This window comes from Lampetra planeri, chromosome 33 (assembly GCF_965212315.1).
Source record: "Lampetra planeri chromosome 33, kcLamPlan1.2.h2, whole genome shotgun sequence".
Taxonomy (NCBI): domain Eukaryota; kingdom Metazoa; phylum Chordata; class Hyperoartia; order Petromyzontiformes; family Petromyzontidae; genus Lampetra; species Lampetra planeri.
This window is the reverse complement of record NC_136139.1, coordinates 5209649-5279444: the sequence shown is the minus strand read 5'-3', so window position 1 is coordinate 5279444 and position 69796 is coordinate 5209649. Positions and strand designations below refer to the sequence as shown.

The following is a 69796-nucleotide window of genomic DNA, read 5'->3' as shown; positions in this document are numbered from 1 at the left end:
CCACCCATCACTCTCTATAAACCAACACTCCCCATCACCCATCACACCCAGCACACCACCTATCACACCCCACACACACACTGTCCCACTGGGTCACATAATTAAAACATTTACCATGGGTTGTTGGGTCCTCGGATAACCTCCTTGTTTATCTCGTTTTCATCTCAACATTGTATTTATCTCTCTATACATCTCTATCATCTCTTGCTTAGCTCTCATCTCACCGATCTATATCTTGTCTACATCTCTCTCGTGTGTCTCTCTTGAGTTATCTCTTTATCACTCAAGGGACCGTATCCCTCATCGGGCCACTCCAAAGGCCTTCTTCACGGGCCTCAGCCGTGGCCTGTGAGCCAGCAGTTTGAGACGCCTTCCCTTCCCCATCGCTTCGCATCCTCCACCCGTCACCCATCACACGCCAAACCCCAAACAGCAATCACACCGTGCACAAGCCATCAGCCATCACATCCCATCACCAATCTCATCACCCCCCATCACACTTTCCATCAACACCCCAACACTCATCACCCTCCCCTCCCCCTCCCTCACGCACCCATTGTACAGGTAGTCCCCGACTTACGATGGACCGACTTACGATGTGGTCGGCGTAACGCATCTCCATCGTAAGTCGGGGACTCCCTGTAATTTATGATTTGCACAGATGCGCACGCGGTTCGAGTTGAATCGTCGTCTCTTCCCTCTTGTGTCATCTACCAAGGCGGGCTTCCCCGAACGCCATGTGTATCGGTCTTCACCATTCACGTGAGCGTGATTCTGTTACACGCCGCACGCGCCTGATGATTGCTAACCATATCTCGCCGTCTACGCGTCACGCGGTTGGGGAGGGGGGGGAAGACGATGGTGCCCTGATGTAACCAACACTGGCTGTTTGAGTGAAGTTATGTTAGCCCGAAGCTGTTAAAAGGCCAACACGGCACACGAGGGGGTGGTGTGGCCAGTTAGAACGCCCGAACGCCTTTGTCTCCCCAGTGCTGATATTTACACACTGCAACCGGCAACTCGTTTTAAGATACTCTTAGGTTTTTTAGGTAAAGTCACCTAGGTACAAAAATAATAATAATAAAAGTAAGTCAAAAAATGTTTTACTTACCTACGTGACTTTACGAAAAATACCCTAAGAATATGAATCGTTTTAAGATCTCCATGTTAATTTGAAGCAGTGCTCTGCGTCACGTGAGACACACACGTGATCATACGATATGAGAAAAAAAGTTTTGCTCGCTGGCTGGCTGGCTGGCTGAAGGGAGGGAGGGTGGGACAATCACGTCCAAGGGACCTGCAGGATTCCAGAGTCTCTTAATTTGAACCACAGTGCCCCCCCACCCCTCACTCCGATAGCAGCTGCAGCCGGGCCCGATTTTAAAACAGCATCTTCTACGTAACATTGGGGCCACACACGAAACACCCCCCACCCCTGCACACACACCAGACATGGAGGTCGCTCTCTGAATCCGAGTCGTCGCTCTGTTCTCCGCGTGCGACGTTGCTCGCCCATCATCAGGCGCGTGCGGCGTGTAGCGACCTTGACGTGCATTTGAGCGGAGACGATTTGGGAATTGCGCGAGCAGATGCCGCGGTGATGGCACGCGAGTTCCGACATGGGACGTCTTCCATCCTCTGAGCGTGCGGGTAGTTCTAGGGAGTCCCTCGTCATTTTTAAGTACGCTTCATTGTTGTTTCTTAACACCGCTTCATAATTGTCGTCATTACAGAGATTATTGATGTTAATGATTATACGCTAATTTGAGCCTCTGTCTCTAAAAAAGCAAATGCATGGTCGCAGTGACACGGTCCTTGGTTTCACAGTCACGAATCTGCAATGTGGTCACACCGATGCATGCACAACACAAAGAGAAAGATCCCCCGTATAGCCTGTAACAGATTGTTGGGGGCAAGTGCTATTAGCGAGCACCTATGAAAGCCGGCACAGCATACGAGCGGGTGGGTGGCCAGCAGCACGCCCGGCCGCCTTTATCTCCCTTGTGGCGGTGTTTACTATACACCGCACGAATTTAAAGTTGAGTTGACCTAGCAGAGGCCCAGGACTGGTTCAGATATATTTGCAACTGTTATTGACCGTGAGCAGGAATCGAACTCGGATTGCTGGGTTTAGTAGAGCGGCACACTAACCACTGCGCCACCGCTCCCCACACACACGAGCATATGCAAGACGCACGGCATTGAACACACCCGTCCCTGGGTGGGATTAGAGTTGGGTTAATGAAGGTAACCCTTCAATTGTCCTCTACAAAGCTGCCTTAATGCGGCCAGCAGCGGTCCTCTCTCTCTCTGTCCGCAGCTAAAATAGCCACTGCAGCGGCACGCCGTGACGCATCCCGGTCGGTTGTGATTAAAACAGATTTGTGAGCAATTCAAATTGAACCTGTGTCACAAATGTACCAAAAAAAAATCAATCAAACAGCTGACGCACACAAACTCTGCTGGTAAACAAAAAAACAGCAGCTATGCATGACCTGACCTCACCCACGCACGCGGTACAAGCCCTCTCTGATCGCATAATCCTGTTTCCCAGATTACATTCGGCACGCAGCAATGCACATCTTTAAAAAAAAAAAATCGACGATGTCAAAGTAAGTCCTCGTTTAACGCGGTAGTAGATGCGTTCTTATTAGATGCGTTCTTGGAAAGCGCCGTGTTAAGCGAAAAACGCGTTCAGCGAAAAACAATTTACCCCCCCCCCCCCCCGGTAAATAACGTAACGATGAAGTTTGGCGAGATACGATGTACGCACGCGGTACGATGGCGGGGCAAATAACTGCATTAAACCGTTCAGACGCGCAGCTCAAGAAAGTAGTTCGTCTTTTTTATTTAAAGCTTTCGTGACTGCAGGGATTCATATTCTTGTTTCTTTGGGTAAAGTCACGTAGAAGAAAAATAATAAAATATTTGTATTACTTTATTATTATTTCCCTTCTACGTGACTTTACCGAAAGAACCAAGAATATAAAGTAGTTCGTTGTTGACCGCTCAGAAACCGCGTTGTAACGGTGCGCGCTCCGCGTTGTTACGGGCGCGTTCCGCGTTGTGCGAATAGTGGTTCCCTCATGGAATAACAGCGTTCTAGCGAAAACGCGTTGTGTGAACACGCGTTAAGCGAGGACTTGCCATATACGGTCTCGGCTCTCTCTGCGTGTGTACTTTCTCGGCGGCACGAGTTCTTTTACAACACAGAACGAGTGGAGTGTTTCCCCCCCTCCCCCTCCCGTTGTTTGGCTGTTTTTTGTTCTGTCGTGTTTTAATTTTGATTAAAGAAATGTTTTTAAAGTCGAAAGTGGATTGTATGAAAGTAAACTAATTTTCTGTGTTTGTTGACTGCCTCGTCTCTCTTTTATTCGGTCGTAATGTTCTGTTTGTGTATATACATATTTATTTGATGAGTCCTCTGGATAAAAAAAATATATGACGCACGGTGAAAATGTAATTAACTTTTAACATTTTCCCTCGACTCGATGGCTTCCTTTATTTCACCAGAGGAGAGTCTGCTGACATTTGCTAATCTGGACTTTTTTCACGTTTGGTCCGAGCCCTCTATTTAACCCGCACACATTTCACTTGAGCGTGATGAAAACTTGGTAACTAGTTTTACTTTTGACTGGCATCATGTATTTAATCATGGAGGCAGTCTTACTGGGATAAATGCATTAGGTGTCGTTGCCATTTTTATAATTTAGCTAATTAACAACCGTCAATCAACCAGATGGGATTTATTTTTATATTTCGAAATAATCTGTTTTTTTAACGTCATGAATGGCAGTCCAGGTCATCATGATAAAAAAATCAGTGAGTGAATACAATGAATGAAATTGCATTGGTGTAAGGGGATAAGCTGTACCGATATAATTAGACTATTTACGTGAGCTAAGGCCCTGATTGGATCCTATTTGAATCCGATTGGGATGGTTGGATTTGAGATTGTGTGTGCGGGGGGGGATTGAATGATGAGGTCAGGGGTTAAAAAAAATTCTGACCAATCAGGAGAGGCGTTGATGGCGCACAACTCATCTGGTGATAATTTCCCAAATGCTGTGACCGTGCACCTGGGAAAGACTGAGCATGTTGTACATTACAGACTTTGTAAATACACTGCTGGCTGGCAGGCCTCCACCCACACCATATTTATCCTTCGTGGTTGTTTGCTCCTACTTCAACACCGAGTTCAGTGTGAGTTGGTGAGGGAGGTCAGTGTGGGTTGGTGGAGGAGGTCAGTGTGGGTTGGTGGAGGAGGTCAGTGTGGGTTGGTGGAGGAGGTCAGTGTGGGTTGGTGGAGGAGGTCAATGTGGGTTGGTGAAGAAGGTCAGTGTGGGTTGGTGGAGGAGGTCAGTGTGGGTTGGTGGAGGAGGTCAGTGTGGGTTGGTGGAGGAGGTCAGTGTGGGTTGGTGGAGGAGGTCAGTGTGGGTTGGTGGAGGAGGTCAGTGTGGGTTGGTGGAGGAGGTCAGTGTGGGTTGGTGAAGAAGGTCAGTGTGGGTTGGTGGAGGAGGTCAGTGTGGGTTGGTGGAGGAGGTCAGTGTGGGTTGGTGGAGGAGGTCAGTGTGGGTTGGTGGAGGAGGTCAGTGTGGGTTGGTGGAGGAGGTCAGTGTGGGTTGGTGGAGGAGGTCAGTGTGGGTTGGTGGAGGAGGTCAGTGTGGGTTGGTGAAGAAGGTCAGTGTGGGTTGGTGGAGGAGGTCAGTGTGGGTTGGTGGAGGAGGTCAGTGTGGGTTGGTGGAGGAGGTCAGTGTGGGTTGGTGGAGGAGGTCAGTGTGGGTTGGTGAAGGAGGTCAGTGTGGGTTGGTGGAGGAGGTCAGTGTGGGTTGGTGGAGGTCAGTGTGGGTTGGTGGAGGAGGTCAGTGTGGGTTGGTGGAGGAGGTCAGTGTGGGTTGGTGAATAGGGGTGGCCAAGACCACTTCAGATATCACTGATGATCGCGCTGTTTGCATTAGACGAACGAAACGAACAGGTAAGTTCTACGATTTAGTGTTCAGAACAAGCAGTTAAGTTGTACCGGTATTTTGCTTTGATATCAGAGTGAAACAGAGTAATTCCACTGTTTCACAGGCACACGGGAGAGGGGTTTATGGAGTTGCGTTGTCACACTAATTTCACGTTTGATGGCCATGCGACAAACGGACAAACGCTCCCAACAGCAGGACACGTGAGAAGAAGAAGGTGCAGCACTACATCGTGATTTGAATTGAAGGGATCTTCCAGTGGCTGTGCTCTGACACAAAGGTAACGATGCACTGTTGTCTTCGAGTTTTGTATCATTGTTATGATGCTCGTTTAACCACGAAAGTCTCAACACAGTACGTGTCGTTTTTCAGAAGGGTCCTGCCAAGTGTATTTTTCAGTAGAGGCTGATGATTGCTGCAGTGTGGTCTAGCCGAGGGGCACCATCAGTTGCAGCTGTCCCTGTGCATTAGTCTGCCAGTAGGGGTGTGATGATTGCAGGTGTGTGTATAGAATATTGTAACCGAGTGGCCAATGTAAATATATAAATTATATTCTTTGGGTCTTTCGTTAAATCTACGTGGCTTTACCGAAAGACCCAAATAATATGAATTCCTGCAGTCGCGAACGCTTTAAGTCATATAAATTATAATTGTGTTTTAGAAGGGCTGAAATCTGACACATTGTCGAGGCAACGCTTATCATATTAGTTTTAAAAGAAATCTAAGCCTCGTTGTTTCCTCGCTGGCTGCTGGCTGGGCTCCTCTCCACCTCAACAATAACTGTTGTTAGTGGCCGCTTCGGGACAATGCCACCGAAACTGGCTGAGTGACTGGTTAAACAAGTTTTTTTTATTCCGTGCAACAAACAAACAATTAATTAAATTGAACTGGCGGAAGACGTTTGGAAGACGTAGGAATAATAATAATAAACAATAATAAATGGATGTGGGAGTAACGAAAACTGAAGACTAACACGATTCATTTCAAATCGCTATAACTTTTCAATCTGCCCTCATATGAATGTAACTCTTTAGCCAGAATATTCTTTAAATCCTAGAGAATATATATTAAAAACAACGTTTCACGATACATGTTAGCTTCGCATTTTATTACTACGTATATACTAAAAAAATCAGATTACTTTTAGTGCACGGTCAGCCTAAAGTTCCGCATTGCTTCCAGCGTCGTGCTAAGCGCTTCATATGAAAAGAGAGACCCCCCCCCCGCCATCAGCGAAGCGTGCAATTCGACAGCCATGGATTACGACACTCAGTGGGCCAAGCCCCGCTACCGGTTGTTTACGAGTCCACACATTTACCCAGTAGTGGGTCAATGAACGACTGTATACGATGATGTGTACCCGCCCCACAAGAATGTGGAATTTACACGAACGCACAGGAATACTTAATGCATCTAGTTCTACGGCACCCATATCTACACTCCCGAGTGTGGATCTCCACGAGTTGGGGAAGGAGGGGGGGGGTGTCAGAGTAGACCCGATAAGTCGCAAAGGCCTGTGTTGGCAGAAGGAAGCGATGGCGACGTCGCCCACAATGGACTTGATCGTGATGAATGTGAGTGGCCTCCCCGGCCACCCCAGATGGAATTGTCGGGTGGAAGGGGACACGTGCGGAGCGTTGGTGTCTATTCGGGGGTGCAATGGGCTCCTCATTGGGGCATGAAGGGGGGGGGGGCTCCCAGGTGTCGTGGTGTTTGTGCCTGAGGTGTTCTCCTCGCTTGCCGAGCGGAGCATACAGGCGGCTTAACCTTGAAGCTGAAGGAAAATTACGGGGGGGGATCAGAGAACCCCCTCCCCTCCTCCCACGCTCCCTCCCCTCGTGCTCATCTCCTCTTAGCTCCTCCTCATCCCTCACTCTCTTCCTGTTCTCATTCCCCGACGACTCCTCATTCACTGCTCACCGTCCCATGCGTTTCCCCACCGCCCTCGACCTCATCTCCGTGCAACCTCCTCTTCCTCGACTCCCTCTCCTCGGGATCCCTCCTCTGTTGCCTTCCCCTTCCTCTCTCGCCGCCCTCTCCTCAATCTCACCTCCGCCCATCTCCTCTCTCTTGTACCTCAGGCTCCCTCTCTCCTCATCGTCATACATCCTCTTCCTCCATCGACTCCGTTAAACCTCCTCCCTCACCTCTTCTTGCTCTCCTTTGCTCCTCTCTCCCTTTCTCAATCACCCACCTCGAAGCGTCCCTTCTCCTCCTGCTCCTTCAACTCCCTCCCTCAACTCATTCTCCCTCCACTCCTCCCCTTCCATCATTTTCATCATCCTCCCTCTCTCGCCCACCACCACCCCCCTCCACCAACTCCCTCCCCCCCACCAACCCCCCACCAACCCCCTCCCCACCAACCCCCTCCCCACCACCCCCTCCAACCCCCCCCTCCAACCCCCCCCTCCCCACCACCCCCTGCCAACCCCCCTCCCCACCACCCTCTCCCCACCACCCCCTCCCCACCACCCACTCCCCACCACCCTCTCCCCACCACCCCCTCCCCACCACCCCCTCCCCACCACCCTCTCCGCTATCCCTCCACATGCCCAGATGTTGATGAGGCCACAAGGGGGCACGGAGTTTGAATCAAATCTCCCCCACGACCCTTCTCACATCCCTCATGGCGCGGGATTTGTGTAATTAAGGGGGGCGGGTAAGGGTGGCTGTTGCATATATTGTATTGTGAAAAAAATGTAATAAAAAATGTAAAACATGAAAATTGACGAAATTATGTACATTTGTGAAATTATGCAAATGAGTGTAATTATGCAAATTAGGCCAACTAATAAAAAAATATTTAACGTGTGTGTTTCATGTTAATTGAGTGTAAGTGTAATACGATCAATCGTATGTGTGATTAAATGTGTATAGTATTACGTGAAAATGTATGTATATGATCGATGTGTGTGTGTGTAGGAGTATTATTAATGTGTGCGTGTTAGTTTGTATTATGATCAATAGGTGTGCGTGTAGTTACGTGTATTATTATGATTATTGACTCGGCATAGTTGTCTCGGGGTGTATTCTGTGTGTGTGTTGGTTATTTGTGATTGATGTGTGTGTGATGTGATGCTCTGCTTCGTCGTCTCGGGGTGTACTACCAATCGTGACAATACAATGACTCTCGCCGAGTTCGTAGCGCAACGCGGTAACCACTTCACTACCGCCCCCCCCCCACACACAGACACACACACAGGTAGCCCATCACACACACAGGTAGCCCCATCACACACACAGGTAGCCCCATCACACACACAGGTAGCCCCATCACACACACAGGGAGCCCCATCACACACACAGGTAGCCCCATCACACACACAGGTAGCCCATCACACACACAGGTAGCCCCATCACACACACAGGTAGCCCATCACACACTCAGGTAGCCCCATCACACACTCAGGTAGCCCCATCACACACACAGGGAGCCCATCACACACACAGGTAGCCCATCACACACACAGACACCCCATCACACACACAGGTAGCCCATCACACACACAGGTAGCCCCATCACACACACAGGTAGCCCATCACACACACAGGTAGCCCCATCACACACACAGGTAGCCCCATCACACACACAGGTAGCCCCATCACACACACAGGTAGCCCATCACACACACAGGTAGCCCATCACACACACAGGTAGCCCATCACACACACAGGTAGCCCATCACACACACAGGTAGCCCATCACACACAGAGGTAGCCCATCACACACACAGGGAGCCCCATCACACACACAGGTAGCCCATCACACACACGGGTAGCCCATCACACACACAGGTAGCCCCATCACACACACGGGTAGCCCATCACACACACAGGTAGCCCCATCACACACAGAGGTAGCCCATCACACACACGGGTAGCCCCATCACACACACGGGTAGCCCATCACACACAGATAGCCCCATCACACACACAGGTAGCCCCATCACACACAGAGGTAGCCCATCACACACACAGGTAGCCCCATCACACACACGGGTAGCCCATCACACACAGATAGCCCCATCACACACACAGGTAGCCCATCACACACACAGGTAGCCCCATCACACACACAGGTAGCCCATCACACACACAGGTAGCCCCATCACACACACGGGTAGCCCATCACACACACAGGTAGCCCCATCACACACACAGGTAGCCCATCACACACACAGGTAGCCCCATCACACACACAGGTAGCCCATCACACACACAGGTAGCCCCATCACACACACAGGTAGCCCATCACACACACAGGTAGCCCATCACACACACAGGTAGCCCCATCACACACACAGGTAGCCCCATCACACACACAGGTAGCCCCATCACACACACAGGTAGCCCATCACACACACAGGTAGCCCATCACACACACAGGGAGCCCCATCACACACACAGGTAGCCCCATCACACACACAGGTAGCCCCATCACACACACAGGTAGCCCATCACACACACAGGTAGCCCATCACACACACAGGTAGCCCCATCACACACACAGGTAGCCCCATCACACACACAGGTAGCCCATCACACACACAGGTAGCCCATCACACACACAGGTAGCCCCATCACACACACAGGTAGCCCCATCACACACACAGGTAGCCCCATCACACACACAGGGAGCCCATCACACACACAGGGAGCCCATCACACACACAGGTAGCCCATCACACACACAGGGAGCCCATCACACACACAGGGAGCCCATCACACACACAGGTAGCCCATCACACACACAGGTAGCCCATCACACACACAGGGAGCCCATCACACACACAGGTAGCCCATCACACACACAGGTAGCCCATCACACACACAGGGAGCCCATCACACACACAGGTAGCCCATCACACACACAGGTAGCCCCATCACACACAGGTAGCCCCATCACACACACAGGTAGCCCATCACACACACACAGGTAGCCCATCACACACACACAGGTAGCCCATCACACACACAGGTAGCCCCATCACACACAGAGGTAGCCCATCACACACACAGGTAGCCCATCACACACACACAGGTAGCCCATCACACACACACAGGTAGCCCACATCTTAGCACCGACATACACCTCAACAGAATCACTCGCACCATGACGCACTCGGACAATGCTTCATTGAAGTCGCGGCGCAAATTTCACATTTTTCTCGAGTCACCTTCCCCCCCTGCACCCCCCCGCACCCCCCCCCCGTACCCCCCCCCCCCCTGCACCCTCTGTGGAATCTGCGGTGCGGGGGCAGCAGGGGGGGGGGGTGTCAGCGCCTTGTCGTCGTTTCATTATTTATTTTGTTGTAAATTACTTTTTTTTGTAAAGCGTCACGGAGTGGACTGGGGAGGCGCCTTCGGCATGCGGAACGCGGAACGCGTGCGGGACACGGGGGAGGAAGCAAGCAACATGGGGAGACACGCAGACACAGAGACACGGGGAGACAGGGGGTAGTGATAGTACAGAGACACGGAGACACTGAGAGACACGGGGAGACAGGGGGTAGTGATAGTACAGAGACACTGAGAGTCACGGAAAGACAGGGGGTAGTGATAGTACAGAGACACGGATACACTGAGAGACACGGGGAGACAGGGGGTAGTGATAGTACGGAGACACTGAGAGTCACGGAAAGACAGGGGGTAGTGATAGTACAGAGACACGGAGACACTGAGAGACACGGGGAGACAGGGGGTAGTGATAGTACAGAGACACGGAGACACCGAAAGTCACGGGGAGACGGAAAGACAGGTGGTAGTGATCGGACAGAGACACGGAGACACTGAGAGTCACGGGGAGACAGGAGGTAGTGATAGGACAGAAACAATGCGGTAACCACTGCACCACCGCTCCAACAGACAGCGAGACCCATCAAACGAGAAGCGAGAGAAGAGCGACACGACAGACACAGAGAACACACAGACAAAGGCGGCCTCGAGGATAGAAACACACCAATCTGATAGATCGAGAGAGAGAGTCAAGAGAGACACGCAGCTCAATGGACACCGGGGAGATACGCCTTCTCGTTCAGAGGGAACAAAAACTGCCTCGCTCTCGACTCGGATTCCTCCTGGATGCTCGTGGCCAGGGCGCCTCGTTGGAGTCAGTCGACATCTCAACAGGAGTCATGTTTGTTATTGTTCCCCGGCTCCTGGGTTGAGTTGGGTGGGGGGTTTTTTTTGGAGGAGCTCGGATCTCATCCAGCAATCCACCTACCCACGGGGATTAAGAGGCGAGGTGCCCCAGTCGGAGGGGAGGTGTTTTAATTGGGGAGAGGATTTCACTGCGAGTGAGTAAACAACTTGCGTGGCAACTCGGGGGGCAACGGGGGAGGCGGTCGGTGGTGGTGGTGGTGGCGGCGACTCTACAAGAGCTGTGTGTACGTATGCATGGTGGACTTCTTTCGCGCCGTACGTAGCCAACCGTGCTAAGCGGAGGAGTTGTTTTTTTTGTCGAGGAGGCCAAGAGGAGGAGGAGGAGGATAGGAGGAAGAGCAGGGGGTTAAGAGGAGATTAAGAGGTGCAAAGTTAAAAGAGGGAAGGTACAACAGGAAGTCAGCAGGAGGAGGTTAGGAAGATGAAGAGCAGGTCAAGAGGTGGGAGATAGTGAGCAGCTCAGAAGAACAACGACGAGTGTGAGAAGGAAAACCAAGGGTCCTGGCAAAGGGAGGCGGGCTAGAATAAAAAAGAAAGTGGAGGACTTTTTTTGACGCGAAAACGAGAGGAAGAGGCGGCGGTCAGGAGGAGCTCATTCCGCATTTGAGGAATCAGAGCGCAGAGCGTGGCACTAAACAAGAGGAGGCTGAGCAAGGTTCCAGGTGGAGGAGAAGGCGGTGACGACCCCAGCAGTCACCGCCTTTGAAGCAGGTTCCTTGGTTCTGACGCCTGCGAGGACGATGTCACGTGGAGCCCTCCTGCTCCACGTGGGCGTGCTGCTCGCCTGGACCGCGGGCCCCGACTCGGGGTCGGCACGTTGCGTGCACGACTTGGTGCAGCCCTCGGATGCCCCCACCGTGGTCCTGTCCTACGCACAACCGGCACCACCATCATCATCATCATCACAACCGAGAGGCGCGTTCAGGGCAGCGGCAGCGACGACGACGACTGGTGGTGGTGGTCAGCAGGACGCCCGCCCGATGAGGATCCACGTGGAGCTCTTGGCCGAGGAGTTGGGGGGCCTGCAGGCGGTGGAGAGTACGAGGCTGCAAGCGTCCGTGCAGGCGGCCGTGAGAAGGGTCTCGGAGCTGCTGGCGGGTGAGCTGTCAATCACCCCCCCTCCCGCACGACTCACCCGCACAGCCAGCGAGCGAAGCGCAATTTGTTTAACAACGACGGCGTTTGTTGCGTGCCGTCTTTGCTGAACCGTGGATATAATAGCATCGCTGTTGAACGACTGAAATGTGTCTGTCCGTGTGTCTGTTAGAGCATGAAACAATAACACAAACCTCTTCTTGGTTCTTTCGGTAAAGTCACGTAGAATGGAAATAATAAAATAATAATAATAAAACATAATAAAATAATTCTCACGACGTTTCGGCCACAACGCAAGTAGCCGTCCTCAGGTGGAGAACAGGTCTGTCGAGGAGACAGAGTCTGAATGACTCTGTTCTCCACCTGAGGACGGCTACTTGCGTTGTGGCCGAAACGTCGTGAGAATTATTTAATTATGTTTTATTTTTATTATTTTATTATTTCCCTTCTACGTGACTTTATCGAAAGAACCAAGAAGATGAATCCCTGCAGTCACGAAAGCTTTAAATCGAAATAATAACACAAACCTTAAAGGCCTTCGTCAATTCACTGCTGGATGGAGGCCTCCCCACGCCGTGTTGGTCACGGGAGTTGTTGTGTGACCGGAGACTTTATATTTGCCACGCTCCACCGGTTCAGATATCGCTCACCACTGATGTTAGAAGTGGCCGCGATTAGATATCAGTTCTGGCCAGATTAATCGCAAAATTACACTAAGCAGCGCGCCACTGATCTATTTTATTTGTGCGGGTTCCTAGGTTATGCAAGGCGGTTGTGTGGATTTGTGGCTCTTCACCTCGGTTAAAATCTTTGTTGCCTACAGTTGAGAGTTGGGTACCGGTTTGTTAAACTAAAATAAACATATATTAGGTAAAGTGTGATGAATGAATGGATGGGGTCTTTGGGGAGGGCCATAAAAAAACTGTGAAATGTCACAGGCGTTTTACAGCGATGGTATACCTCCACCAAGAGGCTCTTGGTCGACTGATGTAAATTGTAATGATGCTCTCGAAGGGTGAGAGAAAGCTGAAAACTTGGCACAAATATAGCCGAATCTATGCTCCGAACTAAATGCATCCGAAAAACAAGAATTATTTAAATAATTTGGCGCCCCAAAAATTTGGTCACTGGAGTGAATTCGGGGTTGAAGTCTGGTTGGCTAATGTGGTTAGGTTTAGGGCTATCGGATCTGGCTGACTAGTTGGAATAGTACAGGGTGATCCAGATGTTTTGAGACCCCCCCAATAAATTGATCCCTAACATTGTTGTATTTGCAAATTCATTTCTGTTTTAAATAAACCTTTTAAAATATATATTAAGTTTAAAAGAATTCAAATGGGAGGTCACAAGATATCTGGACGACCCTGCAATGTCATCGAAATTCATATGCAGCAGAGTCTCCAACGTCTACGCTATGCACCCCCCACCCCCCCCCCCCTGGCTTAATGCCACGAATAATGACATCTGAAAATAACGAGAGAGAGTAAAAAACATTACAAATGTTACGTAGAAAACAGGGGGAACATAGACATGGAGTAGGGAGAGAGGGGGTAGAGAGAGAGAGGGGGGGGGTAAGAAGGAGGAGAGCAGAGCGTGAAATCTTTTGTGAAATCCTTCATTTAAAAAGGGGGGGGGGGGCACATAAAGCAAAGCATTGAAAAAAAAACCGAAATGATGAACGAAGCAAAGTGCCGACTACACCAAGCATCTTCTTGTTTCTTCTGATCGTAAAAAACAGAGAGCCATCATGACAGAATAATAGTGCCAGGGACCCACGCAGGCGGTTAGTGGCGGGGAGGGGGATTTGGGGGCGGTCAAAGATTAACCCAGAGAGGCTGGCTGTGCGCGCGTCTCTATGGCGTGATATTTGTTGCTGTAATATATTGGCGAACATTAAACACCGAGGATCATAGCAACAAATGTCGTGCCGTACGTCTCGCCCGGCAGCTCTGCAAATCACGCGGCACGCGAGCTGCACGCGTGGTAGAGACGCCTCGAGAGCCAACAATCTCCATCCCGCCGTCGTTGTCCGAGGGCCAGAGCAGACGTAGGGTGCCACGTCGGGGGGGAGCGCTATCTTCAGTCGTACGGATTTATTTACAACGAGAGCAAACGACTTTTAAATAACCCCACTCATTGAACAAATACACGTTGAATTGCATGTGAAGTCATACCGCTGTTATTAGCTGCGTAATGGAATCGGAACCGCTAAAGTAAAGTCACCTCTGATGGTACCGGCAAATGAAATATCTGAAATCTTGTTTGCCATTATCGCTGCGTATCAATAATGCGTTATGCCTGTATCGATCCACCACCTCCTCCGAGCGATTTCATGAATTGTCTCAGTTCGAGTGCCCGTATGTGTGTGGACAGTACATCTGTATGCTAGTGCGGAGCGGTGGCACATTGCGCTTCGAACCCGGTGGCCCGAGTTCGATTCTGCTCACGGCTAGCATAAGTGGCGAATATTTGAATAGGGCCTGGGTCTCCCCAAGTTTGGTTCGGCCTGAAATGAGTATCGGGTGCGGTGTGTAAACATCAGTGCCGAGGAGACAGGGAGCCGGGAGTGGTGTTTGCCCCCCCCCCCCACTTTGTGTGCCGTTCCAGCCATCATAGGTGCTCGCTAACGGCAATTGCCCCAACAGTCTGTAAAAGGCTATACGGGGGATCTTTGTCTTTGTGTGTGTGTGCAGTAATCCCTGTGTCAGGTCCACTGCGTTTGAGCCGAACTCCCAGCAAATACTGCAAGAGCTTCTGGCCCCAGTCATATGAGAATGGAGGGAAGTAGGTTCTCTCTAACTACACCGAGCCATCATATCCACACGTCTCCATCATTACCACGACCAAACACTGCCCACACACATCAACAGTACTCCCCATCACTAAACACACACCTCTATCACTACCCACACCCGATCATGGCTACTAACGCTCCATGCACCACATCAAATATTGTGTCCTATCCCCTTGGCTACAGCGCCTCCACACAGAAGGTCCAGCAACGTCCCTCCTTTAATGTAATAAAAGACTTGACCACGATCTCTGGCTCAGTGTCCTTTATTCGGTCCGTACTGCGTTCCCACACGGCTGTCTCTCTTATTCTCTCTGTGCTGGTTCCGATGTCACTCCAGTCCACATCAGCAGCCCCGCTGCTGTTCTTGTCGCTCTTGCAGCCCCACAGCAGCTCCGCTGCTGTACTCTCACACAGCTCCCTTGGCTGTTCCTGCTGCAGCTCTGACAGCCTCGTGCTGTCTCGCCTTCTCGTTGCTCCTGCGACTCTTGGCAGCCACCCCGCTGCCCCTCACACACAGCCTTACTGCCTATCTCTATCTGCAGCTTTGCACCTCCCAGTAGCTCCCTACTGTTCCCAGGGTTGGCTCCCGCTTCTGACGGTGCCCCCTCGGCTCGTACGCCCGCGTGGCCCCACACCTTTCCATTCACACCCCGACTGACTTCTCCTTCCGGTTTACGCGCTTAAGGACCCCCTACCTTTCACCCACGTCACCTGGCTCCGCCTCCTCGTGACGTCACATCCGGAAGGTCGCTTTCGCCCGCATTACACCACCCTCCCCCATAGAAAAAACCCAGCCGACCTCGGCTGAACAACACCAAAGCGTAATGCGGTGAACCGACCTTCCCCCTTAAAGGACACTAAGCATGCAATATAACAACAAGAACAACACACAAGTAACATCGACGAACGTACGAAAGCATGCGATAAATACGACGGCAAGAACAAGAACAATAACAACATACAATCAACGAAACGTAAGCGATTTGGAACGAGTGCGGGACGCCGGCCCGTCCCGGACGGTCGGCGGCCCACTTGTAGAACGGGGACGCGATGGAACACGAGAAATGACAGGGGGTAATTCCCCTGCTGCGATTGGAAGTCCACCGACATCTCGTGTCCCTGACGAATCAGTCTTGGTCGTATTCCGCGAATGCGCCTGCAGCGGGGTCGGAAGGGTCGCCGGGCTTGAAGGTACCGCAGCCCTGGCAGGCGCCCTCCGAACAGGCCCACTCCTCCCCCGCGGTGTCACGGTCGGCCTGTCTGGAACAGGTACGACAGGCGCTCCAGCAAGATCAATGGACGCAGGCGGGGGAGAGTCAGAGTCAGCAGCAACAGACCCCGGCAAGGCAACAATGGGAGATGACGCATCACGTAGGGGAGCAACATATGGTTTCAACCACGACGTATGAACAAACCAACGGCGAGAACCAAACTGAACGCGCGCCGACTGTGGATTGGGAACCTCAATGAGGCGCACAGGACCATGCCAAGGTTTGTGCAATTTAGGAGAGGTCCCCGGCCGCACCTGCGGGCAATGGAGCCAGGCCAGGTCTCCCACCTTCCAGGGGCACTCCCCCTCAGACCGCCGAGCATACCGCTCGTTCCGGGCCTGGGCTTTGGCCGTAGCCACGCGGGCGTTTTCCCGCGCCTCCGTAACCCGGCGAACCGTGTCCTGAATGTATTCAGGGAGTGGTTTACGAGGTCCCTTCACCCCAGTACCCAATTGCACATCCACCGGAGGCACGTTTTCCCGACCATACATAAGGTAAAACGGCGAATACCCTGTAGCCGCATGGGGCGTCATCCTGTACGCCGAAAGCACTCCGGGGATGTGCAGATCCCAATCTGATTGCTGTTCACTCACAGTATGGCAAAGCATGGCAGACAATGTCCTGTTCAGCCGCTCAACCATACCATCCGTCTGCGGATGGTATGGAGATGTCCGTATCTTCTTAGTCCCAAGGCCTGCGCACACTTCAGCCAATAATTTAGAAGAGAAATTTCGGCCCTGGTCCGTGAGGAGTCTCTCAGGCGCCCCCTTGTCCATAATGTACCCAAACAAAAAGGCGTCGGTGATGGCCGCGGCCGACTGATTGGGCAACGGCCAGGCCATCGGCCAACGGGAGAGATACTCAACCCCTACCAGCAAATATTTATTTCCCCTCGCCGATGGTGGGAAGGGTCCCAATATGTCCAGTGCCACCAATTCATTGACTCGAGACACCTGAATCGACTGGAGAGGCGGCACGTAAGGATGTTTAGGCGGCTTACGCCGGGCGCATTCAGGGCACGCGCGCACGTGCCCTACGACATCTGTCGCCATGCCGTGCCAAAAATAATGACGTTGTAACGTCAACATAGTCTTCTGCACCCCTAAATGCAATAGTGTGTCACAATGGAGAGTTCTAATCAACTCAAATCGCAAGGACGTTGGTACCACCACACGCCAGCTTTCCTGGAACCTTTCTTGCCACATAAGCAGACCATCTCGGAGAGCGGTTCGCGGCCCCACAGCCGAACTCGGACTCCCATTGTCCCTCATAGACCGCTTCCGCATGGACAACAACGACTCGTCCATCATCTGTTCCCGAATCCAGACAGACCGCGGCAGATTCAAAACCCCGTCAGTCGGTCCCGGTTCCATCGGAGTATCCGACTTCTCGACGGCCAACGTAAGCGGCTGAGGGGGGTTTAGAATCGGCGAACACCTATGCGTCCCCGACGCACATTTACAAGGGGCGCGCCCTGGTAATCTGGAAAGTGCGTCAGCGTTCGCATGGCGCACTCCCTTCCGATGTTGAATTTGGAAGGAAAATTCCTGCAGCGTGTCCAACCAACGCGCCCACTGTCCCGATGGCTGGTCCATTTTAAGTGCATATTGCAAGGCCGCATGATCCGTACGCACAATAAAAGAACGACCGTAAAGGTACGGTCGAAATTGCCGTAGGAAAAAAACAACCGCCAAAAGTTCTCTACGAGTGACACAGTAGCGTGTTTCCGCAGGCGACAAGACTCGGCTACCATACGCCACGACGCGCTCTACGCCCCCTTTAGACTGTGATAATACCGCCCCAATACCTGTGTCACTCGCGTCCGTATCAAGAATGAAAGGGCGATCAAAATCGGGATAATCCAATGTCGGGGCCGTAGCCAATAGATCACGCAGACTCCGAAAGGCCGCCTCTTCCGGCTCTCCCCAAACAAATTTCCGTCCTTTACCCGTAAGGAGATGCAAGGGCCTCGCAATCGTCGCAAACCCCGGCACAAATCTTCGGTAATACGAGGCAAATCCCAAAAACCGCCGAACATCCCCCACAGAGGTCGGAGTCGGCCAGTCCCGGACACACGCCGTCTTTTCCGGATCCGTGGACACCCCCTCTGCACTCACAATGTGCCCCAAATAACGGACGGACCGTTGCAGTAGGTGGCATTTCTTTGGTTTGAATTTCAAATTGGCAGAGCGCATCCTCGTGAACACTGTCTCCAGCCGCGTTAAATGTTCCTCAAATGTGCGGCTGAACACAATAATATCGTCCAAATATATAAGACACGTCTCCCACTGCAACCCCGTCAAAACGAGCTCCATCAATCTTTGAAATGTAGCAGGGGCCGCATTCAATCCCATCGGGAGGCAGTTGAATTGAAATAACCCCTGCGGCGTACGGAATGCGGTTTTCTCCCGTGAGGACTCGTCAAGGGGAAGCTGCCAAAATCCCGAAGAGAGGTCCAGTGTGGAAAAGAACTTAGCCCCCGACAATGCGTCAAGGGAGTCGTCCATACGCGGCAGGGTGTACGCATCTGCCACCGATATCTTATTCAATTTCCGGAAATCGACACAAAATCGCAAGTTGCCATCCTTTTTCTTAACCAAGACCACAGGAGCGCCCCATGGGCTGTTAGATGGCGATATAATGTCCGCAGCCAACATGTCTTCCACCGCCCCCCGAACGTGTTCTCGCTCCGCTGGACTCATCCGATGCGAATTTAACCGAATAGGGGCAGCGTCGCCCGTCTCAATGTGATGGGAAAGCAACGATGTGCGTCCCAAATCCAAATCGTCGGAGCTGAACACATCCGAATACGTCAGCAACAATTTACGCAGCGCATCACGTTGCCCCACGGACAGGGAAGAATTTTCGTCACATAAGGTAGCGATCCAACGATTATCCGAACCCCTTGGCTCGGAAACACCAGCGACCACTCCCCGGCGATGCGGACAATCGTGCGTCGCAAACGCCGTAGTGGCATGTGCCACAACCGTACCGGCCGGAACACGGATGTTTTCCACCCCCGCATTAAGCACCTGTAAAACCGGTAATTGATCCGGCCGGACGATGGTCTGTGCCCCAACTAACGCCAATCCCGTTGTTATCGTGGCGGATGGTGACAACAAGACCCCTAATGCTCCTAGCCGATTGGGCAGGGGCTTCCGATACCGCAAGGGTATAAGCATCTGTGAACCAGGTGGGATGTCCACAGATGCGACGGACAGCGCCTGCACCTGTACGGCCGAAGCAGGTCGCCCCCAGGGCGACGGCAGAAACGAGATTCGACGGCCCCCCGGCAATTCAATACAATTCTCATTGATTTTAATCAAAATGGGCATCTTAGCCAAAAAATCCGTGCCTAGTAAGCAAGGAACCGCCAAAGATCTCGATATTAACACAACGCCCGAAGCCGACACATCCCCTATAGATATCTTAGCATCCACCTGTCCCACGATACCCATACTACCCCCGTTCGCAGCGACGCAAGACCCATAAACCGGACGCACAGCCCCCGGCGGAATGCCCAACAGATGGAAAATGACATCCGATATAATAGTCGCAGACGCTCCCGAGTCGACCAAAATGCGCACGTCCACACCTTGTATGGACCCCGGTACAGTGGATGAACCCGTAGCGGCCGCGACAACTCTCCGTGCCAATTTGCGCCACTGCGTAACTGAATGACAAGGCCCCGTCGATGGCCTTTCTTTAACAACAACAATAGGATCGCGCAACACAGGTGGTGGGTGAGGTGTAAAGCCTTGCCGAGTGTCTGGTGCGTGCCGACATGCCTGTTTCGGAGGTTCCTTGGTCGGCTTGTCCGGTGTTGTGGGCTCCTGCTGCGGCGGACCCGGGAAGCGGGCCCAGCAATCTTTGGCGTAATGGCCCCTACGGCCGCAGCGGAAGCAATCGGCCTCGTTGCGCCGAAGCGCAGGTCTTGCATCCCGGCGGCCCCGTCCCGATGGCGTAGCGCGCGGCCCCGGCCTTCCGCGTCCCGACCATGGAGAGGAGGCAGCCGTCAGCTCCTGTGGACCCCGCTCATCCGGCACATAGATCGCCCTTGTGGGGTCCCACCCCATCGCGCCTCCTTCCTTGACGGGCCCACCCGTCCATGCCGCCACTTGCTTCCAGCGACGGAGATTAAACTGCGCATCCAGACACTTTGCTGCCGCCCGGGACGTGAGCTTCTCATGCCCACACACAGGCATGGGGATCCCCAGATCCCGAGACAGCTCCAGCATTTTTCCCAATATGAGAGGCTCGAGCAGATCCTGTGGCGTGTCAGGATATGCTGCCATGGCCAGCTCCAACACCGCACCCCTGAACGCCACGGGCGATTCTTCGGGTGCTCGTTGTCGTTGAGCGAATCGCCGATGCGCGTCGTCAGGTGGCTCATAGGCGTCGGCCATTTCCTCAAAAACTCCACATAAAGTCTTCTTCTTATCGGCCGTTATGGAACGGAAAAATCGAACAGATTCGTCGTCCAGTAGAGTCGGCAACACTTCCAAGGCCTCCGCATCGGTCCATCTTGCTGAACGAACCGCCGCCAAAAATCGGCAGGCGAAAGCGCTCCAATCGCCCCCGATAGAGAATTCCTTAACTGTAGTAAGGTGGCGACTCCGACTCCTCTTTACGCCGTCTTCCAATGATGGTTGTTCTGGAGGCAAATTCAAAATGGCGTCGGCCCGCGGCGTGGCCAAGATGGCGGTTTGGCGCCGCGGAGCGCGCAAGATGGCGTCTTCTTGCCGCGTGGCCAATGGCGGCGGCAGGGCAGGCAACGTGGCGGCCCGTGGAGCACCTTCTCGTTCCATCGTCGTCCTTGGCGTAACGAGGTGACATAGATGCGCCAGGACGTCCTTTAGTGTCTCCAGTTGTTCTGCCACCTGTTGCCATCTTTGGTCAGCGTCCGATGTTGTTGACGGACCCGCCATCGCGCCGACATCTTCCACGCCCGTCCCCGTGCTCGCCTCAGCAGGGCTCTCCTCCACCACCCCAGCAGAATCCGTGGTCGGAGGGAATTCGTCGTCGTCGGACGAAGAAGCCGATGCTGGCGCCGGGGGAATTTTCTTCCTTACTTGCTTAGACATGCCGTTTCACTTCTGACCCCAGTGTAATAAAAGACTTGACCACGATCTCTGGCTCAGTGTCCTTTATTCGGTCCGTACTGCGTTCCCACACGGCTGTCTCTCTTATTCTCTCTGTGCTGGTTCCGATGTCACTCCAGTCCACATCAGCAGCCCCGCTGCTGTTCTTGTCGCTCTTGCAGCCCCACAGCAGCTCCGCTGCTGTACTCTCACACAGCTCCCTTGGCTGTTCCTGCTGCAGCTCTGACAGCCTCGTGCTGTCTCGCCTTCTCGTTGCTCCTGCGACTCTTGGCAGCCACCCCGCTGCCCCTCACACACAGCCTTACTGCCTATCTCTATCTGCAGCTTTGCACCTCCCAGTAGCTCCCTACTGTTCCCAGGGTTGGCTCCCGCTTCTGACGGTGCCCCCTCGGCTCGTACGCCCGCGTGGCCCCACACCTTTCCATTCACACCCCGACTGACTTCTCCTTCCGGTTTACGCGCTTAAGGACCCCCTACCTTTCACCCACGTCACCTGGCTCCGCCTCCTCGTGACGTCACATCCGGAAGGTCGCTTTCGCCCGCATTACATTAACATCAATCGTAAAAAAAAACATGCCGTGAGTTTGAGTGCTAACTCTGGAATCCCGTACCCATCGCCCCTCGTGCTCCCCTCTCCTTCCCTGTCCTCTCTCCCTCCCTCCCTCCCTCCACATGGCTCCTGTCACAGGTGCTCCACTTTGGACAGCAGGTACACTGGGGAGATGTGTTTGGAAGCAAAGGTACAGCCTCATCACCACTACCACCAACGTCATGACGACGATTACCATTGCTGCTACACCTACCACCACCACCACCTCCACCATCAGTCACCACCACCATCTCCTCCACCACCACGATGATCATGAATTACCATGTATCATCACTGCCATTTTCATCACAAACACCATCATCAATCATTATCATGTATCATCAATTAATCACAAACACCACAACCATCAGCACCACAAACACCTCCACCGTCATCAATCATCACAAGCATCCGCAACGCTGCCACCATCATCACCACCTTCGGCGCAATCATGGCCACCATCAAAAGACACACGATAGTCTCATTGGCAGCAGTGACCGGCATAAATCACCAACGACAACCGCCACTCGCCACTAAGTGGCGGAGACGTCACCACGGCGCTTGTGCCAGGCTACGTGCACTTCAAGGCCACGTGAAGCGTCGAACGCCCACTGACAGGAGGTGACGGGACAGACCCAGCAGGTGCCCATGGGACGACTTACTGAGATGACTGGCAGATGCACCGCCACCACCCTCACCGCCACCATCCTCACCGCCACCATCCTCACCGCCACCATTCTCACCGCCACCACCCTCACCGTCACCACCCTCACCGCCACCACCCTCACCGCCATCACCCTCACCGCCACCACCCTCACCGCCACCATCCTCACCGCCACCACCCTCACCGTCACCACCCTCACCGCCCCCACCCTCACCGTCACCACCCTCACCGCCACCACCCTCACCGCCATCACCCTCACCGCCACCACCCTCACCGCCACCACCCTCACCGCCACCACCCTCACCGCCACCACCCTCACAGCCACCACCCTCACCGCTACCATCCTCACCGCCACCACACTCACCGTCACCATCCTCACCGCCACCATCCTCACCGCCACCACCCTCACCGCCACCACCCTCACCGCCACCACCCTCACCGCCACCACCCTCACCGCCACCACCGTCTTCCTCCATCCCGATCGGCTCAGATCCCCGAGGAGCACCTGCTGGGCTACTCAACGTGGGGCAGCTCGGGTTCCGGTGTGGAGATCCGTGGGGACGGTCCCGGGGTCCTGGACTCCGACTTCATCCTCTACGTGCGCGCCGCCGACACCCTCCGCTGCGCCGCCGGGGTGCGAACCCACGCACTGGAGCTCGACTGCGGCGTGGCTAGCGAGTGTGCGGGCAGGGCACTCGCATCGGGGCCAACGGGGTTATGGGGGTCAGGGATACAGAGTCGGGGGGGGGGGGGGGGAGTGCCCACACCAACCACCCCTCGTCCATTGACCGAAGTGGGCACGCGCTGTTAGCAGAAAGCGCCTTTTGAAAGCGGACACGGCACCACGAGGCCAGCACCGTGGCCAGCCGCCTTTGTCTCCCCAAGTGCTGATGTGTATATGCAACATCAGCTACTTATTTTAGGCTGAGTCGCCCAAGGGGAGGCCAGGCACCCGTTCAGATACCACTCGCAACTGACAATGGTTGTCGGAGGATTGCCGACAGGAAGTAATGGGACTGAGCCAAGTGTTCACTGAGATGACTGGCAGATGCACCGCCTGTACTCCACAATGTGCCACCGACAAAAGAAAGATCCCCCGTGTAGCCTTAACAGACTGTAGGGAGCAAGTGCTGGGGTGAGTGGCCAGCACCGCACCCGACTGCCTTTGTCTCCACAATGGCGATGTTTACACACCGCACCAGGTGCTCATTTGAGGCTGAGTCGACCTACGGGAGACCCAGGACCGGTTCAGATAACCGTCACTGGTGTGTGGCCGTGAGTGGGAATCGGACTTGGGTAGCCGGGTTCGTAGCGCAGCACGCTAACCGCTACACTGCCGTTCCCTACACGTATACACACACCTATACACACGACATCTGCACACACAAGTGACACACACGCACAAACAAACTTGTATCTGTCCCACCCACCGTCGCCCCTATGTTCACTCGTCTTCACTAACCCTGGACCCTGCACCCTCGACTCGGACTGGAACCCTGACCCTGCGCTGGAACCCTGACCCTGCGCTGGAACCCTGACCCTGCACATGCGATGCATCAGGTCACCGCCTACGCAGCCTACTGTCAGCTGGACCAGGTGGACCGACCCGTGGCCGCGGCCGCCACCTTCTGCCCCGCGTCGCTCCGGGGCGACGCCTTCAACAGTGACAGCACAGTGCTGGTGAGCAGGGATCAGTGGTGGACAAGAAGGACTTTGTGATGAAAGGCTGGGTGAAACAAAGGCTCAGATGGTTGGTCCCTTTGTAATGATTTGATGCGATGAATGGTTGCGATGAACGTGATGCTGGAGATGATGATGCACTGGATGTGATTGATGGACATTATAGAACGTTTGGTCTTGCACGTGATGGCTAAGTTATGGATGGACGGACGGAGATGATGAATTTAATTATTGCGATGCATAAATGAGGTGGATGAGATGAATCTCACCTATGGAAGTGATAGGACGTTTAAGCAAAAATATGCGTCAGCTGGGTGGAGGTGGCGCACGCCTCTAATCCAGCACTGTGGAAGCGTGTGTTGGTGGATCGCACAAATGTTGCAAAACTCCCTTCCCATGGGCATCAAGGTTCACCAGGAGGTGGTACAGCAAAAATGTGGACTCCACTTTTTTCGTCTGTATGGGATATAGAGTTCCCCCCTTGCATGAGTGGGTTTTCTCAGGATCCTTCCAATTCCCTTCCACATTGTAAACTCTCATAAATTGGCCGATAACACGTTAATATATAAATAACTGCCGAGCTCACCGATTGGCTGCTGCCTTTCCCGCTCATCTGCGGTTCCTCGTCGCTTGCCGAGTCGTGAGAAAATACCGTTCAGCGGCGTGTCACAAATTGAAATGATCATAATATTTGGCGCCGACGCTGTTATCACACAGGCCGTCATTCACGAGCTCTTCCACGCACTCGGCTTCTCCAAGGACCTCTACAGGAAGTGGCGCGACTGCAGCGACTCGGGTGAGCGAGCGGCATCCACCGGGCGATTCCTCGTGTCGTCGGCAACTAACGGAAACCTTGGCGAGCAAATCGAACTTTCAAAAAACCGAATCTAAGTGTTCTCGTCTCGGCTCTTTAATTCTTCATTGAGTGTGCCTCGGCAAGCAATTCGCACCTGCAATCGTTGATAATAATTCTACGAATAACACATCGAACCTTGTGCGACTGATCGACCGCACCCCCTACCACCCACTGCGACGAATCGATGCGCAGCGCTGGCGCTGGGCCGGGACTGCTCCCCGCGGGCCCAGGTCACAAACGAGGACGCGCACGGGCAGCAGCGCGTGTTCACCCCGGCTGTGCTGCGCACCGTGCAGCACCTCCTGGCCTGCAACTCCTCCGAGTGCGGCGGGGTCCTGGAGGACGTGGTGACCACCCTGACCCCAGCATGACCCCACTCTGACCCCCCAACCTTATCTTGACTGCTTCGCGCAGTTTCAGACGCGCTTCTGCGGCCGTCTGGAATGCTCTTCCTTCCGATATTAGGAAGCCACTGGAGCGATGTACTTTTAAATGATCATGATTGAAAACTCATTTATTTTGAACTGCTTTTTGCGTTTAGTTTGCCGTCTTTCCCCCACACCTCCGATTAGCGCAGTTGGCTACGTACGGTGCGAAAGAAGTTCAACAACATATGACACCACCTTGAACTAAACTTGGGGAGGGGTACCCACAGTCCGCAGGCCATATCCGGTCCACGGCTTCAATTAATGTAGTCCGTGGCCACATGAGGCCTACCACTTAGGTACAGCCCGCAAATAATAATATAGCCGTCACTGCAGGCATCTCGGCCACACCAATCGGGTACGATAGGGAAATATTGTCGACCGGGCAATAATTTCTAATTTTACCTTTCTCAGTAACTTCTGTCACTGCCAAGGCCTCCCGCACCGTACCTTAAACTTGAGAAGACCCCACTTTGTTCCAAACATCTCCAACGCAACCTGCACCACAACCCTAACCCTATCCTCTGACCCTCACCTGACCCCGACAGTGACCTCACCCAGTGGCGGATTAAGCTAGTGCGGGTCTTAAAGGGGCCCCAAATAAAAAAAACGCAAATATTAAAACACAAATTTTTTACTTGCAAAGTAAAGTAATTGTATTTTTTCATTTGCTATACAGCCAGATAATAGTACTATAGTAATAGAGCAAGTGCAGAATTACTGAACCGGAATTGATAGCTTGAAAGCATTCAACGCGGGGCCCTTGAAAGTGCGGGGCCCGTAGCATATGCAGCTACTTTTGCTCCTAGGATAATTTAGCTCACTCCTCGATCCCGCCCCGCAGGACGGCTCGTCGGTGCCATCGTCGCACTGGGAGGCGCGCGCGCTGCAGGGCTCCATCATGACGGCATCGCTGGGAGCCCCCGGCCTCGTGCTGGTGGACACGGTGACGCTGGCGGCGTTGGAGGACACGGGGTGGTACCGCGTCGACTACAGCCGGGCCGAGCCACTCGTGTGGGGCCGTGGTACGTACTTACAGAAGACAAAGACCCCCAACCCCCCTATAGCCTTTAACAGACTGCTGGGGCAAGTGCTGTGAGCACCTGTGAAGGCCGGCACGGTGCACTAGGGGGCGGGGTGTCCAGCACCACGCCTGGCTGCCTTTGTCTCCCCAGTGCTGTTTTATTGTTATGACTTATTAATTGTATGTCACATGCACCTCACGTTGTCTGCAGGTCAGGGGGGAGACTTCGGTTTGGTAACCACGTGCTCCACTCCAGATTCTCCCTTCTTCTGCCAGGGAAGGTGACAACTACAACCACCACCATCACAAGCGCACATGCACAGAATGGGATAAAAAAAACATTCTTGTAAATGGCAGAGGAATTTAATTGTAACATCCGCATACCCACAAAACTGTGGGTCTACAGATGTGCAGTTATGTGGATGTTAGGATATACGAAATTGCAGTTGTGCAGTTATGCAGTTATGCAGATTTGCAGCTATGTGGATGTGTAGTTATGGGAATTGATATGCGGCTGTGTGGTTGTGCGGTATAGCGGACTAGGGTGCCACTACCTGCACCTGCACAAAGGTCGCTGCGACACCGACTCATTCCTCAACGGCTGCCGCATCTACAAACCACTCGTCAGCAAGGTCAGAGTTCACATCTATGTCACGAGAAATTTTATTTGTCCGTCTGAGAGTCCGTCAGTCACAGCTGTTACTTGAATAACTTTCATCTTACAGTCAAATAAGAGTTCATTCGAATATGACCTTTCAGCGGCATTAAAAAAAACCCATGTGAAAATGTTTACTGTGCTGTTATGGAATTCTAGACATGTTTAACTCTCTTGCCATTCTTAATATTAAATTCCGAGAGAATTACACTCGCATCTGTATTTCAAGACCAAACTATGATTTTCATCTCTCTTGACCGGTAAATCCTCCGTGTAAATCTGCGTTTTACACACAACTACATCGTTCTCAACACTTCATTGCGTCAATTTATCCGACAGTCCTGGGCCCTGTGCCTAGTGAATTATTTAGTTTCACGAGTTCCTTGTCCTTCCCCCGCACCTCCGATTAGCACCGTTGGCTACGTACGGCGCGAAAATAAGTTCAACAATACATATGCATACACCACACGTTAGCCTCTGGACTAGAAGGCGTTCTTTTTACACGCTTTCTATTAACTCACTGTCTGTTGTTGTTGTCATATCCTCAAATCTTGTAACTCAATTTTAACCCACTTCCCAATATGGTATCGACTGCAAACTTGGCATACTTATGTCATACTGATGACAATACTATATTCTATCATAAAAAATAAAACATATTTTTTTATATGCTATGTTTTGCCTTGGCTCTCATTGTCCACGCTCAACTAACGTTGGCTGGAAATCACCACGGTCACTTACGTTATGGCAAACCTCGGGGCCACTTCCTGGAGTCGTGGAGTTCTGCCATGACTCGTACGTAACATTTCATTAAAGCGTGTTTTTAAGTAAAGTATGTTTAAATATTACTTATTTCTCTCGGGTTGTCACACGACGACGTGCACTCTGCGTTGCCCCGTGGTGCAGGGGGAGTGCTGGCTGGAGGCGAACGCCCCCTCCGTCGCGGAGCGGAACTCCACGGGCGAGGTTTACCTGAGCAACAGCCGCTGTTTCTTCTCGAACCTCAGCCGACAGGCAAGAGAGGGCTTCGGCCTTGCCTGGGCATCTCTCCAGAGCCAGCGCCCAGAGCCAGCTCGCCAGAAAAGCTGACCAGAAGCAGCTGACCAGAAAGCTAACTATAGCAGCTCAGCAGAAACAGCTCTCCAGAGCAGATCGCCATAATGGGTACAACTGTGGCCTTAAAAGGAAACAAAATACATATTGTGCGACGTTTCGGGCAATGGACCCCCCCTCCTCTATGGCACATAAATCGTGGATGTTTCCTTTTAAGGCCGCAGTGTTGCTGACGAATATGTTGAGTTTGTTTTTATTTGTGCTTTGTGCGCCACTGCCAACGCAGAAGCATCACCACATAACCTGTGTAGAGGAGAGCCGACACAAGGTTGCAAGGGGTTCGTCTTTTATTCATTTCCTCCCATCCACACCTGTCCCCAGCCGTCCCAATCTTGTTCCCACCAACGCACCCCTCTTCCCACCCGTTCTCTCCCTTATATCTCCTCACCTGCTCCTCCCCATCCTATTGGTGGGAATCCTTCCCTGGACACCCCTACACCTGCATAGGCAGACATGCTCACTCATCTGGGCATCTCACCTGAACAAAGCACATCACCTGGGCATCTTACCTGAAGAGGTACATGTCCTTTGACTCACCAGTATACCTGATAAGTAGGCAAGCTCACGCCCACCCAGACACCTCATCTGAACAAAGCACATATGCACGTGTCTTATCACTTAAGCACCTCACTTGATCAAATACATGCTCACAAATATCAGTGTACCTCACCTGTAACACGTACTTCCTATCAGCTGCATCACCTTACCTGTGCGCACACGTTATTGCCAACTGGGCCTCTCGCCTGTATGAGCAGGCTTACTCACCCGAGCGCCTCGCCTGCGCAGACGTACGCTCACTGTCTCGTGCGCACCTCACCCCATCCCCGTGATGCTAACCCCACCCTGGTCCTCCCCTGTTCCCCTCTAGGGGGTCCCCTCTAACTCGTCGGGGCTGCTCGGACGCTGCTACGCACACCGCTGCCTCGGGGAGGAGCAGGTGGAGGTGCGCGTGGGCGACTCGGGGTGGACACCGTGTCCTGCAGGGTCCAGCATCCAGGTGTCCGCCCCCACTTCTTCTTTCGTACTGCTGCTGATATAGATGCAGAGCAACTACAATTTCACATTCGGAGTCAAGCCAGATAACTGCGTCAGGAGCAGCGAAGTGTAGCGCTGTGATGTCTCCTTCGTATTTGTGGATGGGGTATTGCGTCGTTATACATTGTACGGCCTGTTCTGGATGACCGCAGTCGCACACTGCTGAAGAGTTGTTAATCTTCCATTTGTGCATCAGGTATCCGCATCTGTTGCCATGGTCTGTGAAGTGGATGCAATTTAAGGTGGACCATGAGCTTTGTGGAAGATCAAACCCAGGAATCTTGTGTTGGGTCTTTCACAACAACGAGGTGTTTGTGAGTTCTTTTGAACTCCATTCAGCTCTCCAAGCTTCATTCGGGTTTAATGCGCATTAAGGTTAAGCGCATGGGTCCAACAGCGATGACGAAGAGACGTTATTGAGGTCCTGTTTTCCTCGATTCGTTCCAGAGGGGTGCAGCGGATGAGTGGGGGGGAGATGTGTGACTGCACGGGCAGCGTGGGTGTTGGGGTCGTCACCGACAGTGACCAGCTCACCCGACCCTCAACAGCACCAGTGATGGGACTGGAACTCTTTGACAAAGGGAGTCGAACTAATTCCATTAGAACTACACGAAGGGGATTCTAACTTTATACTCAAGGAATTAGAAGTCCACACTTATACTCTTTTGAATATGATACTAATGGCATTTAAAGTCTGATGGGATTCAAGCCCTATACAAAAACAGTGGCATAGCGCCACTGTTTATAAAGACATTGTACTCACCGCAAAGAACTGTAGTGACACAATTTGCACTCTGATAGCTGGCGCCAAACTGTGCGACACGTCCTCCCGTCTGGAATTTTACTTTCAATTCCGTTGTGATTACGTACACGTCATCGGAACGGGAAAAAGGGTTAATACTCTGCCAGTTAGGATATTGGATTTCCCTCCCCGAGTGAATCTTCTGCCTGCCTGGTACCCTTCTCCTTCCCACTCGCATGAGAGAAAATGTTCCATTCTAACCTGATCAGAATGTGTGTACAAGTTTTCCTCACTTGACGCAGTAAATGTGTTCCAAGAAAAGGCCGCACAAACCGCATGAGACGGCTGCCTGCCAAGTAGCACATAGAGGGTGCTTAAAAAATGTTAACACTTATATGGAACTATCGTTTTTAAATGGAAAAAGAACGGATAATAGACTGTAACATGATAACAAATGTAAGTTCATAGCTTCAAAAAGTCAGTCTCCACTTGTTCGCCATCGTTGTCAACACATGCCTGGAATCTTCTCCACGTGGTCTCCAGAGCCCAGAGGCACATTTCTTGTGCTATTGGTGCAAATTCTCGGAAGTGTTAACATGTTTTTGAACCACCCTGTACAGCAACTCACAATAGCCGCATGAGTGAATTCAAACGTCAAACAGCGATTTTTTTTGTAGAAATAGGTTAGGTGCATATACCCGAAATCACACAAACCGAACCTGCAAAAAGCGAGGGAAATCTGTAAATGGATTCTTAGTTTGTCTCAAGAGATGTTGCAATTAAAAGTTTATCCACATTTTGAGGACAATATTTTTGAAAACCACACCGACCTTGACAATTCTCTCAACTTTGTACGGAACCGGCATCGTTTCAGCAAATTTGTCCTCTTTTCTCTGGTTGCTGGAAACTGATCGCAAGGGCCCGCGAACTGCTTTTGCGATGTAAAACAATGAGCACCAGTGTTCACCGTGGATCTGGCGATGACAGCTTGCAACATTTTTTTCGTCCTTCCACAAAGACGCTCAGCCAGGATCAGTGTCACACACGTTCCGGTAACTTGGCTTTTGGCTACGATAAAAATCCATTATCTCAACGTATGTTCGTCTACACAAGGAAAATGACATGCCAATGGAACAAGTTCGCAAAGCATGGAGAGCTGCATGCTTGGCATTACCACTTAAATTAGAGAACATAGACTAGGTAGAGCCATTGCATTTACTGTTTAGAAAAAGCACTGGGCTTGGGCAGAACACGTCACGAGAAGGAATGATGGCCGGTGGTCAAGACAAACGACACAGTGACGGTTAAAGGAGGAAACGTGCCCTAAGGGTACATATACCATGGAGATGAAGTGATGAAATTAGCTCACATGCAGGTGTTAATTTGTACATGGTGGGACTGAGATAGATGGCTTTTGGGATGCTTTCATCCAGCAGTGGTATGGCCATTGCTGATGGTGGGGGTTTTTAAAATCTGTATTGAGTTTATCACATTAGTATCATGGTTACAATACTTTACATCTGAAACACTAAATTCGGACTCAGAATGTCAAAAATTACAAGGCTGGATGATTTTCTTAATGTTTTATGAGAGCAGTCATGGTTTTTGGAACCACATGTGTGCATGCCACACCAATAATTAAGTATATTGTTTGAATAAAAATTTACTTTAGATATATGTTCGTTAGAAATCAAAAGATTCCCATGATGCAATACTTTATTGGAGGGCAGAAGTTCAGTTTACTGTGATCATAAATGTCTCTTGCAGTCTTTAAAAAAAAATCTCATTATTTTATAATTGCCAATTTATAATTTCCTCGAAATTAAATTCCTTTTTCCGCCCCAGGTCCCCGGCTATGACGGGATGTTGATGTGCCCCACTGGGAGGCTCTGCCGTGATTACACGTCATCGACCACGACCGCCTCAACCACATCAACAACGACCACCACAACCACGATAATAACCACGCGAACCAATTCAACAACGACCACCGGGCCACCCGCAAAGTCAACTGTGACTCTGAAGCCGTCGCTCTCTGCAGCCAGCAGGGGTTGTGCTGCATTGATCCGAAGGGAGGTCACAGTGCTGGGAGTTGCGGTCGCGTTCAGCCTAATGTTCGCCGTGAGTTCCTACTAGAAATATCAACTTGAAGACTTTTTATTCTGAAAGAAAATACAAATTTGTGATTGTAAAACGCAGTGCCAATGCCATCGTCGCTGTCTGGGATATTGCTCCTTTGAAGAGGAGCAGGTCCCCGAAATTAAAATCCTGGTCAGGGTCAATCTACAATCCATCAGTCATCTGCGATAAGCTGAATGAATCAAGCCCACTTAGGAACTACCCAAGCTATGGACCTAGATTGATAGCCTAGTTGGAAACCCTGGCATTTAGATTGGTGGTCATGGATTCACATGTAAAATTGGTGAAATAAGCACCATCTGGAGATGGTGAAATATTTGGCAAGTGGAATCCAATCGTAGCAATTAATTAAATAAAGACTAAGCCTGGCCAAAGGAATATGACATTTCCTCATGTGTCAAGATAATTATTAAGCTGAAAAGCCCCTACAATGTAAATGGGATGGGTCAAACATCCAAATGCTGAAACATTACCTGCACATTTTTCAATTGGTATTACGAAGAGCAACATTGGCCTCGACTGTGAAAACCTGGCAGGAGCCTCTTCAAAAAGTACAGTACCGAGACCGAGCGAGACTTTCCTGGGTAAACAAGCGGAATAATAATATGGGCCACATCACTCAAATGCAGAATTTCCACCACTGACGCAGGATGAACGGTGGGCAAAGAGCACAGCCTGATGTTGAAGAGCTGCCACACTATAAAATGTAGCAATAAATGTTATCTTTGTGAAAAAACGGTATATCCATATATGAATAAAAAACAAGACAACAGTTTCTCATGCACTAAGCGGTCGCATCAGTAGTTATTCATTATGAAAAATGTTTTATTAAATGAAAGACGCTACACTGTGGTTGTTTTTTTTATGCAAAATCAGACGTAAAGGTATAGAGAGACGCAGTTTGGGTTACCTGGGCCGTGCGTTGTAGCCCAGAACCAGTGTGTGAGGTCATAACAGGGTGCTCACCTATACAGTAACTGAAAACCAGAGAGAGAGCTTCACAAGGCAGGATTAATATCAAGTTATTTTAAAACATACAAAAGTGAAAACGTGTAAGCTTGAGTAGCAAAAACTAGCAGACTTCAAGCAAGCGCAACTTGTCTAGACGACCGAAGCGGGCTACATTTCACATACGTCACGTTCTAAACACGAGGCTGCTATTGGCTTCTTAATAGCCCTACCTTATTATATGTTTGCATGTTTCAAGCGTCTTATCATAGATGATCTATCGTTATACAAATAACAACCAAAACTAGCACTTGGGGAAACTAGTGTTCTGGCCTTGACTCAAAAAATGTTGGAGCACTAGGATGCATGACAATTTTACAATAGTGTCTCTGTTAATGTGTTTGCCTGCTGCACAACAGTTACAGATAGTCGCAACAGACCCCATGTTGGAGTTAAACAGCACGGTGTAGCCCATTGTGGGGAAGAGATGAACGAAGGCCAGCCTATAAAACCTGAGGTATATATGAAAATCTGGGAAAAAACCTTTTTCAGCCACCTTATATTCTCATGTTGCATGTTGGTGATCTTAACATCACATGCACCACAATTGTGACCCAAGATTTTAGAATCCAACTCACAGCTTCCAGTATGTGAAATGTAAATGTCTCACAAATCATAACTTGCAGATTGCAGCAGAAAAACACACTTCCAGATTCAAATGTTCACTGTGTGTACCTTATGTTCTAAAGTGTTGCATTAACATAGTTTAGCTTATACAAATAAATCAGTTTGGTCTCCTTTGCGAGTGAGGAGTTAACTTTCCCCGCGCACGCACTACTGCTACATCGATTAACATAGATCTCACTTATAATACTCGTTCCACGATGCTTTCAAATCCTTGCACGGTGCAAGTGAAGTTCAACACACCCCCGTGCCCACACTAACCGTCGTCCCCACCACCGCCAATGGCCACAGCCCACAGCGTACACCGCTCGCCAACAACACACAAATCCCCTTTCTCAAAATATAAGCGCAGTGCTCGCGCGAGATAGGCGGAATGGTGCTATCCATCAAACGCTCCACGAGACCACGGGCTCTCTGCTACGTCGTGTGATCTGCTCCATTCAGTTTCCAAAGAGGATCCCCCCCCCAGGACGTGGAGTGAAACGATGATCATCGTGCCGAACAACACGTATTACAACCGAAAACAGTGAGCTCACCTCGCCATAATCGTTAAAACGTTCTGACTACATAAACGTTACACTGATTACATGGAAATAAACTGCAGTGTTCTACCTACACCTCCACGTGTCGACACCGATGTTAGCGCAGATTGAGGGGCGTATCTGTGAGGCGTGCAAGTAGTTGTGCATGTTGCCTGTGTGTGGTGTAAGAGGTGTCGCAGCGCTCTTTAAGTTTGTGATGCCACGGCTTACTCAAACTTGCGGCTCCGATTCTTTGCGTCCAACTGTGTTGTGTCAGCATGTTCAGTCCAGTCCCTTGGCGTGCGTGTTTGTTTTTTTTGTGTGTTTTCCGCCTGTCGCTTGTCTACCACAGCTGCATCTTGTACTTGAAGTTCAGTTTGAGCAGGTACTTGATGTTCACCTGAGCCACGTCGTAAACGATGTATCTGGAGGAAGGGCACGTTAAGGACAATGTGTGCAGCAATAGATGCTTAAACATGAGAAACGTAAAACTCACCTGTACAACTAATCCCAGCAACAGCCACCTGTACAACTGATCTAACAAAATAAACCTGTACAACTACTCTAACAAAACCTAATGAAGCCTTGCATGCCTGGTCAATGAAACCTTCCTAATAAAATTTGGCCACACAACCAATTCTATATATTCCAACTATTTGCTTGGCACAGACAGAAGCAGGGGCTTGATATCAGCCGGGTTTGGCGAGCGAGAAAATATTTCCGTACCCAGAGGCGCGCCACAGTCGGTATACTTCTCACCATGGCTGCAGCTACTCGTCACGTGCCACCTCCCCACAGCCTGCCAGCAAACCCAGAAAATATTGAGTGAGAACACGAGCCCACGGCAGGACTCGCTGTCGTGGGCGTTAACGGTGCTCAGGGGAGGGAAGAGAGCGCGGGGTCGAGAAGGGGAGTGGAGGCAGGGAGGCCAGGCTAGCGAAGGATACTCGTTGTACAGCAGGCTGGTGTCGTTGATGCCCGTCGCGGCAGGATTGCCAATGGGCACCTGCACACCGTTGAGAGTCACGGTCTTCTTCGGGTCAGGCGCCGTCTTACCCACACCTGCGCCATCGCACAAGCGCACACGCACACACAGGAACGGCGGGAAAGAAAAGGAACACGTTGCACAATTGTCGGACAGGATGATTTTAATGTTGAGACATAAGACAAGTGCAGTAGCCTGCAGGGTTGGACAAATGCACCAACGCGCAACACACCTTTGCAGCGCATTTAAGAGTCATATTATTGAAACTATAGGGTTATCGTCGACCATTACCGGGCTTACACATCACTGTTTTTAATCGGCGCTGTTCATTTCGATAAACGAAAATGAACATGCTTGTAAAAACTATTTGTTAACAGAATATACAACGGCACGTCATTGTCAAATAATTGTACTTCGGGCAAAGTGAATGAGTTTTTAATTAAAATAAGCTAATGCTGATGTATTCCATCCAAGTGTCTTTATAATCAGGAAGTTACTATCAAATTGATGGACGCATTACAGAACACGATGTCAATAGTGGTTGTAAAAAAATACAATTCCGTTTTGGACAACAGTAAGCTACTCAAGTGCCACATCAAAAAAAACAGGGACCTTTGTACAAGCGGAGCTATTTCTTCCACTTCTTAAACCAGGTGCATGATGTGTGCCGGGGAGAGCGAGAGAGTGAGAGAAAGAAGACCACTCACCCTTCACACTGTGGGTTCCCTTTGGCAGCTTGGTAATCGATTCACTTTGCTTCAGCTCATGCCTGCGGAACGACAACGGGCAACGAAGCTCTCACGCAAACGGCGGCGGGGGTGGAGACAAGTTCATTACGGAACGGCTGTTCTACAGCACACCAGCTGTAGATCGTTTTTTGCATTTTTCAAAGTATTGTATTTGCACAGTGCGGTGTAGGTGGGGAAGACGGGATATTAAAGAACGTGAAGAGAAAGCAGTTAGCTTTGAGCTATTTTTGGGGTTGATGTGCAGGCATTATTATTATATATTTTTACCCAGGAAAGGCTGGCCGAGTCTCAAGATAATTTTTTTTAAGCAGAGTCCTGCCAAGTTTTTTCAGTATGAGGCGAGGTTGCTATGTGTTAAACCAAATTGAATAAGATGGAGATAATTTTTCAGTATTGAGATGTTCAGCCAATATAGTTACATTGTTTGGGCTTTTTTTCCTTCTTATTAACCCAAAAAAGGAAATTCGTTCAATCAGGGAATTAATCCAATTAAAAAAATGGAGCGAGTCGCACACTTTAGTCCCATCACTTTGGAGACCAGGACTGCTACATCACATAGATATGCAAAACTCTCAAACTCACTGTGCACCGAGGTGACCAGGAGATGGCAGTAGTTTAAATTAGGTTCATGAACCCATCTGTGTGGACTTATTCACGTTCTCTCCTTGTACGCATGCTTTTTCTCTGAGTGCCCCACATGCAAAAGGCTCATTGCAAAGGAACTGGCCAAACATCCACATGCAGGACTCTGCTGAAAACTGTTTTTTCTGAGACTCAATGAGGCTTTCCTGGATAAAAACATAATTATATGTTTTACCGCAGCAAGAAATAGATCATGGATGAAGCGTGGATTAATGTATTTCTTGCATCCAACAGAACAGAATAATTGAACAGGAGCAGAAGTGCCCCAACGATAACAAAAAGGATTAAAGATGACAACACGTGACCGATGGAGCCGAGGCACGCATGAGAGGTAACTGAACACATTCAGAAGAAAGAGGGACACAATGGGGGGTTGGGTTGGGGGGAACCCTGGACAGAAAGCGTCAGGGGGAAGGGGAGGCAGCAGGTCAACCCACATGTTGCCGAGGGCGACTTCGGCGAGCAGGATGAGGCCGGTGGGGTTGCTGGGGCTTGTGTGGCAGTAGTTGGCACTCTTGGACACCATGTCGGCGAAATAGACACCCTTGCCGAACATGTAGCCCGTCTACGGAGGGGAAACAAGCCGCGCAATACACACCGGGCACTCGCAGAGAGAGCACGCGTCCAAGAGGGCGACCGTTGTGGAAACGAAGCGGTGAAATTGGTTTACGTGTCTGGAGTACGATGGATGGTCGTAGCACTGGACTTTGAGGAGCATGACGCATGGGGAGGCTGTAATCCAGCCGTGGATAAACAATGGTTGATGATGATGATGAATCTTACGTTTGGCTATGGATAAATCACCAGGAATGTGTACAATCTCATCATATCCTGCAAGTTGAGTAAGTTGAGCCTGTATGCCACAATGCATAATACAGGTGCTACAGGCTGCTTCAGGGCAATGCTATCAGCAGGGGGCAGTGCAGTAAACAAATTGATATCGTGAGCTTTTTTCAAACATCTACACGATGAACTTTCACCAACCTGCACTGAGGAGTGTGAAGTAAGGTCAAATTAATCCCCGTGACACGCACGGCACGTGGAGGCCCTCATCCAGCAGTGGACTAATAAAAGGGCTGTCCATGTACAATCATATGCGTGGCAGCTTGAGTCCGTGTACATGTGAGGAGGGCAAAGCTTGACGTGAGCGGAGAAGGGGGTGTTTGTGGAGCGGAGGGTGGTGCGTCGGGGTCCGTACCACTGGAGCCTCCTTGGGCGCGATGCGGAGGCCCTTGGAGAAGATGCCGGCGTAGTTTGTCATGCGGGAACCGTGCCACAGAAGCTGGCGGTTGTGAAGCTCGCGGAACGGGCGGTAGCGCTGGAACTCGCCGTCTCGCGACACCTTGAACACCTGCCGACGGACGCAGACGTGCGTGCGTTGCGCGCAAAGCGACACCGATTGTGTTTGTAAAGAATATTAATGCGACGTGTCTTCAACATGGAGGACCCAATACGACCCAGTATTCTGCTCCTACGCAGAACTCTCGTCTGGGAAAGTCACCAAGATGGAACAAAAGCTCAAAAGTGCACAAAAGAAGCTTGGGTTTGAGAGATAGAACGGTGAACAACATTCTTAGAGAACCATACGCCGGTTTAATATATAACTTTGACTGTTTAGAAAAATAATTGGGCATGTACATGACACATCGCTATAATAATGAATGGTACCCAAAGGAGGGAAAACGTGCAAGAGAACGTCAACCGCACAGCTGTGATGGGTGGATTGTTGCATCGCGAGTCCACGAAGAATGGTAGCAACTTGGGGAGACCTTCACCTAACAGGGGATTGACCATTGCTCATGGCATAGTTTCTCTGGTGGAGTGCGAGGGTACCCACCTCCTCCACCTCGAGCTCGTAGGCATCGTGCGTGTGCGCGTGCGTGTTGGTGACATACTCCAGGATCACTCGGAACTCCTCCGTGTCCTTACCCAGCACCTGAGGTCCACACACACGCGCGCGCAAACAATACAACCATCTATTAACAAATAGGTGTTCGCAGCCAACAGTATGATTCACAATAGAGTTTTGTGTTAGGCCATGTCATGCTCAGGTGGCCAGTTTCATAGTGCAGTGCATGAACAAATGCATCAACACCAAACATGCAAAAGCAGACACACACATACAGTACATTATACTGGTCGGAACCTCCTGGTTACACCAGACCACAGGAGATTATTGTATCCGTCCGTCGTGCAGTGAGGGGCTGGGTGGGGAGGGAGGGGAGGGTGGGGAGGGGCTGGGTGGGGAGTGTGGGGCTGGGTGGGGAGGGGCTGGGTGGGGAGGGTGGGGAGGGGCTGGGTGGGGTGGGTGGGCTGAGGCTGGGTGGGGAGGGGAGGGTGGGAAGGGGCGGGGCTGGGTAGAGAAGGGCTGGTCACCCCGTGGTGCCCTTATATTATAAAACTCAACGTTTAACCTCCTCACGCCGGCTTGTGCCCGCCCTCAGTCGGGCATATTTGCGGAATACACCACACCGCCGTTGACCCTGGCCATTGACCAAGCAACCCAACGTTCCTACCAGCTCCCTCCGCAGGAATGTGTTACATCAGGTGGCAATTCGGTCCATCGAACTCGTTAAGGCAGGATACCACAGACAAGCTGGGAGGCAGCTAGAAACCGGCGCCAGCCACTAGTATATATATAAAATCCCAATTGAGTAATTTGTGCGTAATGTTACAAATTTGGACCATGACACCAGCACACAATGGCCTAGTCTTGTGGAAGATATCACGGGATCTTTAACGTGCACTGTGAAGCAGCCAGCATATACATGTGTTATGATTATAAGTATTAACAATGCCAGTTGCCGAATTCGAAACGTGAACTTCTCCAACAACCAAAAACGGGGCTACCGCTAGGCCATGCCACCGCCCCTAGAGCCATGTCACGTGCACATGCATACGTACAATTACACACCAACCACAAGCTCACCACACCAGACCAGGTACTCATTGTAAGGCTGAGTGGACCGACAAGAGGATTCAACTTCATGCTGACGTTGTGCATGGCCAGGTGAGGAATCAAGATATCTGGGATCACAGGACAGTGCACCCCCACACATGAACGTGTAGGCACTACCTCTATAGTGGTGTGCAGTTTTTCGTAGCTTGCATCCAGCAAATCTTTCTTGCCACCCGACGTCTCGTCCTTGGGGTTCAGGAGGCTGTATGCCACCTCGATGTCCATCAGGTTGTCGAGCATGTCCACCTTCATCTGTAAAAATGGAAGCGCAAAGTTCAGACGGATGGACAAATGGATGGGCACACGCCACTATCGATGCTTACCTTACCAAAAAAATCTATGACGTTGTCTTACGGGCATTCATAGAGTTTTTGTTAAAGCCTATAATGCTGCGTGGCTAAATTGCAGCCCAACGATGAGCAGCCCCATTATGTTCCAGAGCAAAAAAAATTGTTATGGTGGCAGAGCTGAAGCCTCCATGGAAACCTATCGTGCAGGCACCTGTGTGTAGAGTACAGCATAGCTATCTATGCAGCTATAAATAATTATTCGCGTCATTATGGAGAAAATCAATAACAAAGTAGATAATCAAGACAATGTCTCCTTCATATATTTGTCGCTCCACATGAAAAAAAATGTAAATTCTATACAACTCATCAGCCCCAAGGCCTCAGTTTCTTGCGCTGTAATTGTTTAGACGATTGAAAAAAATGAAAAAAACACAATTCGTTCTTGAACGGAATTGTGATAATTAAAATGGTGGGAGAGGGGGGGGGGGTGACGGTAGGGTAAAAGTGTTACATGCCTACTTGCAATGACACACTGCTGTCTTGCACACCTATCATCGTCAGGAACGAGTGTTCAACCTATGACATCTCGAGCGTCATTCACGGTTCGGCCAGGATTTATTTGCACAACGAGCACAACGGTGTGATGTGGGTTGAACACATTGGGAGGGTTTTTAATTTTTATTAAGTCCGAGACACCCGCCTTGATATAGTCGAGGTTGTCCAGGAGAGTGGGCTTCTTCATGCCGAAGTCGTGCGGGATGAGGGTGTAGAACTTGTTGGACAGGTCCTGGATCAGCGAGGTGAGGCCACTCTCGGACACCAGCTGCAGACAACAGCCAGGAGTCGGAGGGGAGGGGGGGGTCGAAAAAAATAATCTGGCAAGCTAATCCACGAAGAGATTCTGCTTTTTTCTGGAGGATTCAATTGTCATAAAGAAATGTGGGTACAGGAACATGCAACCCCACATGTAAAAGTATCTAGTCATTACGTCGGGCGCACGTGTGCCAATTACACTGGTACACAGCTTAACGTTACCTTTAATAAAGTGTCAAAGCAATTTGTTGTAAACATTGCCCAAAAAATGGATACTGTGATTAGTAAACTACGTGTTACGTTTTGTAGATATTTGTTTAGGGGTTCTATAGTTTTCCTGAAATCATGTGAAGTGTCCTCAGATAGACATAAGGATTGAGATACTATTTCCTAGGCATATATTAGCGATCCTTAAAACACGCGTTTACACAAACAGGTTCTATGAATCAGATTTTTGTTTCACGTGTGGCCTTCCCACAGGAATTTTATCACTTTTTAATTTCATCATGTCAAATAGGTTTTAATCTCCCGAACAAGTCACATTGATATTCTCACAACAGCACACACACAATACAACTTTCTCGATTTTAATTGCTGTATAAAGTCCAGTCTTGCTGCAATGTAATTATGTAGTTATACACGACGCATGTTACATGCAAAATGAGCTATCGGCGTCATTTCTTGCGATGGTATCATGTCTTGAGATGAATCGTTAATTTGGAGATCTGACAGAAAAAGGGGCCATGGAAATAACATTACAGTATTGGCGTATTATCCTTGACACAGTAAGATCCATACTTTGCCCACAAGCTCTGCGATGAGACAATGGCATGACAGTACAAGTGATATTTTTTTTATTTAGTCTCACAGCTGGAATTAATCCAAACCGCAAGCCTGAACTATACGTGGTGGGTAGTTTCGTGTGATCATTGGTGACTGGGCTGAAACCATAAGGGACCATCCATTTAGTACGTACGCATGGAGGGGGGAGGGGGGGTTAACCCAAATGCGTACACTTGCGAATGGGGGGTCTATTGACAATGTACGTACGCATAGAAAACGGGGGGGGGGGAGATAAAGCCTCGATAATAATTTGTCTACATTGGCCTTCAAATTATTTAGATAGTCCGGCGGTGGACTATCTGTTTGCTTAAACACGTTAATATTATTAATCCTTGATCGTTTCTGCGTGGATCAAATATCGGCCGTTCCATAGGATTCGGGGGGGGGGGAGGGTGCGTCAAGCGTACGTACGCAGGTGGGGGGGTGGGTGTAAAAAGTACGCGTGCGTACAGGGAGGGGTCAAGTTGACAGATTTTTGCGTACGTACTAAATGGATGGCTCCTAAGATGCGCGACATTTGAGAACCGAATTTCAATCAGGCACGGTTCGGACCCAAGACCTTAGTGGTGCCAGCTCACTGCTCTGACCTCGAAGCCACACATGCCACCTTGCCATTCACTACATCCTCAACGATAAGAGATGTTAGCATACGGTAGTGCTACGTGAATACGTGAGCAAAGTGGCATGGCAGCCCTGCATGATCCACACTCCTTTAAGTCCATTATATTGTACACGCACCTTCTGTGCATCCCCCAGCACGCTGTAGGCGCTCTGAATCTGCTTCCTGCTCAACTTTCCAAGAGGCATCTTGCAGAGATCGATCTGCGGGGAAGATCCGACAACATGAAGTAATGAACCGCCACCAACATCAGGCACACCCAATCACTTCTTACAAGCAAACAACGGTGGGGTCTTAGGGGAAGCAAACACATGATCCGTGGCGTCAACCCACCTCGAACTCTACCATGGTCCTCTTCATGCTGTCTATGTCGAAGATCATACGCAGCAGTTCCTGAATCGGCTTTGCCAGCTTCGAGTTGGTACCCGCCATGGCCTTCAGATCATGAATGTCCTCATCATCCTGCACTCAGGCATGCCCAGAGGTGAAGTCGTGAGCGGTCACACGAGCTGCACTCCCGAAACAACCCGATCCAAACAGAGGCACTTTATCAAGTGGAGCGAGCCCACGTGAGAACACAATACAACGAATGTCATTAACTTATCTGGAAAAGGCTTACCTGAATCTCAAATGTCTTTTTCAGAAGTCACATTTCAATTCCATTTCCCGTCACGGCAGTGAAACAATGGTCAGTTTTATTAAACTCCCTCCCGCCTCTGTCCACATAGCAGTATAAAATAGGTACACCAGTTAGTCAATCGGCAGGTCATGTGTGGTGGGGTAAAGTACTCCCACCTCTTCCAAGACATCTGGCCAGCGTGGAGGAGTAGGCCAAATACCCTCTTCGAGGAGCCATCTAGTCGAGACCGTTTCGCAAAGTGGCGTGAGCAAGAAGACGCCTAGTGCTTTACCTTTACCTGCATTGGGATATTTGACCAATTCGAAAAATGAGGCTTACCTCATTGATCGAACTGAATGTGGGATGAAATGTGGCTACCCAGAGAAAACGCAATGCATAATAGGGACTAATGCGCAGATTGATTCACAGGTCATTTTACTGTAACTGCCGTCTTTTCGTCACCTCGCAGCCCTCTGCGGATCTTCACAAACGCGCGCAGTTCACAAACCCTCGCACATCCAGAGTGTTGGATACCACAAGCAAGCGCCACCGTACCTGCCCGTAGTCTGTCTCCACCGGGTAGAACTTGTTGGGGTACTTGACGAAGTTGCGGGTGTTCCATTTGTTGCCGGTCTTGTCGAAGTAAAGCTGGCAGAAGTGCTCCACCGCGTCTTCACGGCTCTTCATTTTCTCCAGCTTGGTGCCACCGATCGTCGTGCCCAAGCGGCCCCATGAGCGAAACACCCAGTATCTGCAAGGGAGGGGGGTTGTGAATTCACACTTTTTAATATATATGCAGTGACATAGAATCGGTCACATAGCAGCATAGCGCTGGCTGCTGGCAGGGAAGGGGATCTGCAGCTTACAGCAGCCCTGACTGACAACAGGCCACGTGATAGACCGGAGAGGGATCTCGGGATAAGGTCACGGAAGGGTCACAATCGAGAACCCGCTAGTAGGTTCCAGAAAGGGGGCGTGGCCGGGGCGGAGCCAGGCCACGCTGACACTATAAGAGGGGCCCCGGGAGGGGAGCTCGGGGCTGTCGTGTGGAGTGGGATCCCCGTGGTGCTGATAGAATCTTCGCCGTCGTCTCCGTCTTCACCATCTCGGCGTCGCCAGTCAGGCAGTCTGCCAGCTGTCCTGACTGGGAACCGTAGTGACCAAGTGTGAACTGTTAAGGCCGTTTAGTCACTACATATATATGTAGTCACTACATATATATGTAGTGACTAAACATATACATATATATATATAAAACGTTCCATGTTACTTTCCTCTATCCACTTTTATATTACAATTGCGATACCGAGATTATATCGTCAAGAGACACAGTATTTCGAGTGTCCAAAAACTGCTGGAGAAGATTATATCAGAAAATAACTTGGAGAGTCGCTTAAGTAGAACTTGTTTGTGACACTTTGAAAAAATTAAAATAAATGTCCTCCAAAGAATGTTTGTGATATGAGAACCTGAGTGTTTAATCCTGAAAGATGGAATATGCTGATATGATTTTTTTTATATACATATTTTTTTAATTGGTGAATTGGTGACCAGGCTGAAACCATCAACTCCACTCCGCTTGTTTTCAAGCTGCATGAAATCCATTTTCGAATCAAGAATTTCAGCAGTGCTGGCAAAATGCTGTTAAACAGAATTAACCCATTAACCACCTCTCCGCCTTGCATTGTTTCACATTGAGCTAAACATATTCCTTCAAAGAGTCCTTTGCTCATCAGCACTTTCTGCATGTTCTGACGCTAGATTTGGACGTGCAAGCCACCAGGCCACTTGGCCGGCCGGTTATTTTACCCGGGGTTAGTGTTCCCTTCATATGGCATAGTCGTGGATGGCCTGTCCTGGCCTGCTCTGGCATGCACGTGCATCTGTCGCTCACTTTCGATTGAGGTCACACTCCAGCAGCTGCAACTTGTAGTACGAGTTGGTTCCTCTCTCAACATCCACCAGACTCATAGCGGCACCGTAGATCATGCCATGATCCTCCAGCACGTGGGCCACATCCACCAAATCTACGGTTGGGGAAAAGCAATACCTCCAACATGAGTGGGTCCAATCTTGGCCCCGGTGTGCCGGTGAGAGGAGGAGAGGACGTGCATTTGAAAAGACTGAAGTGTCCTCCGCTCGCCATTAATTTCACATCACACGGCAACGCATATATGTCACCAACAAAACCTATTGGTATGAAGACAATTCAAGTGTCGTAGATTAGTGTTTGGCTCACTAGACAAGGGGTCCACGGCAGCACGACCCTTCACAGTCAGCTTCAGCTTATTCGCCTCGGCCTTCTGACCTATACAAGCACACAGGTGTACACACATACCACACATTCGCAAGTAAATACACACGAGCAGAAATGTACTTCCACAATATGATCCTTATGGCGGTACCCAGGGGTACCAAATAATACAAAATGGCTGAGGCCACTAAATATTTTATTTCTGGGACACTATTTTTTCCAGGGGTGTACTTAACTCCACGACTGGGGTACCTTTAAATCCGAAATCAGTGCTACTCCGCGATGTCGAAACGCAGCGAGGACGATTGCGCCGAAACCCTGGACGCTCGTATGCACCATAGTGGTGCATCGTGTACAGCTCGTCGAGATGAGTTGATTGCCGCATCGCCGACCATCAACAGACTAAAAATGACTGCATCACGGACATTATGCAAGAGACGGGGTACTATTGTACCCCGGGGTACCGCCATAAGGTTCATATATTACACGACAGTTAACAAAATGCAAGATTTCTCCAACATTCAGCATAGTGAATTACACGTGTGTGATCTATTAATTGAGCTATTTAACTTATTTCACGTATTAATAATAGCCTTCTTTAATCTATTAAAGCGTCAATTTGAAGATTCAATATTTCAGTAAGGTTCCGCAAAATAATGTTTGAGCATTTCTTCGCGCCATCCTTCAAGCCTGCTCGGACCGAAACCACAAACAGGGCCTGAACAACCAGCATTCGCCATCATCACTCTCCCCCACGTGCGACGGCGCATACCCTCCGACTTTCGTTTGCTGCTCTTAGCCGACGCCTCCTTGGGAACTTCCAGCACTGGCTCGGTCTTCACCGTTGGCTCCTGCTCAACCTTGATTGGCGCCCCCCAGGTCGAGAGGCGGTGCGCCGACACCAGCTCAGCCAAGGGCCGCCCCGAGGCCTCTGCGAGCAGATCCTCCGCCACCACGCATACGTTGCACGTCTGAGCCTCCGCAATCTTCTTTGACATCTTCTCCACCTCCTCTGCACGGTGGGGGAAGGAGAAGAAAAGGGAGAGCGCGAAGGAGGATGTAGAGTTGATGACGACTTGTGCCCAATAGGAACTCATAATAGTGGAAAGTGGACAATCAGGAAATGGAATGCAAATGCATTGTGCAATGACAGCAGAGACATCTATGGATATGTACTGCATCTGGTGTTGATCCCCCATTACCTGTGTTGTTGTTCCATTTCATACCTCACATGATCTTTAAGTTACGCAAAAGTGTAATGTATGAAGAGGTACGATGAACAGCATTGTGTTTACTGTCACAGGTCCAGGATGGAGGGCAGGTTACTAAGATGATAATTTGAGTGGGTACACAGAGATTGGTGAACGGTAGACAAAGCCAGATTGTGGTGGTGGTGATGCTGATAAACGGTGATCATTTCAAATTGGATGTTGAATTTGCTAGAACTGTGGGACCCAGCACATTGGACGTAATTTCAAGACCATCAGTGCCATTGGTCGTGATGACCTCTTCACCAAAATATGCCCTTCCATGACTTTCACGACATTAAGAGGGCCATTTTATGGCAATTTTTGATGGAAAATCTCATCAGCAATTGTTGCACAATATGCTAACAACAAAAAAACAGCAAGCCAAAGCTGATCGCTCCCTCTAGTGGGGACAACTTGGATGGCAACTTCCAATCACATCAAAGATAGAGATCACATGGCTGCTCGGTGTTGTATGCTTTGCAGACCAATCATTGTCCTTCACAAACAGTTTTTAACTGCATTTTAATTAGCTCGACAGAACACCATCACCCTATGTCATGAATATACCAAAGTTGTCATAGTCGTTGCTCGCAGATGCTGGGAGCAATCCCAGGTGCTGGGGGTGACAATTTTTGACGTCGTTTGCTCTAAAATGTGGTCCAGTGTTTCAAGGCATTCAGCAAAGGTGCCCTTCATGATCACTCGTGGGTGATCACTCTTTGGACACACATCGAGGAGGAAAGCACTTACTCTTGGTGCTAATGCAAAAGTCGGCCTTGGAGACCGTGCTGGTCATCTTGCCTCCCAGTTTCTCCACCAGTGCCTTGATATCATCACGGCTCTTCTGCAGCTTCCCCACCAAGCACAACGCCTTGCCGGCCAATAATTTTCCTGCGCCCACCCCCACCATGGGAAAACGGCGGCAGCGAGCAACGTGAGTAGTCAGGCAGGGGGCACACAACAGGCATTGGAGACCACATACGACATGAGACAGACACAAAGATATTTGTAGACATATCGAAACATATAGACAAAGACAAAATGCAAACAACAAAACAATCGAGAGGTATTTCATTAACATGTAACGATGCATAGAATCATCGATTAAAATGTATTTTCATGCTCACGATACATTAATTGAATTCTCGCTTAAATTGCGAACGTTCTATGTATTTGATTTACATGACCTCCACAGCCATTAGTACCGCTAAATGCACTGTAATCAATGTAGCCAGGTCATAATTTGTTTACTGAATAATGATGCCAAATCGTGACAATTCATCGAATCAAAGTAGCCAGGGTCCCTCAGCTCTGACTTTGTGGAGGTGAACGGATACCAGCATGGCAGACATCTACCAGAAGGCACCATAGCGGTATTGCTGATAGCTATGTGGCCGTAACTTTCTATTAACAAAGCTTCAAACTCATATTCTTAGGTTTTTTCGGTAAAGTCACCCTCAACCAGTATATATACAAGGACTGTTTTCTTGGAATTTCTCTTACTTGATGCAGCAGTCGTGCTGTGACGGTTCCACCTGAAGACGGAAGCTTGTGTTGCCTCTGAAACGTCGTGATTTTTATTTTATTTTACTTTTATAAATTTAAATTTTTTACCTACGTGACTTTACTGAAAAAACCTAAAAATATGAATCCTTGCAGTCACGAAAGCTTCAAATCTAGAACTTCAAACTCATGTCACACAGCTCGGGACAAACAGCTCATGCAATGCATCTATAAAATAGCACCAGATTGCTTTTTATCTGCATTTCGTCTTCCTTTAAACAAAGGGCACGACACCAGTGGACCGGTACGCACCCTCTGCCAGTTACCTGGGACTGCGCCAGCGCTGGTTCCGGGGGCTTCTCCACTTTTGGTTGCGGCAGTGGCGACGGTGGCAGTGGCGACGGTGGCAGCGCGTGGCGGGCTGGTAGTAGCTTGGGCGGACATGAAGACGCGCTCGCGCTGCTTGTACTTATACTTCTTTAGGAATGGCACATCCTTGAACTCCTAGGCAGGGCAGTGATGACAAGGGGGCAGCCAGAGAGTGATAAACATCAACATAATTGCAGGCATTTGCATAAATTAATACGATTATCTCCATGATCATCATAATTTATGCATATAATTAAATACATTTGCATAATTTCCGCAATTTATGCATTTTTCCAATCTTCATTATATTTTTATTATTTTTATCAAAATTTCATAATCCGACATATACAACATGTCGGACAAATAATCAATTGATCAATGACTTTTACAGTTTGTACAATTTGGAGTGATACGGGTATAAAATTATAACACCTCATTAGATGATGTACAAGAAATGATTTCTTAGAGGTTGTTTTTGGTGGGCAAGAGGGTGAGTAGTAGGATGACGTAGGGCAGCGAGGGAAAGGAGACTCATGTCTGTATGTTGGACTTCTTTCACACCATACCCTACTGTGCTAATCGCAGGTATATAGACAGCTATGTAGTACAGCTGTAAATGATGACATTTCAGAGAGACACAGCAAGAGAAGAGGAAATACTTGAGCCTGGATCTGAACATGGGGAAAGGATGGGGAGCTGGCAAAGCTGACTTAACACCAAATGAGGGTTCAATAAGACTGGAGTCTCCTTTGTAAGGGAGACTGGGAGATTAATAAAAAATGAATGTTGTTGGAATGTGTACAAATTAAGCTTTAAAAACAATGCACACCAACGCTATCAAGCAATTGGAGAGTGAAAAAAATAAACATCACAAAAACTAACAAGCAATGCATACAAGCACAGCTTTAAAAGCACAAAAATGACAAAACATACAGGTTAAACCAAACAATGGTAAAATGCGAAACGGTAACACACAATTCCATGCGTTCCCTAAAAACACACGTTCTCAGCGCTCGGAGAACATCCTACCCCTGTAAAACCATGGCACGACGCGTTGCTAACAATATCCCCTCCGCTTTGCCTTTGGGATGATCCACTCATTGCGCTTGGGTGTCTTTGTGCTGAATGTGCACTTGGTCCAGCCGGAGATGTTCCCCGTGCAGCGGTAAGCGTCGCTCATGCACACGAGCTGCCCGTCCTTACACTCTGCGCATGGCAGAAGCGCACCGAACGCCATACCGTCAGCCAGGCGCTCCAGCACCTGGTAGCAACACACAGGGGAACGGAAAGACAAACAAAAGCCCGTTTATACATTAACAACTGCAATCAAGTACGGATTGGATCCCACACTCACAAGGTTAAGTGGTCAACAGCAAAAACTGCTGATCCAGTCACTCCTTATAATTGCTTCTGCCAGATCTCGCAGCTGTTATAAAGACAATCCTGGACATCTCAGAGCAGCTCTTACAGTCTCATGAACACCAACATCTGGCTTTCAGTCTCCCCCTTGTTAAATAGTTGATACGTCCTTCAAGGACTGCTCTCACGGTCTCACCGCCATCTGCTTTTAAATTTTCTCCTCTCAAAAAACATATTGGCCAAAGATCCCAATGCAGGATATTTTTGAAAGAGTATTGGTGGGATGTTCCTGGATATATGGCATCATCATCATAATGTCAAGTGTAATATTAACAAAGTCATCTGCCCCCCTCCCCCTCCTCCCTCCACCTGTCCCCCCAGTATGTTAGTTAACTTCCCCCTTACCTCTCCTCGATATAAATCTTCATGCCCCCACACATGGTCCCAACTTGGGTGATGAAGCGAACCCAATTCTTCCCCCTACATAGGGTTCTGTCGGGCCAAAATCAGGTTGCTCTTCACAGAGTTTCTATTCACCCCCCCACCGCCACCACCGTTTTGTGATCGGTGTATTGTACCGGGCTTGCGTTGAGTTGTAATAAACAAAACAAAAAGCATCGGTGTCCAACCCCTGTTTTGTAGAGGGAGGCTCAATCGTGCCCAACACTTGCTTCTCTGCAAAAATGCCGTGGTCCATCAGTCAAATCTTATCGGCCATAATCCAAACCTTATCCCCCAAACATTACATTTCTCCTTACAACCTGTGGTCCTTCAAAACTCATTTTGTGGTTCGCCGATTTTCAGATCAGCCGTTGAATTTCTTACTTCGGGGCATTCGCCGCGGGCCTTACCGCAGACTCGCCGGATGGCACGGCCTGTTTGTTGGCAATCAGCAGCTCCTTGAGGTCAATCTCATCGCTGCAGCTCTTCAAGCCATCCTTGAAGCTCCAGATAACATTGCTCTGCTTCTGTTGGGGCATGAACAGGCAATATGCACTTAAGAGGAAATCATATATATATTGTTGAAATTATAGAGATTATCTTGTAGATTCCTTGTGAAGGTTTGATAATGAAAAAAACATATTTTGGGAACATTCTCGTGAAACCACTTGATACAGTAAATCTAGCTGTGACGGTCCCACCTGATGACGGAGACTTGTGTTGCCTCTGAAACGTCGTGATTTATTCTTTTATTTTGTTTCTATTAATTGTATTTTTAACCTACGTGACTTTACCCAAAAAACCTAAGAGTACACTGCAGTGGTGTTGTATTCAAAAGTACGAGAGTGATGCAACAGTGAAATCAGCAAAACGCACCTAAACCCTGTTTTTTCATTTTTCCTCGTCAAGGAAGCCTCAATACCACATTCGACAAGCTAGGACACACAATCAAGATACGTATGTACAATACAGGTTACTTGTGTACAAGATGAGATACCTATGTAGCAGACAGGTGACGTGTGTACAACCCAAGATATGAATGTACAAGACGAGCCGTATGACAACGAATTTATTTTCAACTCCCATTTGGCAATAATAAAAACAACCTCATTATTTGGCTCTACTAATTAAATAAACAATTAGAATTCCACACATTCATTGCACTTAATGGGCACGCGTCAAAACAGCTGTAACCGTACGCTTGACACCTCTTTCTGCAAACAAGGCCTTGCACAGGGGGTGTTGTTTAAACGACGTGCACATTCACCGTGGGGAAGCCTATTAATAACGCAGCCACCTTCCCCGCAAACCGGCGCATTAATTACCTGCACTGTGGGGCCCTCCAGCTACATCCAGCACCGCAGCCACATGCAACTAACGAGCTGGATTAAGGGACGCCGCGCCTCATTTGTGCGTTCTAGATGGCTCGGGATAATCTCGGTCCCGCCAATTATGGCCGCAAGGGAAGGGCGGAAGGTGAGGAGGCGGCTGGGGAAGGTGAAGGCGAGGGGGGGGGGGGCACCGATGCTCAGGACCAAAAGCGCAGCAAATTCAGCGTTGTGAATAGGCTCTGCCGTCAAGGATGAAAAGCTGCCACACTTGCGGCCGTCGCAATTTCAGGCAGAACCGTGGCATGGGAAAGAGCAGGGTTGAAGAACCTACAGCAGCTGAGTCACATCCGGCCCGTGACATTTCATACGGCCCGCAGCCAAGCGACTTCAAAACGACATTTATTTATCACTGAAAGCATCTTAGCTGCACTAATCGGGTACCAGAGGGGGATATTTGTGACCTAGTAACAATGCGTTTCCCATTTTAGCGTGCTCAGTCATTGCAGGACCACTCGCAGTGACAAAAGTGACCGAGGTGAGAGTATTAATGTATGGCTTATCATAGGTAATTAAAAGTCCTCTTTGGACCAACTTCAAATCTAGAATCCTCTTTGGACATCAGTAAAGAAAAGTTTCCCATGGCTGGGTTATTTCCACAGGATTTCTCCATAAATCTGGCTGTCGCCTGATGAAGCTAGTCGTAATTATTGACGAAACGTCATACTCGAATTGTAAATGTTGTGGCTTTGCTCTCCAACACATCGGTGTGCTGTTTATGGCGGCTTTAACAACATTTATATATTTACGCGATCTAACCCAAAAAATCTGTATTATGGATTCCCATGGCTGGTTTGAAATAAATTAAAACTGTTGGAGCTGCCTCCTCAAAATGTTATTGAACCTCCCACTGATTTTCATAAACAGAGGCAAGCGGCATACAAATAAACAGATTTTCACAAGGACACACAATGCTTCAAGACAACAAAAATCATCACATTGCATCGACAATCCGCGTTGATTTTGTATTTTTAAAACAAGTCAAACTAAGTTTGCAATAAAAACGCACACAATCTCAGTTATGGCGAGTTACTTTAATAAAGCAATCGCACAGATGCCTTGACTCAATGCTAGAGACTGTTGGAGCAAGTGCTGTTTGGCGAGTTTCTATTACACCTGGTGCACAGCATGGAGTGGGTGCCGTGGTCTGTGTTTGTGCCGACGTCCCCAGTGATTGTTGACACATTGCACCTGGCACTCATTTTAGCCTGAGTCAATCTAGCCGCAGGCCAGCCTAGGTTGAATTAACAATTGCCACTGGCGTTACTTCAAAACAATTGCGAATTACACCCGGGTCACAGGGATCATAGCACAGCTGGCAAAGACGTCGTTAACTGCCCCATACACACAAAAAAAGACACACATTCCACGTATAGCCATAACAAACTGCTGTGGCAAGTGCAGCACAACGCACAATGGGATAGTGGTGTGGTGCAAAACCATTCCCGGCCACCTCTGCCGGCCCAAGTACTGATTTAAGACACAGTATCAAATACTAATTTACAGCTGAATCAACAGAGAGGAGGCCTAACGACTGGTTTTGACTTTCCGCTGGTGTTATCCGTGTCTGGGAATTGAAACCAGGTCACCAGCTTCATACTTCAGTGTGCTAACAACGGAACACTGCTCCACAACACCAAGCACAGCCACACACTCAACCACACACATCCACATTAAAATGCACTGACGTACGTACAAACAGGGCACACAAGCATACGGCGAGGCAACTGGGAAAGCACTGATGCACACATACGGAAGCAGACATGCATACGTACAGACAAGCACATGCCCACCTTTAGCATCTTATCTTCCTCTTCCTTCTGTTTCATGGACTCCAACTTGATCTTCTTGGCCACCTCATCTACCTGATCCTCTGCTTTACGTTTTCTGCAAGAAGGCAACAAAAGTTCCAAATTAGTTTTATTTACTGTATATTTTGGGACGTGTAAAGATTGACTCGGGAAATCCAAGGCCACAACTCGATATAAAATTGATTATTTTTTTACACCGTGATGAATGTTGCAGCAACTACTGGCTGTAGGGGTCAAGGGAGGGCATAACATACAATGTAGAGAAGATTGAAAAACATAAATTCTTACACACACAATTTATCGCATGCATTTTTTGTTAAAGAATCTATACTAATACACGTTGCACTTATGTTAAGGGAATTGTTGAATGCTGTAGCAACACCATGGCACTTGTGCAAATATGATTTTCCAAGCGAAAGTATAGTTGACATGATTTTGGGCAATAAGGGTAAGACGTTGGAATGTGGACTCTATACCACTGTGTAACATCAAAGCATAAGGTTGCAAGACAAAGTGAGAAAAATGAGTCACTTGCCTTCATTTACTCGGGAACAATTGACTGAGACAAGTCTCTTGTTTTTAAGGGAGGCCTAAGCCTCCACAACTGTTAACGTAATTGCTCTAAATAACAGAAGGCAGGGAGTGGTGCTCCTGCATGGATCCTGTATCAGGCATTGGCACTTAAAGAATTGGGCATTTATAACAGCATCACTTTCACTTCACTGCCACGCAAATACAATTCTAATAACTCATCGAAGGCTGGAAGCTAAAAGAATGAGCTAATTAAATCATTTTATTTAGGATCATGCAAGAGCCCTCCAAGGATAAACATTTCCTGAGAGACCCAATGGCCCCTCTGGGTGCGTGGGACGATTTGAAAACGGTTGAAGTGTTTTGCCTCTGAGAAGGAAATACAGACACTAGACATGCAACCGCCATTTGCTGCTAACGCTTAACCCTCCTCTGTGCTCAAACCAGTCAAATTTGTATCTTGCTTCCTTTCAAATGTGCACATTTGTTGACATGGAGCCATCACATGAGTGTGATATCTGCTTGCTAGGCAGCAAGGTGCCTCTATTAGGCAGTACATCAATAAGGTTGCAGACCTATTCATGCCGGGTTTTGTATGTCGTCGCCTCATAAGCATGGCTTGTCTCTGAGCATTCATCTCCACACCTCATGTGCATATCGCAGACTGAAAATTAGGGAGGTCCGTGCTGTCAGAAGGGATTATGTTAAAATAATTAGCAGTGGTGTTTGTTCCCCATCCAATACCACTCGACAACTTTGGTCAAACCCCCGTGTCGCCGAATCTCATCCCGAGTGGCACAATTAGGACGACCCTGGCCCATTCGCGTGTCGCCGGCAATCGCCATCGTGTGTCCACGATGGTGGAAGCGACAACTCAAAGTCGCAACCACACGGCCACCCCCGCACAGAGGAATTCTGGGAGCTGAGGAGCTAACTCTCTTCACTGGCAGTGACACGGTGGTGTCGGCTGTGTTGGCGATACCAGTGAAACTTAAACGGTGATAAGAAAAGGCAGCACCACGCCCGGCACATCTCGAGGAAGGAACCAGGCCTGCACCAAGGTAAACAATTGTCAGTGTCATCCGCCGGGATGTTCTTTGTCAGCTAGCGTAACTCAAAACATAAATATAAATAACAAAAAAACAAGGCTGAGCTCTTATAGTCAACGTCCCATATTTAACCAGGTGAGAAACGATTGAGATTCATGGTTTCGTTTCAAGAGTAAACCTCATGTTTTGTGGAAATGTGTGGACATTTTGACCTTTTTCCCCCAATTTAGTCGTGGGTAATTTAAAACTTTTGTATGTTACTTGTGACGTGAGAATGCAATGACCGCTCGTAAATTGTCAAATGTACACTTGGCAACATTTTGGTAATTTAATCACAGAAATTATCAATAGCTTAAGCAAACAACGTATTGAAATAACAGCCACTAATTAACATCCCAGCAGATCAACCACCTAAGCCAACAAAAACACATTCTTTATATTAAAGGTTTTTGGGTTAGATCGCGTAAGTATAAATGTGTCGCAACCCTCCACCACCCGACACGGCCAATCAGTAATAAATGTGTTACGTTAACAAAACGCCAATAAGTTACTTCTACTTACGGATTGGCCGTGCGATTGTAAATTCTAAAGAGAGACTCGTCTCTGCCATAGCAATGTGCAATTTCCACCACCAGTTCAGGACTGCAAGCAGTGTTTCCATACTCACATGAGCAAAATAGCAGTCCTCAATTACTGTGGCCACGTTATACATAGCAATGGCAAACCATATTCAACATCTGTTCAAATTTGACCAGGGGCACAAAATCTGTGGGTGTCTCGTAGAAATATTAAAATAATATTGTACAGACACCCACATACACGCAGAGTGTCTGTGCACCTAATGTGGTAGCGTACACACACACTGCTAAACACAACAGCCCCAGGCAAGGGAATCTCGGGTTACCATAACATTTAGAGGCACCATGGGGTGTGGGGGTGCCAAGTTAATAATAAAGCTAACAACTGTTAATTAGATTCTAAGACAACTGCAAATATGTCATACTGTGCAGAAAAACATATGGCTTAGAAAGACCTCAGGGGAAACTCAGGGGTTTTTTTTTTATTCACTGCTTCCAATATTTAAGTTTCACAGAGGCACTGCGAACACAATGAAAGGCAATTATATGCAATGCCAAATGCACTTCGGAGACACCATAATGACCGTCGATGAAAGGTCGCCTCGTTCAGCACATGTCACTAGAAAGAACGATGGCTTGTGGGGTGAGATAGGTGGTGGAAAGGCAGATAAAGGAGAGAAGGCGTACGTTGAAACGACCACTCTGTACATGGAGCAATGAGATCAGCTCCTCTGCAGGAACGCAATGGATGATATTGCAGAAACACGACGGATGGCGACCCGCATGAGTGAGAGACCTTCACCCGACAGTAAATAACTTCTGAAAGAGTTGGCACTTCGCACGTACAAAGAGCTGTGCCAAGCCAGTATTAGTCGGCATTCATCAACAGCACTTGCGCTAACACATCTATTCAGTCCGGAGTGGGAGTAGAGTACAGATTTCTTAATCTTTGGAATCAATAGGCATACAAAATTCACAATGAAGGTCTTTTTGGGTTAGATCGTAATTCTGGCAAAATCGCCCTATGTCGAATGCACTTACCAGCGAAACGTCATACGCAAGTTGTAAATGTTATTAATTTACTTTCCAACACACCGGCAGGCTGAAAAAACTAATTGGCATGTTTTGTTAACGTGACAAACCTTATTAATTGGTTGTGTCACGTGGTGTCGGCTTAACGACGCATATATACTTACAGGATTTCACCCAAAAAACCTTTATGAATAATATTGGTCGTGAAAGCATACGTGTCAAACAGACACACAAAGTTTCAGACAAGTGATATGTGCAAGCTAACTGGACTACTGGTGCAAATTATTCACCTCTATGGAGCCAAGACAACATACCCTCCCGTGGAAAGTTGGAACTAAGCATGTAACGATAAACCCACCTAAAATAGTTTTTTTAATGCTCACAATACATGCATTTACTAATACTTGTTATAACTGGTTATTTTTTATGTTCTAACAGGTTTATATGATCTTGCAGCAGCCACTGGAGGCATTATCTTCACCACAATCTAAAAAAAAATGTGATTCCCGCTTATGTCATTCCAAATCGTGACAAATCATCAACTTGCAAGAGGCTGAATCATTATATTTTACAATCCAGGGTGCTTCTTGCCACGAAAATTGGAGCTTGAAGCTTTCGTGGCTTTACCACGGCTCTGGGGTTGCCGCGATCATGGTATGCCACCGCAAGACGGGATAACAATTTACGTTTCAAGTTTTCACAAACAGCACCCTGGCTTGTTAAATAAATAAATGTCAGTCATTGCAAGGACAACCATCCCACCGTGATCCCCACCTATTCTGCCTGTGCTTTTGTCCTTATACCTGACCGCAGGGTCTAGTTTGTTTAATCTGGGGAAATGGACCTGGCTCCATCTCTGCTGTGCGTTTTAGGGCAGCACTGTGCAATCTCACACTGGTCACACGGATAACCGGTTGAACTTATTCGCGCACGTTTCACGAACGTCAAAATAAATTATGCTGTACCTAAACTCAGCCCTTACTCTTGTCCCTTTATCAGCCCTCCAGGGTAAATAGAGGGCCACTTTGTGGGAAGATAATGGTGGTTTTCTTCTGTGAAGCCTTGACCCCATTCTAGGAACATGGAATTTCCACAACTTACGCAGAGCTGTAAATTGGAGATGAGCACAGTTGAGCCCATCAGCTCAGCATTTTTCTAAATGTAATATACCCGTTGTTGTAGATAAATATCAAAACCCATTCATACTCTGGCTATGTTCGTTCCGAGTGCCACTAATGTAGCACATTTGTGAAATTGTCCCAGGACGTTTACATGGAAGGAAATTCTGGAAAAAGTAGGTAAACCGCTGTCAAGCAGAATTCACTGCCGTTTTACTGCTGCCATGAACTATATACATGTGTGTGCACCACACAGACGCAGTTGTTTACATAATCATAAAAAGACAGTTGAGTGCGCTAGCTGCACTTAAACCATGCTCTGCCAGTCAAGGGTGTGGACGGGGCAGAAGCATTCTGGTGGCATTAGCCGAAGTTGGTTTGCGTTGCAGGCCAACTAGACAAGACACAGGCGCGCAGGCAACAGTCAACAGGCTTGGCCGTAAACACATGGAAAACTAACAGCACATGGAGGCAGGTGAGAAGAGGAGGGGGCAGGAAATTGGACATAGGGACAACAATATTGGCATGTAGGATCACCGACACTGTGAAAAGAGGTACTGATGGATGGCGATGACACTCTTCCACAAACACTGGCGGGCATGCACACGCCTGAAACACAAGTCAAACAATCACCCACGTGACCGCTGCAACACGAAGGTACATAAGCACCGGCAACCAAATACGGCTCACATCACTCGCGTTTTGCTAACGCAAGAGTTCAACATTTGGGGAGGGGGGGGGTGGGGGGAAAAAAACACCGTGAATGGTAAAGACTCAAACACTGTAAGAAGCCCGGAAGACTTCAGCTGTGCTCACTAGCCATGGCAAGGCAAACAAGAGTAATAAACGTGCATATGTTAACGCAAGCATCACGTATGTTCATATGAATTATTAATGGTAGTGATGATTCGCTTCCAGAATCTTGCTGCCCTGAGGAAGCGTCAACTCGCTGAAGCGGCATTTTCCACACTCATCAACTTATGTGACAGTCGAACACGGACTAGGAACGAGCTCTCAGACGTCAGCTCAAAACCGTAAAACGAGCAAGGCTACTCGGCTGTGAGGAACCGCCGTCAGAAGACCCTCCGGGTAAGGTGCAGCTTGTGGCCAAGAACCCTCTGGGAAGTAAAAATGAGCGCCAATAACACGACGCTGCCGATCGAGGCGGAAAGCCCGAGCCAGGTCTCTCTCAATGTGCCGTATATCCTGTTGGAGCTCGTCATCGCGCTGCTGTCGTCGGTCGGCAACCTGCTGGTGTGCGTCGCCGTAATGAAGAACCGCCGCCTACGCACGGTCACCAACTACTTCTTGGTGTCACTGGCGGTGGCCGACGTGTGCGTGGGTGCTGTCGCCATCCCCTGCGCCATCATGACGGACCTGGGCCTCCCGCGCCACAACTTCCTGCTGTGCGTGCTCATGCTGTCTGTGCTCATCATGCTCACGCAGAGCTCCATCTTCAGCCTGCTGGCCATTGCCGTCGATAGATACGTGGCCATTTTCAGCCCGTTTCGATACAAGGTGAGCGTGCAGCGATCGGCATTGTCGGCGTCAAGTCTTATTTTACATATCAAAAAATATTTTATCACAGAACATGTGGCCAGTTAGCCCTTTCCCGTTCTGATGACGTACGTGATGTCGTACATGTACGTCATCAGTTTTTCTTCCGATACTGATCGAAAGAAAATATAAAATAACTTAATCGGTACCGAGGCTCCCACAAGGCCATGCGAAGGGCATGTGGCACAGTTTGGCGCCAGCTATCATAAAGTGTGGTCATGTTGCTACAGTTCTGTGGCGAGTACGTCTTTAAAAACAACGGCGCTACGCCTCTCTAAATAAAATTAACGCTAACCGCTTGCGCGTTCCGAGATTCACCAGTGAATGGGACCCACCCTGCAACTTGAAGTCGTCTCGGAATGGGAAAGGGTTAACAGGGTGTTTGACCTCATAGGCATTTATAATCTCCGTTTCAGTTGATAAGCAGCAGTAGCCGCAGTATTTTTTTTTTATTAACAAGAAAAATTTGGAATGAGTGTTATAACACCAGCATGCTATGGGTAACCCTTGCGAACCATTTTCCAGGGTTGTTACCGTCTGCTGTACAGCACAAACGTGCTTTGCGAACCCCACGCAGTGCTAAAAATGTAAGCAATCAAATCAGCACCAGTCAAACATTAAGGAATGCTTTGGAAATAACCCAACAGGAAAATACAAATCATTTCTAGACGACGACGGCTGCTTAAAAGGCAGCTCCCTCCACATTTACATACAAGGGCGCGCGCTGTCTCATCTTGCACAACCGCCACCCTTCGCCCTCTTCCTCCCGTAGGTGATAATGACGCACCGCAACGCTCTAATCACCATCGTGCTCACCTGGCTCGTGGCCTTCCTCATCGGCCTGGTGCCGGCCATGGGCTGGCACAAGGGTTCGCCCAGTGACAGCTACTGCTACTTCGTGGCCGTCGTTGATATGAACTACATGGTGTACTTCAATTTCTTTGGCTGCGTGCTCACGCCTCTGCTCATCATGTTCGTCATCTACGCGCGCATCTTCCTGCAAGTGCGGTACCAGCTGCGTCGCATCGCCAACGAGGCCAGGGGTGGCGCCGGCAATGCCCAGGTAAGCAATCGTCAGCAGCAATGAGCGTTGCGATTCAGTAGCGCGCTGGTGTTTTTGGTTTTTTACGTGTCGGTATAGCAGCTTGTGCAAGCAGTCGTACAGATTTAATGGTACCTGCAAGGCCGCGAGACGGCTGCAAGACAGCAGTACGGCAATTAAGAGAGTTACCCCCTCGTATGTGTGGGTTTTTATTTTCCTCAGGTGCTCCAGTTTACTCCCACATCAAACACTAATTGAATTGAATAGGCGAAATACATATTGATGTAGGACCCTCCTGAAAAAGTCACGAGACTAAAGTGAAGCATTGCTAGGTAAATAGAAGACAATATTATCATTTAGGCTGGTGACAGCTGACTGTAATCCATAAACTCTTTTTGGAGGGAGACAGCGGAAAAACGAATGGGCAACCATTATTACATTATACAATTGATTTTTTCCACACGTGAAATTCTCGTTTGGTATTTTTTACCATCACGCGAAATCAAAACCGATTACTCGCTTCTCAATTAGCTCAGTATCAAGCTACATGACTGCAAAGTTACTTGGCAGGCTTAAGAGTACATTTTCTCTCCTTCTCCAGCCTTGTTATTGCTCGTTACAATTGCATGTCGTCCAATATGGAAAAGAGGCAGATAACGTATCAAGCTATAAACCAGGCGACCCGAGTTCGATTCCCAGTCATGGTTAGCTCTGTGGCGAGCGATATCTGAACTGGTCTTAGCCCACCTCCCTCCACTAACCCACACTAACCAGAATGGTAAAGTATGGTAAAAAAAAAAACCGATGACCAACACAGCATGGAGAGGCCTCATCCAGCAGTCAATGAAATCCTTCAATCGGCAGTGAAATTACTTTATATTATCAATATTACATTTTAATAACTTTGATATTACTAATACAGTGAACCTCCTATAATCCATAGACCTATACTGCCCTATAACTATTACTCATAGCCACAATTGATCTACGGGAACTCTTGTTAGCCAGATATGGATTCTTATTATCTGTGTTCATACGTAGATAAAGGAGCCACTTGGAAGTTGACTACCAGAAACACTACACTAATTCTATTCCAGTATTCCCTCATTATTCACGAACTTCCTATCCGAAATTTTGTCTATTCACGAATCGCATCTGGAACTCTGCACGACTGCACCGAGAGAGAGAAAGTGACGAGAGAGAATTTTATGCGAGAAAGTGATGAGATAAAGTTATGATGCACAGCATCAACATCATTTAAGGTAGTTAACTTATAACACTATTTAATACTTTTATTTGTTTTTACTTCATTATAACCAATTTGTTTGTGTTATTATGATCATTTCCATTATTTAATAGCTTATTTATGTATTTATTTAAGGTAATTCATTCAAATGTATCATTATGCGCGAAATGTGCTATTCAGCATCTCCAGAATATATCCCTCGTGAATAAGGAGGGAATACTGTTCTACAATTTCCTTATGGATAAGAGGAGTAAAAAAAAAATGTTCATCAACATCCATGTTTATCTACAAAGAGGCACCCAGAAATGGTCTTACAAAAGACTAAATTGACATTATACAAGCCTTTTTGTGGAGAAGAAGAGTTACCTAGACATGGCGGGAAAGTAATATAATTCCACGTTTATCCATGGCTAATTGAGAAGCTATAAGAAGATATTATCGTGGATGGGTGTAGATGATAGGATTTGAAATTTGGATCCAACACATCACCATAAAAAGAAGGGGAGTTTCAATGTTGTGTTAAAACACTAAAGTTGAAGGTATTTTTTCACTTATTTATGACTGTCCGATCATCTGAAAAGGGTGCTATCAGAAATACTCTCAAAGTCAAAACTAATTCCAAAAATGCCACGGAGCTAAGAGAAAAGAGCCAAACTTCGTTGATAACCATGTGTGTTGGCATCACAGGAGCCGCTCCTGTGATGCCAACACACATGCCCCTAACAGTCGATTTCATTGCCAGGAACGCAGCATGCAGTCGCTGACGAAGGAGGTCAAAACAGCGACCTCGCTCTTCCTGGTGCTCTTCCTCTTCACAGTCTGCTGGATTCCCCTCCACGTCCTCAACTGCATCAGCCTCTTATGCCCAGGCAACAACACTCCGTACGGCCTGCTTCTCGCCGCCATCATTCTCTCGCATGCCAACTCAGTGGTCAATCCCTTCCTGTACGCCTATCGCATGAAGTCGTACCGTCGTGCTTTCCTGTCGCTCATTATGTGCCGGAGCGCGAGGGAAACCGACGATGACACGCAGGTTCCCAGCACCACCGTGGGCATAGAGACTTCACGCACCAACCTGCCCAACATGGTGCTGCAGGGCCACCCAGGGTAGCGTGGCATTAAGCCTCCTCACAGGCAAACTTGGAGCCAGCAAAGCATAATCACAGATAAGCTGGTGAGCTCCAAAGCCAATATTGTGAGTCACCAACTCAGAGAAGAGTTTACTTCACAGTGTGTAATATTGAAGCTTAGGCGAAGGTGGAATGGGATTTTCCCATTGTCAATGTGGACAAAATTTGTCAATAGTTACACTATGTAACACAATTTTTGTTCCTGGGTAGTAAGTGTTATTTCCTAATTGTTTATGCCTCAAAAGAATATAAAATGGTCATTATTCCCCACAAACTTTGCTTTTGTGACCAGGACAGTGATATTTTGAAATTGACCTATTTTCAATGAGAAAACGGGCAAATATGTTATTTTGTTCACATAAAGTTAGAAAAAACTACATACGAATCAAAATTTACATGTATTTATACTAAATTACAAAAATTACTACAAAAGATTTAGAAGTGAGTAGTTTTTCGAGATTTACGATTATACTGTAAATCACTTTCACGAATCAGCCCCCAAATTTAGTCTGCCATCATGTTCTCGTTATACTGTCAATGGTAGCGGCATTCAAAGTCCAGTATATCCTGGTGGAAGCGCTCGCCTTGCTCCTCCGAAAACGCTCACATGTTCTACTTGAATTTATCAAGATGAACATCAAGGATATATGAGTGACATCCTACAGCCCATCGTGCCGTAGTTCTTCACCAGTCTCAACCAGCTCCACATAGTTTTCGACCTTGTGAATGCCCAGGAAACCACCAACCACTGCGACAAAGCTGTTCCAAACCGTGTTCTCTTTACTAGTGAGCTTCTTGGGGAATTCATTGCACTCCAGGATCTTCTTTACCTGTGGTCCGACGAAGACACCGGCTTTGACCTTTGCCTGAGACAGTTTAGGGATGAAGTCTTGAAGATATTTGAAGGCTGCCGACTCCTTAGTTACAGCTCTGACAAATTGTTTCATAAGGCCCAATTTGATGTGCAGTGGTGGCATCAGCACCTTCCGGGGGTCCACCAGTGGCTCCCACTTGACGTTGTTCCTCCCCACAGAGAACTCGGTCTGCTGTGGCTAGTCCCGCCTGTGGTAGTGCGCCTTGGTGTCTAAATCTTTTGTAATCATTTTTGTATTACTTAAGTATAAATACATGTTAATTTTGATTCATATGTTGATTTTTTATGACTTTATGTGAACGAAAAGACACAAATTCGTCCGTTTTCTCATTGAAAATAGCTAAATTTTAAAATATCACTGTCCTGGTCACAAAAGCAAAGTTTGTGGGGAATAATAGCCAATTTCTGTACTTTTAATGCATAAGCAATTAGGAAATAACACTTACTACCCGGGAACAACATTTTTTGTTACACAGTGTTATCAGCCTCAACCCTGAAAACCTAAATTACTTTCACCTCTCTCAGCAACCTGCTTTTGCCAGTGAACACAAAGCTTATTCTGCAGTTGTTTCATTAAAAAAAGAGATGCACAAATGAACATGGGTAAAATGAGCCGGACAAGCCAGTTTGTACAGCCAGCATAATTCAAGGGAATGGGCAAGCAGATAATCCTCATGCCTTTCACATACACATAACAGGGTAAAGGTCAAATTACAAAATAATTGCTACGGCACACCACATGACACAACATGCATGTGTGTTAGATCTCTTTAAAATATGTATAAGCACTGTATTACAAATTATTTTATTGATTATTTCTATTTATTTATTTATTTGTGATTATGTACTGGACACCATTATAGTAATGCTGATACATCATGGGACCTCCTTTGCCAGTACCAAAATATGATAATAGGTTTTTCCCCTTTTTGTATGGCAACAAAACAGGTGTTAAGATGTTAAAACACCAAACTGAAACCTTTCAAGAGGAATCATGTCTGCATTAACCACAATGCTTGTGGTCAGAATGCTAACAAAAAACATACTCTGATAATATATGCATTGTCCTGGTCTAACACCGTTTGAGAGGTTAAAAAAAACTGTCTCTGGTGTGGACCAATCAGTTTCAAGGACAATGCATATATTGTCAAAGTATGTGTTTTTTTGCATTCTGACCACAAGCATTGTGGTTAATGCAGACATGATTCCTCGTAAAAGGTTTCAGTTTGGTGTTTTAACATCTTTACACCTGTTTTGTTGACAGAAAACAGGGGAAAAACCTATTATAAAATGCTGATACGTTTACTGCCATGAATACAAGAGTGCATTCAAACCTTACCTGTGCAATCAGTATCAATAGTGGGGTGCTAAAATATGTTTTTTAAGCCATAACTTTGTAAAACACATACAAAAAATGTCCACACATTCCAAAAGCATAATATAATAAACTTCCGTGTCGGAAAGCTACCCGATCTGTGACTTACTTATTACTAATATATATTCTTCATGTCCACATTAAAATAAAATATATTTTTAGTCCGGCATGCTTTCCCTGAAAATGTTTATCCAGCGGGCTGTTTCAACAACCACATTTTGGGCCTCACCAGAAGAGTGAGGCTTGGTAAACAAACACTGCTGGTTTCTGCTTATCTTAAATGGGTAAAAATACTCTGTCCACATAACAGAACTCTGTTCAATAGAAAATCGACATTGTATAAAAACGAATTATGCATTATTGTGGAACTCAGCAATATTACGAGTCTGTATGCACACTTGTTAAACTACAAAAACATGCAGCCTCTTGGCTTAATCAAAATTTTTTTAATAAATTAATGACTCTCAAGAGCATGAACTCTGCTGTAATATTAACGAGCTGCCAAACCATCGCTCAAGGCAATGGGCGCACTCTTAATTGCAGTGATAGCATAACGTAACTTGTGCCGATTGGTAGCAGGAAAACGTGCGGTTGAAGAGAGTTGCTCACGATGTTAACGAAAGTCAATAATAGTAATGTAACCTGATACCGCACTCCACATTTGCATCCCATTCTTGGGGGCATCTGACCGACAAAAAATTGCAAATAATTATATGAACAGAACTGTGTAAAACAATTACTTGCCGACCCATATCTACTGGAAATCTGTGAAAAAGAGCTTCATAGCTCATCAGATTCCTCTAGAATAAATACAAATTCTGATTTATTGATTCTGAAAAACCCTTCTACAATGAAATAAGAATTACTCTGGTAAAGCCAGAACGAAAAGCTAAGCTTTAAGATTCATTTCGAAGATAGCAACACTGGTGGACTTCTTGGTGTGTGCACAGGCTGTGCGCTCCGAAGTCCAGGTGTGCCACAAGTAAACACAGGAATACCCCACCATGAAGAGGTCTGTGGAACCACCAACAGACCTTATCAGGTGTGCTTAAGATTGCTGTTTATACCATTCGCGAGCTGTACACAGGTCATGAGTGCCATAAAAACAGCAAAGGATAAAGGCTATGAATATGGTGGGTCAGTCCCACCCAGTGGCAACCCACTATATTACTTACACAAGTCCCATATACCCCATCATTTTGACCTACCTGCAAATGACACACTCTACAAGACTCAGCAAGAGTAGTCAGAACTGTCAATCAATTTCTTTAACCATATGGAAACCTAATCAAAATAATATTTTAAAGGAGACGTGAAGTCCGTTGATTAAATGTAAAACATGTAAGTTTTACAACTGTGTCGGTTTTCGCAGTTGTTTTTATAGCTCTACGATATTCTGTTCGGGTGTTTGTTCAGAACGTCTGATGTTTCAGTTCGACGAAGCACGCAACACCTGGAACGAAATGTTTGAAATCATGCCAAACACACGGTACAACCCAAAAACACACCTAAAACCTAAGCATTAAGTTTTGTAAATATGATTTGGGACGCATATTTTACAAACATTTATTTGTTATGGTGTTGGCAATTTTTTTTTTACAAACGCCGCACTCCCTTTCATTTATTTTTAAAGAAAGCACATTTGATCATTCCCTGCAGAATTTACCTGGTGGCTGTAACAAGTGAACCATTGATTCTGAGCAAGCTGTCCACTCAGTGATCATCACCTCACCAATCACAGGGCACTCACCAGCACCCAGCAACACTGGATGTGCATGCTTACCCATCGACGACGACGACGACAGTGCCGAGCAGGGCCTCGACAGCCTTCTTGTCATTGGCGTTGAGCCGCGTGAAGCCACCGATCTGATTTGCGCCGTACGTCGAAAGGAAGCCCAGCTGATCGCGATGTTCCACGAAACAGTTGGTGTGGTACCAGTGGTCAATCATGCCCAGGTGCGGCTTCTCAATGTTGATCATCTTCCGTGAGATACGCACGTCGTCCTGGACATTTGAGTGGCAGAAAAGGCTGTTAATGCGAACCTTCAAGTGATGTAAAATGCAACTTGTTACAGGTAACATTGAAGTACATTCACAGCACCAGTTAGCTCTAAACACTAGTGCTTCACTATAAACTAAATCCCAAGATGCAGTGTGGTAAAAAAAAATAGAGCAATGAGTCACAAACCTTCTCAATCTTGTCATCACAGCCCTTGCACTTGCTGCGGTTGGACTTGGCGTACTCCACCACAAAATCTGGGAGGGTGTTTGATGCTGCTGCTCCTCCTCCATTTGCTTTGCCACTGCTTTTCCCTGGAAAAGCAAAAAGTCCACAGTGCTAGGGTAAATACTCACTTGTTAAGAGTAGTGACCAGTGGCAGTAATAACTTGCCCATTTAATCTTCACATATCCAAACTTTTCACGTATCCTCAGTCCCCAACGAGTTAGATGTGTGTCACTGTACTGTACAGAAAAAGTATGAGCGTACATTGACTGAAAACCACAAAACTTAGGCAAATTTTAGATGTGCTTAACACCCAATTTAAATATATAAACCGCAAAAAAAATTTGACGACATTGCTAAAATTATGGAATCAAATTTTGTTTTACTAAATATAAAGTTTAAAAAAATATATATTCTGAAGCCCAACTGATATATAAAAAAACGCAAGGAAGCTGATTCACATTATTGATTGCAGCGCAAAGGTTCCTGCTCTGGTAAAGAACGATTGGCACACCTTCACCGTCCGCACCGCCCTCGATGTGCTTCTTGATGCGGTCCTGGTCAGCGCTGCGCAGCTCGCTGAAGCCGTCCACATCGGCCTGCGTCAGAGGCCGCGCGCGCTTCCAAAAGCACTGGAAATGGTGCCACTGTGGCACCTTGCCGTCAAACCTGGGTGACTGCGAGCACAAACATCACAAGCAAAATTCATAAGCGCCGGCTGATCCAATTGGGATGGTCAATTCTTGGTGAATGATGCATACCTATTTTTTTTATTTAGCAACAATGTGGACAAAAAAAGAACAAAAGAGGCTGTGGATCATCATATAATAGTCCATCATGGCAATATTGTTTTGCTCATCATGCCAATGTGCAGGATCGTTTAATTTGTGAACACCAGTGAGCATGCATGCACACTGAGACTGCAATTCGCAAAACTCTTCTCAAAGTGCAACATCCAAAAAGCACGTACACATTCCTATGAAGCAGATAAAAAAAAACATAGCATTTACTATACAACCATATCATTTGACACAAAAGTAGGATCTTATCGAATGCTGTACTGCATCAGGTGTGTCCCCTCTCCCCCCAAAATAAAAAACTAGGTCAACTCTTGAGCGTGCCCAGTTTTGTATTTGGGTCAAAACTCTCAAACGGGAGCATGCTTTTATAACACCTTTCAAAGCAGGCAACGGTGCAAATTCTACAAAACCCAGGCAGCTATACATGGCATGCACGAAGCACAACAACTTCCACTGGAGCAACGCAAGAGACCCGTGCTGCAATCCCTCTCTCTCTCTGGACCTACAACTGCATCTGATGACAATGGATCCGCCCTGCTTCGTGGGTGTGGTGTTGCAGTCCACTTAGCATAACGATGAAATACAGACTGCAATGCACCCACACGCGCAGTGGACAGGACAAAGACAGCACGCAGATGCACTACGTTTCTCTCATTTGGGTGAGCCCACTCAAAGCACAAATGCAGTTTGTCGCGGGAATTTAAAAGGAAAAGCCCTCCCCACACAAAACACACTGCGCAAAGCATGGCGCGACCACGGTGACCTGGAATGAACTACAGTACATTACACACCACCGTTGGAATGTTCCGATGTTTATTTAGCAGTTCTGTGTTTACGACCCAAAAAAAACCCAAATCTCTTGTGGAAGACGTCACTACAATGTAGCAAATAACGAAACGAAAAATACGGGACATATTAAGCTTTTTGTCCCCGATAACGGGTCGGGGAAAACCATGCAACAGAAACGTTATCTCTGCGAGAAACACGTGGTGGTGCACGCCTCAACGCGCGATGTGCATCATCGTTCTTTGTTCATTGGCGTCCAGTGCGATGTTCAATGATCGCAAATTATACATTTCCTCCGTAAATCGACTCTGTCTTAAAAGTACAATATTAAAAAAAAAAGTCGCGAAAATCCCGAGTTCCCCGTGTTGTCGAGGACCTCGGCATGCGGGAGCAAGGTCGCCCTCACCCGGCCTGTCGAACTAGTCGAGACCGCTACTCAACCCTCGGGGAACGCGCGCTAGGCCACGATTTGAAGGGAGATGGAGGAGGGACGGCAAAGCCACGCAACACAAAAATTCCGCTTTAAAACTATAAAACTTCACCAATGCATAGGGGGGAGGAGGTGGATGAGGCTCACCTGCACCATGACTGCGAGACGCAGGCAGTCTTTCTCAATGTTGCCGCCGCATTTTTTGCACGAAGCGCGGCTGCTCTTGGCGTACTCCGCCTTGAAGGGTTTGTCCGCCATCGCTGCAGTAGCAGCAGCAGCGACAACAACAAAGAGGGCGGCCCAGCTCGTGAAGGAGGAGGAGGGGGGGGGTCGAGGTTAATTATTTAAATCCTTTATTTAAAATAGTATGATTTTTTGTTAAACGTACCCACTATTTTCCTCACAAATAAACGCGCGATGCGTTTAGTGACGAAGGTTCGACAGCAATAACAACAAAGCGCGCGCTGTTTATTGCGCGGGAGATCTACACGTGTCTGTAGGAGACCTTGCAACTGCGATTTAGTGGATCTCGTTTTGAATTTGCTGGGACTTAAAGAAAAGAAGAAAAAAAAGTTTTTAGAAACTAGGGTACAGTACTGTCATTGTGAATGTGGGTTAAACAATTTGTCGGGTTTTAATAACCGAATCCTGCACTTTTTTTTT

General features: G+C 48.3%; 3 protein-coding genes across 4 annotated transcripts; 2 read left to right on the top strand and 1 right to left on the bottom strand.

Annotated features, from left to right (window-relative positions):
- Window positions 1-10316: 10316 nt before the first annotated feature.
- On the top strand, window positions 10317-33158 carry CIROP (ciliated left-right organizer metallopeptidase). 2 transcript variants are annotated; one of them, XM_078610058.1, is made up of 13 exons: window positions 10317-12227; window positions 14918-15008; window positions 22080-22131; window positions 23135-23278; window positions 24205-24324; window positions 25042-25120; window positions 25373-25527; window positions 26450-26630; window positions 26841-26910; window positions 27165-27261; window positions 28191-28298; window positions 29266-29394; window positions 32020-33158. In XM_078610058.1, exons 1-13 carry the CDS (start codon window positions 11870-11872, stop codon window positions 32308-32310), a joined length of 1875 nt encoding a protein of 624 aa, XP_078466184.1. In that variant the 5' UTR covers window positions 10317-11869; the 3' UTR covers window positions 32311-33158. The 2 variants fall into 2 exon arrangements, with proteins under 2 accessions (XP_078466184.1, XP_078466185.1); XM_078610059.1 differs by lacking the exon at window positions 28191-28298.
- PARP1 (poly(ADP-ribose) polymerase 1) lies at window positions 33118-69449 on the bottom strand. Its single transcript, XM_078610057.1, has 23 exons — window positions 69281-69449; window positions 67632-67794; window positions 67081-67205; window positions 66676-66896; window positions 53343-53436; window positions 50572-50688; window positions 49443-49622; window positions 48319-48496; window positions 47240-47380; window positions 46012-46251; window positions 45225-45293; window positions 44880-45012; window positions 43541-43736; window positions 42700-42828; window positions 42486-42569; window positions 40792-40914; window positions 39919-40053; window positions 38680-38778; window positions 38041-38193; window positions 37280-37407; window positions 36159-36220; window positions 35414-35528; window positions 33118-34891 (listed from the first exon to the last, which is right to left on the bottom strand). Exons 1-23 carry the CDS (start codon window positions 69389-69391, stop codon window positions 34810-34812), a joined length of 3078 nt encoding a protein of 1025 aa, XP_078466183.1. The 5' UTR covers window positions 69392-69449; the 3' UTR covers window positions 33118-34809.
- Window positions 58408-64498, top strand: LOC144729650 (adenosine receptor A1-like). The gene is made up of 3 exons (XM_078610060.1): window positions 58408-59186; window positions 59998-60282; window positions 62256-64498. The coding sequence occupies exons 1-3, from the start codon at window positions 58800-58802 to the stop codon at window positions 62622-62624; spliced, it is 1041 nt and encodes a 346-aa protein (XP_078466186.1). The 5' UTR covers window positions 58408-58799; the 3' UTR covers window positions 62625-64498.
- Window positions 69450-69796: the final 347 nt, after the last annotated feature.

Bases quoted from the DNA above. Each gene is read 5' to 3' on its own strand.
- CIROP (XM_078610058.1), top strand. From the start codon at position 11,870: ATGTCACGTGGAGCCCTCCTGCTCCACGTGGGCGTGCTGCTCGCCTGG. The intron at 12,228-14,917 runs GTGAGCTGTCAA...GTGTGTGTGCAG, and splicing joins GGTCTCGGAGCTGCTGGCGG to TAATCCCTGTGTCAGGTCCA. The intron at 23,279-24,204 runs GTGCGAACCCAC...GCGATGCATCAG, and splicing joins CCCTCCGCTGCGCCGCCGGG to GTCACCGCCTACGCAGCCTA.
- PARP1 (XM_078610057.1), bottom strand. From the start codon at position 69,391: ATGGCGGACAAACCCTTCAAGGCGGAGTACGCCAAGAGCAGCCGCGCT. The intron at 67,206-67,631 runs GTGTGCCAATCG...TTGCTTTTCCAG, and splicing joins GGGCGGTGCGGACGGTGAAG to GGAAAAGCAGTGGCAAAGCA. The intron at 36,221-37,279 runs GTGGGTTGACCT...GTCGTTCCGCAG, and splicing joins GAAGTCGCCCTCGGCAACAT to GCATGAGCTGAAGCAAAGTG.
- LOC144729650 (XM_078610060.1), top strand. From the start codon at position 58,800: ATGAGCGCCAATAACACGACGCTGCCGATCGAGGCGGAAAGCCCGAGC. The intron at 59,187-59,997 runs GTGAGCGTGCAG...TTCCTCCCGTAG, and splicing joins TCAGCCCGTTTCGATACAAG to GTGATAATGACGCACCGCAA. The intron at 60,283-62,255 runs GCCCAGGTAAGC...TTTCATTGCCAG, and splicing joins CCAGGGGTGGCGCCGGCAAT to GAACGCAGCATGCAGTCGCT.